Below are 72089 nucleotides of genomic sequence, written 5' to 3' on the forward strand. Positions count from 1 at the left end.
AAGCGCGCCAAAATTCACCCGCGCACCACAACAAACAACTACCCATCAAAAAGCGCGCGCGTAGCTTAAAAAAAAAAATCCCCCCGCGCTCCTTTCCCCATTTACCGTGAGCCAGAAACGCCCCCGAGTGCCACCATCGCATTTGCATGTCCTTATTGTCCACATCTCGGGCTCCATATTAGCAGATAAATGTCGCATTTCCTCGCGTGTCACAAATGCCATTTCCAGGGGGGCGAGAGAACTTTTGATGATGGCGGGAGTTTTCTGGGACGATTGTGGAAGAACGGGATTTATGGAGGCCCACAAATCAGGTTTTGACAAGGGAAAAACGAGGGTCAGAGGCAAGGAAGGGAGGGAAGAAAGAGGGAGGGCAAGGGAGAGGTAGAAAGAGTGGGCTTGCAGGAAGAGGGAGGGCAAGGGAGAGGAAAAAAGAGTGGGCATAAAAAAAGAGAGAGGGCAAGGGAAAGAAAGAATAGGCATGGATGGAGAAAGAGGGAAAGAGGAGAAGTGAAGGAAGAAGAAAAGGAAGAGTGACATGCAAGAGAAGGAAGGGAGAAGAGGCAACATCCTCTTAAAACACTCACAGGTAATATTGAACAGATAAACCAAACCTCGACCCAAGTTCTTCAATACTTCACCGCCTCTTGTTAGCCGATACCTGCCCTCTCTCTCTCTCTCTCTCTCTCCTGGTCTTCTAACAACACTCCAAAGGTGGCCAGATATAACCCAGTCTCTGCCTCACAACACTCCACTAACAATGATCTTCCTCTCCCCTGCCTGCCTGACTCTATTACTCTACTCCAGGTGTGTGTGTGTGTGTGTGTGGGTCCTCTACACTCCTCCAGGTGTGTGTGTGTGTGTGTGTGGGGTCCTCTACACTCCTCAGGTGTGTGTGGGGGGGAGGTGGAGGGAGGTATAACGTGAACAAGGTGAAGGGCTCCACCAAACAAAAGAGTTAGCTCCTGTACGTCAATTGTGTTAAGCAAGAGGGCACAAACTTGACCGCTGGAGAACACTGTGTGGGTTATGGTATACTGTATTTTGTAGTGTTTATATATTATGTTATCAGTATTATCATCACTATCTTATTATTTATACTACTACTGATAATAATAATAATAATAATAATAATAATAATAATAATAATAAAAAGAAGGCTAACAATAACAAAAAACAATGTACTAGACAAGAAGAAGAAAGGAAGAAGGAAGGGAGGAGGAGGAGGTCAATAGAAGAATTTGTCCATCAATCGTGTTGGTCAATCACCGTCAAGACAATAGAGTAGTGAGAGCGTGTGTTTGGTGCAGTCTTCCCTCACCCCCTCCCTTCCTCCCTCTCCTCACCTTTCTTCCCCCTCCATCATCCTCCTTCCTTCTCCTTTCTCAACTCACCCACCCTTCCTCCTTCCTATCACCTCCCTCCCTTCCTACCTTCTCCACCCCTCCTCCCACCTCCTTCCTTCTCCCTTTCTCTTCTCTCTCCTCACTCACTCATCCCCTCCTCTTCACCCTTCCTACGTTTACTCTCACCACCCCTTCCACATCACTCTCTCCTCCCTCCCAGACCACCGTAGTATTACCTGGGTACTCTGTCACTCTCTGTCCTCTGTATGTGTCTGTCTGTAGCTGTCTGTCTATAACTGTATGTTGTGTCTCCTTTGTCTGTCCGTAGCTGTCTGTTGTCTGTCTATAGCTGTCTATTGACTGTCTATAACTGTCTGTAGCTATATGCTGTCTGTCTGTCTGTCTATAACTGTCTTTTTGCCTGTCTGTTTGAGGGTCCTAGCCAGCCTTACACCCGGAGGTCATGTAGAAGTGCACACACACACACACACACACACACACACACACACACACACACACACACACACACACACACACACACACACACACACACCATAACATAACACATCATCTCCCACACATTGATTTCCAATTGTGTGGCTAGTGTGGTACACCCCGAGACAGACAGACAGACAGACAGACAAATTCTCCTTAAGAAGAGGATCCAGCAGTTATTAATCTATGGATGGATGGATAGATGGATGGCTGGATGGATGGCTGGCTGGCTGGCTGGCTGGATGGATATGGATGGATGGATGGATGGATGGATGGATGGGTGGATGGATGGGTGGATGGATGGCTGGATGGCTGGATGGATGGATGGATGGCTGGATGGATGGATGGATGGATGGATGGGTGGATGGATGGGTGGATGGATGGATGGATGGATGGGTGGATGGATGGGTGGATGGATGGATGGGTGGATGGATGGATGGATGGATGGATGGATGGATGGATGGATGGATGGATGGATGGATGGATGGATGGTGGCCGTGGGTGGGACAGGTGGATGTGTGCTCCATCTGTGTTGGCTCTACCATGTGTTGGGTGAGTGGCCTACCTGCCTGTCTGTCTGCCTTTCTGTTTATTTGCTTGTCTGTCTGTCTGCCTTCTTTTTGTCTATGTCTATCTGTGGTTTGGTTGTTGTGGTGTGGTTGTGGTGGGTGGGGTGGGGTGTGTGTGGTTGTGGTGGGGTGGGGTGTGGTGTGGGTTGTGGTGGGGTGGGGTGTGGTGTGGTTGTGGTGGGGTGTGGTTGTTGTGGTGTGGTGGTTGTGGTGGGGTGGGGTGTGGTTGTGGTGTGGTTGTGGTGGGGTGGGGTGTGGTTGTGGTGTGGTTGTTGTGGGGTGGGGTGGGGAGTGGTGTGGAGTCTCTCACGGACGATAATTACCCACTGACAGGTAACAATATTGTACATATTATATATTTGTCCATTAATTATATTTACCTGTGGGGTGGGGGGTGGGGGTGGGGTGGGGCTTCCTTGAGGTGTTCTGTTGGGTCACTGACATAACCTACACTCACTCATCCTGACACACACACACACACACACACGTACCCGAATATATGTGTGATTATTAACATACATATAATCCAGCCTACAGCACTACACCTGGCACGACCCTCCTACACCCAGCGACCCTCCTACACCACAGCACGACCCTCCTACACCACGCAGCCCTCTACACCAGCGACCCCTACTCGCGACTACCTACACCTGGCAGCCCTCCTACACCCGCGACCCTCCTACACCAGCACGACCCTCCTACACCTGGCGACCCCCACCAAGCACGACCTCGACGTCTACAGCAGCAGCCAGGGGCGCCGCGTCCTCCTCACACCCTCCAGCCTCACAAATCCTGTGAGGCCCTTCAGGAACTGCTCCTTCACCAGGGCCTGTGTGAGGGGGGGCGATAGAGAGGTGGAAGGGTGCCTGTGTGTGAGGGGGGCGATAGAGAGGTTGGAACAGGGGGTGGAAGGAGAGGTGGAGGAGCGATGGAAGAAGGACGATGAAGAGATGTGAGAGGAAGGAAGAGAGGAGAAACAGGAGATGGAAGAAAAGAAAGGGACGAGAGAAAATAAAGGGAGGAAGGAAGAGAATAAGAGAAGATGGGAGAGAAAGGTGTAGGAACAGAGAGAGAGAGAGAGAGAGGACGAAGCGAACAGGTAACAACACAAGCATGAAGTAAGGAAGTTAGAACATCTGAAATCATCGCATCATACTTACAACATTCAAAAGGATCACCTGAAGACTAAACACCCTTAACACTAAACTCAACTCTAACCTAACCTAACCTAACTTAACTCTAACTCCCCCCGGTAGCGTTAAGGTGGTTTTAATCATCAGGTAAAATAAACTGGTGTGTTTAATATACAGATGATCAATATAGAAGAAATTGTTCATAATTATTCACTCATAGTAAACATATGTACAGTAATTCAATCTACTTACATACCTGGGTGAGGTACCAGACCCCCCACCCCTTAGGCAGGACATATCCCCAGCAGGGTCGACACACACACACACTCACCTGTAAACAAGACAAAGAAAATTAGGATTCATAACCATAGAAATAACTTAAATAAATGGTATATATCTTTATTTGGTTTTCATCTTAGAGTAAACAAAATAAACACACACACACACACACACACACACACACACACACACACACACACACACACACACACACACTCACTCACTCACTCTCCTCCTCACCCAGACAGGAGGGAGTGGTGGGGGAGAGGGTTAGGTTGGTGTATGGGGGTACACTTTAGACAGGTCAAGCCACCACCACCACCCCATTAATACTTAACGCAAGACCTTTAAAACACACTGTAGAAGGAGCTCGTCCACAGCCTCCTCATGGCCGCCGGCAGGAGTTAGGTGATATACTGACATCTACTGACTGGTTCATGATCATGTCGCTCACGTCGCGTAAACATTATTGTTGGCCTGGAGGTGAAGAGAATCCCCCCCCACTCTCTATCTATCTATCTGTTTGACGGCATACAACCATCTTTAAAAGTATGAATGTCACTTAATGTAATACCCACCTACCCTCTCTGTGTGTGTGTGTGTGTGTGTGTGTGTGTGAGAGAGAGAGTGAGAGAGAGAGCTAATACATCACACATGAAGAACAGAGACACAGCCATACGTCTCGCTAAAGCTCAGGTTCTCTTTCCTTAATTCACATATCCTTTCGCAGTTTAAAATGATGGACGACGTATCGACACATGTGAATCATAACAATATCTCAAGTGAACCCTCGCCGTTCATCACCCGCTGCGCCTTCTATGGGATATAAAAGGGTGAGATCCTGGGGTTGAGCAACTCTGAGGATGTGTCTTGTTGGAGGGAGGGAGGGGAGGGGCAGGGCAGGGAAGGGAAGGGGAGGGGGAAGGAGGGAGGGAGGAGGGGGAAGGAGGGAGGGAGGGGGGAAGCAGGGAGGGAGGGGTGACCTGGTCTTCTAGTATCTCCTCCTTACCCCTTCCTTCTCTTCCTGCATACCTACCTACCTCTTTATACCTCCTACATTTCCTCTTCCTTCATCTTACCTCCTCCTTCTCCTTCCTTCCTACCTACCTCTTCCTGCCTCCTACCATTCCTCTTCCTTCATCTTACTCTCCTTCTCCTTCCTTCCTACCTACCTACCTACCTCTACCACACGCCTCTGCTACTTCCTTCCCTCTGCTACTTGTCGCTCTTCCCACTCTACAACTCCTACCCACTACCCCCCCTCCCCTCCCCCCACCCCCTTGTCTGTGTTGTTGACAGCGGCTGTGTCAGAAAAAGAAGTGTTATTTGTGGATTGTTGTGTGTTAAGAATGTTACTCCCTCTCTCCCTCTCTCTCTCTCTCTGGCCAGGACGTGTGGGAGTTGGGGATGTCGCCAACACACACACACACACACACACACACACACACACACACACACACACACACACACACACACGCTGACTGGGGAAAATCTATTACAATGTGAAGAAAAATTTTACATAACAATACCCATCTTTCCCTCACGTACCACAGGAAAGAATGCTGGGGAAGGGGATGGGTGAGGGAATGGCAGAGGATGGGTGGGGGAAGTGAGGGATAGAAGGTCTGGGAGGGTGAAGGGATTGAGTGAGGGGAAAGGGGAAGAAAGGGGTAAAGGGGGGAGGGGTGGATGGGGGTGAGAGGAAAGTGAGGTATTTTCCGGCCACTTGATCAACATCTCACCAGGACTGAGAGAGAGATTCCCGAGCCCTGTAAATTCTCTCTCTCTCTCTCATACGGTGCGTCCTTCCACCAATTATCTCCATTCATCACCATCACCACTATACTATCACTATCTTCATCACCATCTATCATCACAATCTCCACCATCACCACAATCAACCTACACTATCCTCACCACCACCACCACCGCCACCATTACCAGCCAGGCCCTATTCACAAGCAGCGCCTCCTCTACACAACAGCGAAACACAAGTTAACGAGTTGGTCTAACATCTTGAGGTGGCTGAGTCGTCTCCCGCTGGGTATCCGTATACAACAGGTAAGGTAAGATAAGGTTAAGGTAAGGCAAGGTAAGAGTAAAGGTATTAAAGGTAAGGTAAGGTTATGTAAAGGTAAGGTAAGAGTAAAGGTAAGGTAAGGTAAGGTAAGGTACAGATTCCAATACTTTCTATTTCTCGTGCACAAATTCTTCAACTTTTTTATCCTGTGCACATATTCCAAGACTCACTTTCTCTAGTGCACAAATTCCCACTAATCCCTCAATCCTAAAAAAAAAAAAAGTACAGAATATTGGCGTCGCACAAGGCGGGAGTCCACGGCGAGTTGTGTAAGAGGTGCAACACATCCCTCAATAAACCTGTCTTATACACACAAAGACTCTAATCCCCCTTTCCATCCCTCACTTCCCTTAACCGTGTCAATCCTTCCTCCAACACACTCCACTACACCTAATCCCACACACTCTACTGCACTTAATCCCACACGCACTCCCCTTCACCACGCCAGCCAAACTCCGCTTATTGGAAATCCACGTCCCATCATTCCCCTCAATGTCTTGTTCCCTTCACTTATGGTATTCCGATCTTATCCCCCCCCAACTTCATTATCCTACCCCATCAACAGGCCCCATCCCCACCACAATTTCCCCAACCAGGCCCCAACCCCAACACGACGCCCCAATACCCCAAACACGAGGCTCCAATCCCCAACACGACGCCCCACCAGCCCTAATCGACGCCCCAATCCCCCAACCAGGCCCCAACACGAGGCCCCAACCACCAACAAGACCCCCAACCCCTCTTAAACCGGTGTCTGTCTAATGAGGTAAAAATTATAATCTGGAGAAGGGTTATAATACTGGTGGAGGGAGAGATAACAGTGTGGGCGGCGGGTGTGTTGGACGCTGACGGTGATGGAGGGCCCCTTGCCACAGCTGGAGGTGTGGAGGGCCCCTTGCCACAGCTGGAGGTGTGGAGGGCCCCTTGCCACAGCTGGAGGTGTGGAGGGCCCCTTGCCACAGCTGGAGGTGTGGAGGGCCCCCTTGCCACAGCTGGAGGTGTGGCGGGCCCCCTTGCCACAGCTGGAGGTGTGGAGGGGCCCCCTTGCCACAGATTGAGGGTCCCATGCTGACGAGCCACCAAGTTCAACACACCCACATTATAGCCCCCACCCATATGATAGCCCCACCCACATTATAACCCATACCCCCTCATAGCCCCCCACACCCACATTATAGCCCCACGCCTCGTTAATATGGCCCCGTAAAAATAAGTAATTAAATCAGTAGGGAGTATTTTCCTCATTGAGTCTAATACGAGTCTTAATGAAGCCTCGGAGGCGAAGGTCATAGACTACTTTACACTCAAGAGGCTCAATTAGTGGAGTTGAAGATAATGACGTAACATAAACCTGATAAATTACGTAACAAAATAATGAAATCCTGTAAAAAATTAATTATCTAAATGAATACTAATGATTTTACATACATAGGTAAGGTAGAAAAAATAATTAGTTTACCAGGTATGTTAATTAATTAATGATAACATAATTAAGATAAAAATGAATTAGCTGATTTTTTTTACATCACTTAACTGGAGTATCTCAGTATATTCCTCCACGGTTAATGCCTCCCCTCTTAGCTCTATAACGAGAGAGAGAGAGAGAGAGAGAGAGAGAGAGAGAGAGAGAGAGTGTTAATAGGACCTCACATCCTCATTAACCTCGCAGCTGATGATAATTACCGAGGCGAGATAATGAACACAACAACTATCATTGGTTCACCGAGGAGGAGCCAGATGAGAGAGAGAGAGAGAGAGAGAGAGAGAGAGAGAGAGAGAGAGAGAGGAGAGAGAGGAGAGGAGAGAGGTCGAGAGTAAAAGAAGAAAGATCGTAAGATGAGAAAGCGAAGTAGATGAATCAATCTTACGTTAGGCAGAAGATTTTCACGTGCAAAAACGCACTCTTTTACGATGGTCTTTATTGGTTATGATTATTGATTGTCGGGGCGATGAGGGGTCATGGGTGAGGGGCGAGGGACGGTGAGGGGAGGTGGTGGGGAGGGAGGTGGTGGGGAGGGGACGTGGTGGGGAGGGGGTGGGGTGAGGGGACGTGGTGGGTGAGGGGACGTGGGGTGAGGGGTGGGGGCTAGGGGGGGACGTGGTGGTGAGGGGTGGTGTGAGGGACGTGGTGATAGAGGGGGGTGGGGGTTAGGGCGGGGTGAGGGACGGGGTGGTGGTGGGAGGGGTGGGGATAGGGGCAGTGGGGTGAGGGGACGTGGGGTGGTGGGAGGGGAGGTGGAGGGAGGTGATGGGAGGGGATGTGGTGGGAGGGGTGGTGGGGTTAGGGCGCAGGGGTGAGGGATGGGGTGAGGGGAGGTGGTGGGTGAGGTGGTGGGTGAGGGGACGTGGTGGGGTGAGGGGACGTGGCGGTGGTGAGGGGTGGTGGGTGAGGGACGTGGTAGGTGAGGGGTGGTGGGTGAGGGGACGTGGTGGGGAGGGGTGGTGGGGTTAGGCAGTGGGTGAGGGACGTGGTGGGAGGGCGTGTTTAGGGGCAGTGGGGTGAGGGGACGGGTGGATGAGGGGAGGTGATGTTGGGAGATGGCAGTAAAGTGAGGTGATGGTGAGTGGTGATGAGGAGGAATGAAAAGAGAGGAATGGTAAAGAGAGGAATGAAAAAGAGAGGAATGGTAAAGGGGAGACGATACAGAGTGGTGGACAGGGGATAGACAGAGAGGGTAAATTGGTAAGATGAGGGGAACTAACAACTGATAAACGACCACCATCTTTACGACTGACTGACCGACTGTGACTCACTGACTGGACTGACTGACTGACAGGGGAGACGACTGTAGCAGCACTGACTGTCCTCATGATGGAGAGAGAGAGAGAGAGAGAGAGAGAGAGAGAGCGCGCAGATGGTTGGCCAAGAGGAGAAATATCTGGCATTACAATGAAAAGTGATAATGTTATGGGAGGATGAGGAGAGGGGTCAAGGGTCATGCATTGGCCTCATCACCGCCACCTGGTCCTTCACTACCGCCTCTCGCCCCCTAATTACTATAATAATGGCCTACATGTATTATAATTAAGCGCCAATTAATATCTGATTATGGTGTGGTTTTGTGTGTATATATATATATAATCATTAAAAATACACACACACACACGCACGCACACACACACACACACACACGCACGCGCAAGGCACACACACAGCACGCGCGCGCACACACACACACACACACACACACACACACACACACACACACACACACACACACACACACACACACACACACACACACCCAAACATGTTTCAATCACACATAAATAATTAAACCGTACTCTCCATCTGGGTCCTGAAGACACTCAAGTCAACAGCGACAAAGAACTCTCAAGACGCACTCATTGTATAAAAGAAAACAAAACAACAAGAAGCGAAACTCCCGAGATAAGTCAAGGCAAGTTAGTTCACCCCGCAGCGAAACAGCGCCCCTGGTGGTCTGGGGGTGAATTAACAATGTCAACAAACCCACCCACGTGTTCTGCACCGTAAAAAGAAATCTTACTGTTCAACATCTTAGTTTAAGCATTCAGGTGTTTAATTAATCATCAGGTGAACTAAATTGGGGTTCCTAATCTTAACTTGTTTCATTCAACTCTCCTAATCCCCCCCCGCCCCCCCCCCCTCCCACACACTTTCCACTTAAGTGTCTGTGCTGGACAGCCTCCCAGATCACTTCACCCCTCCTGCTGGATCACATCACGGCGCTGGCTTCAAACTTTGTCGAAGGATACCAAGAGTCCTTGAAGGATTTTTTTTTTCCTGGGGATTCAAAGGACTGGAGAGACACATACTCAGTTGTTTATGATAAGTGTGGTGAGTGTGTGTGTGTAGTGTGTGTGTGTGTGTTGAAGATCTATCTCTCACCCTCCCAGACATAATCAACATCAGGCTTCCTTGACAATAATCCTGTTATTACGAGTCATTATTGCTACTATACAATCACACACACACACACACTTCTCCTCCTCCTCCTTACCGCAATTATTTCCTTCTCCTCCGCCTCTATCATCCTGAAACTCCCTCCCTCTTCCACCTTTCTCTGTTTCCATTTGCACCCATCCCTCCCCTCCTTACTCCTCCTCCTCTATCCATACACCTCATTTCCCTCCCTCCTCCCTCACCCCAGCAGCAGCAGCAGCACCACCACCTCCCAACACAAGGTAAACCATCAAATATTCATCGCCCGGGGGAGGAGGAGGGGGTGAGAGGGGTGTGACAAGTGGAAGCAACAATGACGAGTCAAGTGATCAGTACCAGAAGGGGGCATCATCGTCTCCTTGCTCCTCGTCTTTCGTCCCTCCTCCACCCACCAACATACACACTCACTCACCTACCCACCCAAGCTAATGGACGAAGAAAGGAGGGGGGGGCCAGGAAGGAAAGGCGGAGAGTGGTTGGGGAGGGGAGGGGAGGGGGTAAGGAAGGGAGAGGGAGAGGAATTAGCAAGTTAGATGATAGCCACAAGTTCCTTCATTTCTCCAACTTGGGTTAAGACAACTCGACCAACACCACAGATAAGAAGAACGACACAGCGATGAGAAACAATACTGAGAGAGGCGGCGGCGGCGGCGAATTCATTACCTACACCTTGGTTCTAACCCTTTGATGGCTTCTGTGACCTCCTCCTCCTCCTCCTCCTGCGACCTGCTTCTCTTCCTCCCTCTGCGACCTGCTTCTCCTCCTCCCTCTGCGACCTGCTTCTCCACCTGCTCCTCGTCCTTCTGCGACCTGCTGCTGCTCCTCCTTCTACGACCTGCTGCTGCTCCTCCTTCTGTGACTTAATCTTCCTCCTCCTCGTCCTTCAGTGACCTCTTTTTTTTCTGCGACCGACTCCTCCTCCTGCGACCTGCTCCTCCTCCTGCGACCTGCTCCTCCTACATCTCTCGTATCGAATTTGTGTGGTTTCCGTCCCATGTTGGAATCAGGTATCATGACCGTGCTGATAGACTCGCCAATGAGGCATGTAAGAAAGAAAATGTTGACCGTGACCTTGGCCTGTCCACTGCTGTACTTCAAGACATTCAAGTCAGAATCATGAACTCTGATCTAGAAGAACTGAGACATACAGAGAGACCTGGCAGTTGTAGCATTAGTAAATATGACAAATTTTGTGACAAGAGGTACCGGTATGGCCAGCATAAGGACAGAACCAGACAATGTGATGTAGTCGTGGCCAGAATTAGGCTAGGATACAGACACATCTGGCAAGATAGTAACGCTGTACCCATACCGGAACACTCAGCATGTAAACTTTGTGATAAACCTTTAAAGCATACACCTGAACACTATATTATTGAATGTGACACTGTCAAAGACTTCAGGCCACCTGAATCGGGGGTGCTTGAGGACATTCTTGCTGTTTATCCCAAATTTGCTAGCCCACACTGATTAGTCTTCAATTAGAATATGACGTCCAATGTATATGAACCACTGACCTGCATGGCAGTGAACAGTGACGTCACCCACATGACTCTGACCTATATATACTGTTAATGAATATGATGTATTTCTTTGTGTATGAACCTCTGTCCTGCGTGGCAGTGAGAAGTGATACCACCCTCAGTGTCAAGACCTGACTGACTTACTCATAATAGGCAAACTGTACTCCAAGCTTTGTCAATAAATTTGTTAAACTAAAACTCCTCCTGGGACCTGCTCCTGCACTGCCACTACTGTTACGGTGATATTCGCTTCTACCGTTAGTCTCATTGTTGTTCCTCTCTCTCTCTCACAACATTTCTATGGCTTGCACCCCAAACCCCCTTAAAAAGAAAACGTTCTCCCTCCCTGCTGTTACAAACTGTCGTCACCTCTGAAGATTCTCCCCCCACCTCTCTTCACCACCCCTCGCCCCTCCCCCCCCCAAAAAAAAACGTTTCTCCTCTGCACCAAAACGTTTGTGACGAAAAACAAAATAAAAAAACAAAAATAAAACAAAAAACAAAACAAAAAACATAACAAAAACACAATTCCGGGTGTCTTAAAAAGCGTTCTTTGATTCTTAAAAGATTCTGACGTAATTTTCTCCCACGTCTTTCTCATCTCTTTAGTGTTGGTGTTGGAGAATTAGCTGACGAGCCCACTTCAAGCTACAACAATATGGTAATGGTGGAGGGAGGTGGTGGAGAGGTGGAGGAAGGTGGTAGAGGAGCTAGAAGGAGCTAGTGGAGGGAGCTAGTGGAGGGGTGGAGGGAGCTAGTGAGAGGCTTTAAGAGGGTTCTTCTGGGCAGTGAGAGGCTCTAAAGAGGGTTCTCCGGGGTCATGAGAGGCTCTAAGAGGGTTCTCCGGGGTCATGAGAGGCTCTAAGAGGATTCTCCGGGGTCATGAGAGGCTTTAAGAGGGTTCTTCTGGGCAGTGAGAGGCTCTAAAGAGGGTTCTCCGGGGTCATGAGAGGCTCTAAGAGGGTTCTCCGGGGTCATGAGAGGCTCTAAGAGGGTTCTCCGGGGTCATGAGAGGCTCCAAAGGGTTCTGGGTCATGAGAGGCTTTAAGAGAGTACTTTGGGGCAGTGCTCTAAGAGGGTTCTCCGGGGTCATGAGAGGCTCTAAGAAGGTTCTCCGGGGTCATCAGTGACTGAAGAGCTCCAAGAGACTCTAACAGAACTTAGTGGAGCTCTATGAGGCTCACAGGAAGAATTTCAAGACCCTATGAGCACCCAGAAGCTCTAAAGGGTTCTCTCGGGGGCTCTCAGAAGCCCCAAGACTCTATCACAGGGCTCAGAGATTATCGAGGACCCCCAAAAGCTTCCGGAGGCTCAGAAGAGACTCTTAATAAGCTCCCAGCGCACACACAAAAAAGAAACCTCCCACAGATTCTTAGGCACTCACAACAGCGTCCGCTTTCTCTCTTCCTCACTCTCTTCTCCTTTCTTCCCTTCACTCTCTCTCTCTCTCTCTCGGGACTATCAGCAGTCAGCAGGTGCCAGTAGCCCCAGCTGTCCTGATGATTGCTTACGGTATCTTTCTCTCTCTCTCTCTCTCGTTCTTGTCTTCTCTCTCTATTACCTATTACCGCGTTGTCCCTATTACCACGGCCTATTACAATGTAGTATCTCCACGTCCTCCCAATTTAGTAACGTTTCATATTTTGCCTAATTCCCCATTTATCCTCCTATTTCGGTCAAGTGATGGTGAACACAAGTGATGGTGAACACAAGTGATGGTGACACTACACACAAACGCCTGCAGCTGATGTGTCATTAATCCAAGTCTCCTCCTTACGCCCACCTCCCCACCCATCCACTCACATACACACACCCACTTACCCATACCACACCCTCCCTCACACTCTCACCCCACCCACACCCACAACCTCCCTCCCACCCACACATACACCCAACCTCCTCCCACCCACAACCTCCCACAACTACAACCTCCCCACACACCCACAACCTCCCTCCCCACCCACATACACCCATAACCTCCCACCCACCCCACACAACTACAACCTCCCCACACACCCACAACCTCCCACCCACCCTCACACACACTACAACCTCCTCACACACCCTCAACCTCCCACACACACCCACAACCTCCCTAATTACAACCTCCTCACACACCCCAACCTCCACACACACCCCAACCTCCCCACAACTACAACCTCCCCACACACCCACAACCTCCCACCCACCCTCACTAAACTACAACCTCCCTCACACCCACATACACCCCACCCACAACCTCCTCCCCACCCACACACACACAACCTCCCACCCACCCACATACACCCCACAACCTCCCACCCACCCACACATACCACAACCTCCCACCCACCCACACATCCCACAACCTCCCTCCCACCACACACACACAACCTCCCACCCACCCATACACCCACAACCTCCCACCCACCCACACACACCCACAACCTCCCACCCACCCACACACTCCCCACACCCACACACCCCACCCACAACCTCCCACCCACCCACACACACCCACAACCCCCACCCACACACACCCACAACCTCCACCCACCCACACACACCCACAACCTCCCACCCACCCACCCACAACCTCCCACCCACACACAACCTCCCCACACCCACAACCCCACCCACCCACACACCCAACCTCCCACCCACCCCCACACACCCACAACCTCCCCACCCACCCACACCCACCTCCCTCCCACCCACATACACCCACCCACTAACTCCTCCACAAGACACAGCAAGAGGGGCGTAAGCGACAGACAGATAAAAATGAGGATTCCAACGACTCCACTAACCAGCTGTGTCGTGGCTGCCTGCACCAGCTGGCGTCCTCTCACCTCCACTATTATTCTCTTTATCCTTGTCTATCTTTTTTGTAGTTTATCCCAAGTCTATCTTTATTGTAGTTTATCCCAAGTCTATCTTTATTGTAGTTTATCTAAGTCTATCTTTATTGTAGTTTTCCCAAGTCTTTTTATTATAGTTTATCAAGTCTATCTTTTTGTAGTTTATCCCAAGTCTATTGTAGTTTATCCCAAGTCTATCTTTATTGTAGTTTATCCCAAGTCTATCTTTATTGTAGTTTATCCCAAGTCTATCTTTATTGTAGTTTATCCCAAGTCTATCTTTATTGTAGTTTATCCCAAGTCTATCTTTATTGTAGTTTATCCCAAGTAACTTCCCCTCCCACAAACACACACACATGAACACTACCTCCAACACACACCAAACCCTCCCACATACACTGCCCTCAAGGCACGCACACACACACACACACACACACGCCTCCTACACAAACACATGCAAACCCACCCTCCCACACACACACACACACACACGTAATCAAGGCTCACAAAGCAAGTCAGGTTTTCTTATTTGCCAAACTATACAAGGCTTCAAAAATCGTAAATATTCGTAAAATTAAAACTCGGTTTGTATTTTCTCATTTATTAATTTTTTCTTCTTAAACACGTAACTCCAGGAAGATAATTATTTATTTATTTAAATTTGTTGAGATTTGGGTAGTTTCTTTTTCCACTTAGTTGACGCGTGGGTGGGTGGGTGGGTGTGTATATGTGTGTACGGAAGAGAGGAGAAAGCAAAGACAGTCGGAAAAAATGAAATGAAGAATGGAATACCGAGAGAGAGAGGAGAGGGGGAGAGACGATGCAAGACCCACAGATGAGAAAAGGAGATGAACATGATGAAAGGAGGACAAACGGAGGAGGAACAGGGATAAGGTATTGAGTAGGAAGGAAGGAAGGAAGGAAGGAAGGAAGGAAGGAAGGAAGGAAGGAAGGAGGAAGAGGGTATGGTGTGTAAATGGTATATGTTGCCTGAGATTCTGTTTTCAAGGTCTGCTAATAACACTCCTCCCACACCTGTAATCCTCCACACACGCGCGCACACACACGCGCGCGCACACACACAAACACATACACACACACAAACACACACACACGCGCACACACACGCGCACACACACAGGCACACACACACGCGCGCACACACACACACACACACACACACGCACGCACGCACGCACGCACGCACACACGCGCGCGCGCGCAAGGGCATCGGCTACAGGTTAGGTCGTCCAATAACTGGATACTTTTAAGTCGGATTACCAACCACTTCACTGTAGTCAGGGGCTTCCTCTCTCTCTTGCCTTACCTTCCTCATTTCACTCTCCTTCCCTCCCTCCCTACTCTCCTGCTGTACCTTACCTACCTGCTCGCACCCACTCCACCTGCTGCACCACCTCCCTGCCGTACTTCACCTCCCCTGCTGCACCTTACCTCCCTGCCGCACTCCACCTCCCCCGTGCACCTTACCTTCCTTCCGTCAGGCCAAGGAAGAAACACGCCTCTCACTTTCCTCCTTCCCTCTCTCACTCTACTCCCTTCCCCTCTCTGTCCCCCTCTCTCCCTCCCTCCATGTCAGGCCAAGGAAATAAGCCTCTCACCTTTCCTCACCTCCCTCCCCTCACACCTAGGTTCATCCCTCACTCTGGTGTCACCTCTCACTAAAACAGGTCTGGCAGCTTTCCTCTATAGAGACAAATCATTCTATCTTGTTCATTAGTTTGTGGATTGTAATGTATTTTGAGAGAGAGAGAGAGAGAGAGAGAGAGAGAGAGAGAGAGAGAGAGAGAGAGTATACCGTACAAGACCTTTAGTACAGCAGAGTTGGGTGAGGTGGGTCACGGTCTGTCGCCCCTCACCACCCCCCACCCTTAGGTAACACCATAACCTGTAACACGTCACAATCCCTGTTCCGAATTATAGAGGTTCCTGTTCCGAATTAACGGGTTCACTGTACCGAATCAACGTGTCTATATTAACACCCTAAACACCTCCCTTTGACCACTACCACCCCCGGCAGGTTACCGCACCTCTTCTACAGGGTGCCCCGGTAACAAAGTACTAACAGCCGCTGAACTATTTCCCCAAAGTGTTCGTTAATGGTCGAGTGTCGGACAGTGTGTCTGGCCCACATCAGGACTACATAACTCACCTTCAGGTTCAACCCAGGAAGGGGGGTATAGTGACCTAACCTCGTATGATTCAATTCTCTCTCACAAAGACAAACTAGAAGAACAAATTGTATATCGTTGCCTCTTAATAAATAATCTTAATTTAATTCTTCTGATATATTTCTTTATTATCATTATTATTATCATCACTATTATTACTACCACTACTACAACTATTATTAACACTATTTTTACTACCACTATTATTCTCCCTAAAGTAAAACATTTAATAGCTATATACAATACTATATCAAGACGAGTTGTTCTATCATCCACCAGCCACAAAAACAATACCCCGATAACACCGACTTTTTGCTGAAGTAAATTGTCTCTGTTTGTCCGACACTTAGAGAAAAACTATTAATTTATATCTTTCTGTTGGTTCACACAGCCACCCACCAGTATAATTAAAGCAGACAACTCTTATTATTAGTGAAGGATATTGGGGGGGGGTTGACTGGTTAAAGCTTATTACTTGTAGTGGTCAATGGGGGTTAACGTTTAGTTTCTGGGCCAGTAGTGACAGGTGAGGTTCAGTTTCTGGGCTAGGAGTGACATGTGAGGTTCAGTTTCTGGGCTAGTAGTGACAGGTGAGGTTCAGTTCCTGGGCCAGTAGTGACAGGTGAGGTTCAGTATACAGTATATTCTATCCACTTCTTCAGAATACTAAACCACTTACCCCTCCTTCACCCCGCATCCACATCAAACAAGCCTACATCAATAACATCAACATTGCAAGTCATTCCTATAGATTGCAACACCGCAAGTACAGAACCTCTTGCAATGGTCATCACGGATTCTAGCAAGACCACTGTTTTTTTTACCCTTTAACTCTTACGCTTCTGTCACACACACACACACTACCTCGAGGATGTCTGTCTGCCTGTCTGTCTGTCAAGTTGTAGAATATTGATCTTGGGAACTTGGGTCTGGTTAACGATGCATAGACAAGAAAAGTTCTGTATGGAATTGATCTTTGCTGATATTTTAAGTTTTACGTAAATCCAAGATGAAAAGAAAAACAAGAGAGATCCTTCAAGAATTTGGTCTTAAATTCTCCTTAAAACTCCAAGATGGTAAATAATAACAAGGAATACTTTTGAGGAATTAACTTTTTTGATAATATTCGAGTCATTTATCTCCCTCCTACACCTAATTCCTTCCACCATACCCTCCTGTCCTGCTCCTCCGGTTAGTTTCAATATTATTCTTAAGTTGCAAGTTGCTCTCTCTTTCTCTCCTCTCTCTCTCTCTCTCTCTCTCTCATAAACCGAGTCTCATTCACTCTTTAATTTTCTCTCTCGCACACACACACACACACACACACACACACACACACACACACACACACACACCCCCGACCCTCCTTGCGTGATACCCACCTCTTCGATCGCTATGTCAATAAGCGGGAAGTGAGGAAGAGGCGCGGATCATGTCAACACAGGATCAATTTATGGATCACGTCAAGAGAGAGAGAAAGGGGGAAAAGAAAGGTGGTGGAAGGAAAGGGAGAAAGAGAGGTGAGAGAAAGGAAGAAAGGTGAAAGAAAGGGAGAAAGAGGTGAGAGAAAGGAAGAAAGAGGTGAGAGAAAGGGAGAAAGAGGAGGGAAAGGAAGAAAGAGGTGAGAGAAAGGAAGCAGTGGAAGAAAAGGGTGAGAGAAAGGAGAAAGAGGTGAGAAAGGGAAGCAGTGGAAGAAAAAAGGGTGAGAGAAAGGAGAAAGAGGTGAGAGAAAGGAGAAAGAGGTGAGAAACGGAGGTAGTGGAAGAAAGGGGGAAAGGGAGAAAGAGGTGAGGAAAGGTAGAAGGAGTGAGAGAAAGGGAGGTAGTGGAAGGAGAGGAAAAGGAAGAAAGAGGTGAGAGAAAGGAAGAAAGAGGTGAGAGAAAGGAAGAGAGGTGAGAGAAAGGGAGAAAGAGGTGAGAGAAAGGGAGAAAGAGGTGAGAGAAAGGGAGAAAGAGGTGAGAGAAAGGGAGAAAGAGGTGAGTGAAAGGAAGAAAGAGGTGAGAGAAAGGAAGAAAGAGGTGAGAGAAAGGAAGAAAGAGGTGAGAGAAAGGGAGAAAGGGGTGAGAGAAAGGGAGAAAGGGGTGAGAGAGAGGAAGGTATTTGCCAGGATTATCACCTGATAAATTCCTTAGTATTAATCTCACTGGTCTAGAGTTTGTCGTTTATGTGTTCCCCGACCCTGCACCTCCTCCTCATCCTGCATCTCTTTCACTCCCTCCTCAAGCACCTCCCCACTCTGCACCTCCCCCTCCTGCACCTCCTCATTCAGCCCCTCCCCATCCTGCAAATCATTCTCCAGCTCCTCCCCATCCTGCACCTCCTTCTCCAGCACCTCCCCATCCAGCGCCTTCTTCTCCAGCACCTCCCCATTCAGCACCTCCTCATCCTGCACCTCCCCATTCAGCACCCCCTCCTAACCTAATCTAACCTTTTGAGAAATCGTGGCCGGGTTTAGTTCCGTCCACGTAATCTACCTCAAAATCTGACCAGGAATCCGACAAATCCTATATATCTTTCTCTCACGTCTCTCCCTCCCCCACCCCCTCCATCCCTCCCTCTCTCTCTCAAAATGGTGTGCGTGTGTGTGTGTGTGTGTGTGTGTGTGTGTGACTGTGGTGGGGGGTCGTTCATCATGTGTGTGGGTGACAAACCTGCTCTCACTGGCTCACTTAATCTTCCCTCACCATCCATCTCCTCCTCTTTCCTCCTTCCTATATTTACTCTCCCTCTCGCTAATTACTTCTTCTTCTTCTTCTTGGGGATTCACTATTTCTCTCTTCTCTTACTCCATCTCCCTATTCGGTACTCAAACACAGAGAGAGAGAGAGAGAGAGAGAGAGAGAGAGAGAGAGAGACGTAATTCTTGGATCTAATTTCTCTATTTAAACAATTCATCTTCCTAATTTGAGACTAATTACTCAACCATGATATACCTTGTTTGTTAGCCCAAGGTTCCTGTTGCCATCCCCTGGAGTAAGATGACTTAACCCCTGGAGTACGCTGACTTAACCCCTGGAGTACGCTGACTTAACCCCTGGAGTACGCTGACTTAACCCCTGGAGTACGCTGACTTAACCCCTGGAGTACGCTGACTTAACCCCTGGAGTACGCTGACTAAAACCAACACATTCTATTTTATGACTAAATTTTGTGTTCCATTTTATTTTTCCTATTTCATTGTTTTTCTTGTGTTTCGTCTATTACATTTCTCTCTTTCGTCTTATTACTTTTCGTTGTTTCATCTTCATTCATTTTATTTTCGTCTTTCTTATGTACATATATATATAATTAACAAGAATTATTCACCTTATCAATATCAGAGCTAATTAATTTGAAATGTGTCCGACCTATAACTTGGATCGATACTTCCAAGCGAATTTATTATTATTATTATTATTATTATTGATGCGTTTTAATGTAATTTTTATATTATTTCCAATTTTTTTCTTATTTACTTATTTATTCTATATTATTCTTATTTCAGCGTTTTTTATAATTTCCTTATTACAATTTTTTCCCCAATTTCCTGATTTCATTTCTTGGATTACTGAAGGTCTTTAGGGGGTCAAAGGTCACCTGCCCACAACACCTGTATTTCACCTTCAGTTCCAGACTAATTTACCTGCAACAATCCTTGACCAGTGCACCAAAAAATACATATACAGGGTGCATATATATATATTTTTTTTAATTTTAAAGAGTAATTAGCTTCCAGTACCTGTGTCGTGTGTGTGTGTGTGTGTGTGAGGGAGGGAGGGAGGGGGAGGAGGGGAGGGGACATTACTGCGCTTACCCTCTTCATCTCAACACTTTCCCTCCCTCTCCACCCTCCTCCCCTCCACCCTCTCTCTTCTACACCCTCTCTCCTTCGCCACCCCCACCCCCCCCTCCCCCAACATAAAAAACACCACAAAATAATGATATAAAAAGAATGAGAAGGAAATGTGACGTTGCAGCGCCATTATAATAAAGTCATAAAAATTAATGGAATCTGATAATGGAGAAAAAATGCATAACTGCATATTAATACCGGCGTTTTGAGGGTACAATGCCGGGGGTGGGGGGGTGAGGGGGGGTGGGGGGAGAGGAGAGGGGAGGTGAGGAGGGTGATGAAGGGGATGAGATGAAGGGTGAGGAGGAGTGGGGGTGAGGGAGGGGTGAGAGGGGGTGAGGGAGGGTGTGGAGGGGTGTAAGGAGGGGTAAGTGGTGTAGGGGGAGGCGGTTGAAAGGGAGTTGGAGAGGAATTGGGGGAGGGGATCTCTCTCTCTCTCTCTCTCTCTCTCTCATAAAACCCAGCACCAATGAGAGGTTTCCTAATTGCACCATATTTTGCACCATTAATAAGCTGCGGTGTATATATATATATATATAGCAGCTCGTGATGAAGTAAAAGTCTCTCCCCTGATAACTCGACTTAATGGCTCATATTTACATTGAGCTAATTAGTCAGTGTATGTAGTGGGTAATACTCAATAATTCCACGCCATTAAGAAATTGGTGCAGTGATGGTTGTTTCCTGAGGGGGAATATTTCGTCTTTATAACTCCACCTCAATATGGAGTGAGCTAATTAGTGTGGAGTTATTAAGGAGTTAAATACCTCCCTTGTAATATTGAATGAGTTACTTGGGTGCCGAGTTAGTAAGATACATTAGGCATTATATTAAATGAGCTAATTAGCGTGGGGTCTATTTAGGTTTAGTAAATATTTAATTCCTTAAGTAATTAGTGGCGTTTCCTTACTGTAATGTCTCTTCCATATAACTCATCTTTATACATAGTGAGCTAATTAGGTAGAATTATCCACTACAGCGTTCCATATTTAATGAGCTGCGTCACAAAGCTTAATAACTCACCTGACCTAATTACTGAGGATTAATTATACATACTTACATACAGACAATTATAATGAGCTATAAACCTTTCCACTGTGAGACCTTTTTATATGGATCACACGCACAGGTATCATATGAGCTAATTAATAACATTCCCTTTTAACGAAAATTAAATTATATACCTCCACTTAATCTGCTATAATTAAATATCTATCACATAGTTATTATGAGCTAATTGATATATTCCATAATAAACTAAAACCGAAGTTAAATAGCTCCACTTAATATGCTTTTAAAATAAACTGCATATAAATTTATCGTTAATATTTAATTACTCAATGACCTAATTACTAAACGATCAAAAAAAAAATACCGATCAGTACGTTACATAGTCCCACCTTTTTATGTCATTGCTGAGATATTTGAAAATTGTCATTAATAACCCATAACTCACGTGAGCTAATTACTGATGATCGGTTATGCAAGAGGAACCCGGTGATTACAGGTGTGATATATAGCTACTCGGTGCAGGCGGTTTGTCATGGTGTTATATGACCTAATTTAGTCAGATTGAGCTACAAAGTAAAGTTAGGTTAGGGTGTGTGTGTGTGTGTGTGTGTGTGTGTGTGTGTGTGTGTGTGTGTGTGTGGGTGTGTGTGTGTGTGTGTGTGTGTGTGTGTACAGTATCTGTCTTGTTAATATCATCATCTTGAACGTAATCTCGTCTTATATTTCAAGGGGGAAAGGGGGAAGAGGGGGGTAGAAGGGAGGGGGGAGGAGAGAGGGAAAGGAGGGAGTGGGGGAGGAGAAAGGAATAGGAAGGAGGGGAGAGGGGAAGGAAAAGGAGGGGGAGAGGGGGAATAGGTGGGGAGAGAGGAGGAGAGGGAGAAGGAAAAGGAGGGGAGAGAGGGAGGAGAGAAGAGGTAAGAATAAGAGGTGGGAGGAAGGGGGAAAGAAAACAGGAGGGGGGGGAAAGGGGAGGAAAAGGGTTGAGGGAGGGAGAAGAGGGATAGAGGGGAAGGAAGGGGAAGAATAAGGAGAATGAGGAGGAAGAAGCAGAGGGTGTGAGAGGGAGCAGAGGGCACACCACATTCTTCTGGTATCCTCTCCTTCCATTCTCTACCCCTCCCCTCTCCACTCCCCCTTCCCTCGTTGAGTTGTGTTCATCCCTGAGTCGATCACCAGGTCTTCAGTATTCACCAGGACGACAGCATCAGCTCACCACTACTCAATTACCTAACCCCCCTACCCCTCCCGGACGCAAAATCGCCCACACCAAAGTTGCATACTGAACCCACTGCTCTCTCTCTCTCTCTCTCACTCTCTCTCTCTCTCTCTACTCCTCTCTCCCTCCCTCTAACCACACTTCCCTCTACTTATCCATCACAACAACAATAGAGATGGAGTGAGTGCCTTCCTCTGAGACACACTTCCGCTGGGAGAGAGGATCAGGATGATGAGTACAGGACTGGTATATAAAGTTGGTTGGTAAACTTGGAATAAATAGTGATTCTCAGATCATAAACAGCAGTAAGAGACGTATAGTAGAGGTCCTCACGGCTCTATCATGAATACAGAGTTAAACAAGTGGTAGTCATGATTCAATGTTGTATTTCCGTGTGTGTGCTTGTGAGGAAAGATTATTATACTTAACACGCACCTACCTACCTACACCCCTACCACACACACACCACCTACACCCCTCACACACACACCACCAACCTACCACACCTTCCCCACACACACACCCACCAACCACCCACCACACACACCTACCACCACACCACCCCCTCCCCCACACACACACACACACACCACCCCCCCCCCCACCACACACACACACACACACACCACCCACCCTCACACACACACACACCACACCTACCCCTCCCCACCACACACACACCCACCCACCTACCCCTTCCCCTACCACGCACACACACACACCTATCTAACCCTTCCCCACCACACACACACCTACCCCCTTTCCCCACCACACACACCACTTACCTACCCCCTCCCCTACACACACACACACACACCTACCACCTACACCCTTCCCCTACCACACACACCACCCCCCCACCACACACACACACACCTACTTATCTACCCCCACCATCCACCCACCCAACCAAACAGCCAATCACCCACCCCACCCACCGAACGTCTTACTCCAAGAGACAGCTCACGCGCCGGCCCTCAATACCCTCCCTCCCCCTGCATTAAAATATTACATTAAGGCCGCAACTACCTGACCTGTCACGCACCAACAGCTATAGTAACTCACACCCTTATGTCACCCCTCCTGAGGGACCAGAGTGGCGTAACTCGTGGTTGTGGCAAGTCATCATCTTCTCCCCCTCCCCACCCACCCACTGTACCAACACACTCAGAGAAAAGCACAAACTGCTCTTTATTAAGCTGTGGCCCTGTAATGCTGCCTCTTTATTAAGCTGTGGCCTGTAATGCTGCCTCTTTATTAAGCTGTGACCCTGTAATGACTCTTTCTTGCTGTGGCCCTGTGAAGCTGCCTTTATTGCTGTGGCCCTGTAATGCTGCCTCTTTGCTGTGGCCCTGTAATGCTGCCTCGCTGTGGCCCTGTAATGCTGCTCTTTATTAAGCTGTGGCCCTGTAATGCTGCCTATTTACTAGCTGTGGCCCTGTGATGCTGCCTTTTATTGAGCTGTGGCCTGTAATGCTGCATCTTTAGTAAGCTGTGGCTCTATCATGCTGCCTCTTTAGCAAGCTGTGGTTCTGTGATGCTGCCAAGCTGTGGCCCTGTGATGCTGCCTCTTTAATAAGCTGTGGCCCTGTGATGCCTCTTTAGTAAGCTGTGGCCCTGTGATGCCTCTTTAGTAAGCTGTGGCTCTATCATGCTGCCTCTTTAGCAAGCTGTGGTTCTGTGATGCTGCCAAGCTGTGGCCCTGTGATGCTGCCTCTTTAATAAGCTGTGGCCCTGTGATGCCTCTTTAGTAAGCTGTGGCCCTGTGATGCCTCTTTAGTAAGCTGTGGCCCTGTGATGCCTCTTTAGTAAGCTGTGGCCCTGTGATGATGCCTCTTTATTAAGCTGTGGCCCTGTGATGATGATTGGTGCCGTGTGTGTGTGTGTGTGTGTGTGTGTGTGTGTGTGTGTGTGTGTGTGTGTGTGTGTGTGCGCGCGCGCGCGCACTACACAGGGTGGTGAAATGCGTCTAGTCTGGCAGCATTATGTTAGTGTTAAGGTGCAAGCACTGCTTGCTCCCTCTCGCTTTTAGCTGCCGCCGCTGGCTAGCCCTCGTGGCGAACAGGGAAGCAACTTGCATAAGTCTTTCCCTGCCAGTACGCAGCCTCCTCACCATCAAGACTCCTGCTGTGCCTCCTCGTGGCAACACACGGTAACTGGGTGCCTCGTGGCCCCAAAGGAATGGTGCACAGGCTCACTGGCATGTGGACACGTCCTGGCGCCTACCAACCACCGCCCCGCTGCCTTGCGGATTAACCTTGGTAAGTATAAGGCTACGGGAGTAAACCCAGAACGAAAAATCTGCGGAAGAGCCCCGCATCAGGCAGACATATTTATAGAGCTCCAACAAGACCCCCAACGGCGGTGTAGGTGGAAGAAGTGACCACCTTGGAAACCCAACGACTACACCGGCAGACGGAGGCAATGCCTGATGGACAGGCTACTAAGGTGAAACCCAACAAACTGGGCTATCAGCAGTCCAATACAACTCTCCCTCTCCCCAGTCGTTGCAACAATTGCACCACTGGATCAGGAAAAGGGAGATCCAAGATGTGTGGTTTAGCCCTGCGCTCTTGCCTCACCACATAAATCAACTCATGCACAGCCATCACCCAGCTCATTATACCACTCATCATCATCAAACCCCCATATACCCCCAAAAGTCCTATGGCGACGGATGAGTGGCGAAAGGGACAAGCAAAGATGACTGCCCGGAGTCTCTTAAGTCACAACTCTGCACATGGGTGGCACAGATAAGATGGTCGTTTATGCACTGGGATCTCGGCAGCAGTACAATCTGGTCCTGTCTGTGCGACTGAGCAGCCCTTACGAGGAGCCACTCTGCTCACCCCACACGGGGAGGGGGCTAGAAAAGGTGCCCTAAACATAGCCTGCCTAAAAACCCAACCTGACTGGGCAACCACCCAGTAAGGTCATCCTTAAGCAGTCGAAAACACAATCAAAATAACAGATCCAAACAAAAACAAACCAAACAATCTCTTATGGTCGCTGCATGGAATGTCAGGACCCTTCTGGATACTGACACAAATGCACGTCTTGAAAAAATGACACAAATGACGTCCTGAAAGAAGAACTGCCCTTGTGGCAAAAGAGCTGGCTAGGTATAACATCGACACAGTAGCCATCAGTGAGTCCCGGCTCCCAGATGAGGACCAACTCACAGAACAGGGGTCTGTCTGGCTACACCTTCTTCTGGAAGGGTAAGCCTGCTGCAGAGAGAAACTGCATTTATGGAGTTGGCTTTGCCATCCGCCAATGCATCCTACACAGGCTAACTGAAATGCCTATTGGCATCAACGAGTGCCTCATGACTCTTCAAGTCCCACTGAATCACTCACGTCATGCCTTCTTCATCAGTGCATACGCCCCAACACTGGATGCAGAGTATGACATCAAGGAGGCCTTTTATGCCGACCTCGACAGAGTGCTAACCTCTATCCCCAGAGAAGACAAGGTTGTGCTCCTTGGCGACTTCAATGACAGAGTTGGCAGAGATGCTAACATTTAGTAGGGAACCATAGGGAGAAATGGACTAGGCAAGTACAATCCCAATGGCCTACTCCTCAGCAAGTGTGCTTCTCACAATCTCATTATCACCAATACCTTGTTTAGGCAGACCGACAAGTTCAAGAGATCGTGGCAACACCCACGATCCAAACACTGGCATCTCATTTACTACATCATTGTCAGAGAAAGAGATCGCCGAGGTGTCCTCATCACCCTTGTCATGCTTGGCTCAGACAACTGTGACACTGATCATGGACTTGTCAGATCCAAGCTCTCACTTCACATTGCCCAAAAACGGCGAAGGCAGCAAGCCTCCAGAATAGTACTAAGCATCTGGAGGATCCAGTGGCAGCATATGCTTTCAGAGAGCAGCTCGAACATGGGCTTATAAACAACCCCAGACTGGTTTGATGAAAACGACGCAGCAATCACAGTACACATCGATAATAAACGTGCAGCTTTTGCTGACTGGCAGAACAACCCTCAGTCTCGGACTGAATCTGATACCTTCCGCAAGAAGAAAACAGCAGCCTAACAGGAACTTCGCAAACTAAAGAACGGCTGGCTTAAAAATAAAGCATGTGAAGCACAAAAACTTGCAGATCAGCACAAAATGAGCAAATTTTTCATTTCCACACTAAAACATTTTGTGGGCCAGTCACTTGTGGCACAGCCCCCCTTCGCTCATCTGAAGGGTAACCACATAAATAAAGACGACGAAGGCCTCCTTCAGCGCTGGAAAGAGCACTACCATTCATTGCTCAACCGAAACACTGATGTGGATGTCCTGACTACCCAGCAGGTCCCTCAGGTACCTGGATGAGGTAGCTACTGCCATCAAACAGATGAAAAATAACAAAGCCTCAGGGCCTGATGGAATCCCAGCCAAGGTGTATAAAGCAGGAGGACCTCTACTTACCAGCCGTCTCCACTCTCCCCTGGAGAATATATGGGAAAAGGAGGAAATCCCCTAAGCTCTTAATGACGCCTCCATTGTCAATATTTATAAAAACAAGGGGGACCGGTCAGATTATGGTAACTACCGTGGAATGTCGCTGCTCTCCATAGCTGGCAAGATTATTGCCCGACTCCTCCTGAACAGACTTCATCCTGAGGCGGAAAACTTCCTCCCAGAATCACAATGTGGGTTTAGACCATCACGTGGCACCACTGACATGGTCTTTGCTGCTCGCCAGATACAGGAAAAGTGCAGAGAACAGCGTCGTCACCTGTACATGGCTTTCAACGACCTAACCAAGGCCTTCAATTCGGTCAACAGGGAAGCCCTCTGGTGGACCCTCAGCCGTTTTGGCTGCCCACCAAAATTCATCGCCATTGTGAGGCAACTCCACGATGGCATGAACGGCAGTGTCCTGCACAACGGCACCCAGTCAGAGTTCTTCCCCATCCAAACAGAGGTTAAACAAGGGTGTGTACTGGCACCAACTCTCTTTTCCATCTTCTTGGCTGCCTTCCTTACTCATGCCAGTGCCAATTTAGCCAGCGGGGTGGACATCGAGTACCGGGTAAAGCGGTCTTTTCAACATACGACGACTCCAGGCAAGAACAAAGGTGTTGGCAGCTTCCATTACTGAACTTCATTATGCAGACGACCTCACCCTTGTTGCTCACACTGACCTACAGGAGATCCTTAACACCTACATAGACGCGTATGCACACTTTGGCCTTGAGGTGAATGTAAGTAAGACTCAGATTCTCTTTCAATCTGCCCCTGGTTCAGACACATCTCCACCATCGATCCAGCTTCACGGTACTACACTCTCTAATGTTGCCCACTTTCGGTATCTCGCCTGACTTTCCACCACCGCAGACATCGATGAAGAAATTCAGCATGGATCAGATGTGCATCTCACGCCTTGGGAGCTGAAATTATCCACAAAGTTGCACATATATCGAGCAGTGGTCCTGCCCACCCTACTATATGGCAGTGGGACATGGATCACATACAGGAGGCACCTCAAGGCACTTGAAAACTTTCACCAACGTAGTCTACGTTCCATCCTCCGGTTCGCTGGGAAGACAAGAGAACAAATGCCAGTATTCTTGCTGACACCAACTGTAGGAGCATCGAGGCTACCATTATCCATGAACAACTACGTTGGACTGGCCATGTTGCCCGCATGGACGACAGTAGACTGCCAAAGTAGCTACTTTACAGTCACCTAACGAATAGTAAACGTAACGCTGTCGGACAATTGAAAAGGTATAAGGATAGTCTTAAGACAAACCTGAAAAGGTGACAAATCGACCCCCTCACCTGGGAGTCGATTACTCCACATCGTAACGCTTGGAGGAGCACCACACGGGAAGGTGTCAATATTTTCAAGTTAGCCCGACTGCAAACCGAGGCAGACAAGCGCCAACGTCGGAAAGACGCTGCCACCGCCCCCTCCCGCACTAGATGTAGCCCTACATATGTGCAACGAATGTGGACGACGCTGCCGGTCCCGTATTGGGCTCTTTAGTCACCTCAAAACTCACTAACCTAGTTGACATCCCCAATAACCCATATCATTTTACCATAACTGGTTGATCGTCATACTCGATTCCGAGTGACTGCAAAGTAGTAGAAGTGTCTTATTACAATACTATAATCACTATATAATCATACTTACAGAACCTATCATACACAACACCCCAAACCGGATATATTCCAGCAGGATATATACAAGTAGAGTATAACCCATTAGTATACTCAAAACACCATCATACAATAATTATACCAACCTATAAGACCACATCCATATCCTGTGTGTGTGTGGTATGATCAACTCACCAAGCCTTTAAATTATAGGGAAGTCTTATATTATGGGATGTAAATTATATATGGTTTTTGTTATAGCGTTTTATTATAGTGTGTGTGTGTGTGTGTGTGTCTCACTCTCTCTTTCCCTTCATCCTCCCCCTCATCTCTCTCTCTCCCTTCATCCTCTTCATTTCTCTGTCCCCTTATCCTTATCCTCCTCCTCCTTCTCTCTCCCTCAACTTTGTTTTCTATCACCTCCATTTCTTTTTTACCTTCTTTATCCTTCCCTTTTCTCTTCCTCCTCCTCTTTTCTTGTACATTATTTCTCTTCCTTCTACTTCCCCCTCCATCACCCCCCTTCCCCCTCTCCTCCCACAAGAAATACGTGACTACTACACTAATTCCCTTTCCCCACACCCCGTCCCCCTACCTCCCCCCTCCCTTCCCCCTCGTCTTGGAGAACATACGTGACTACAACACTGACTCAGCCGCTCTGTCTCCTCTTCCTCCTCCTCCAGTCTCATCTTCCTCTTCCTCTTCTTTTTCACTTCCTTCTCCCCCTCTCTCTTCCTTCTACTCCTCCTCCCCCTCTCTCTTCCTTCTCTTCCTCCTCCTCCTCCTCTACCTGGTTCGTGATAATCAGGACACAAAACCAGGTTAATTGTTTTTGTTGATACATTTTTAAATAAATATTAGTGGAGATAATTAATTAACCTGTGGTGTACCTGTGTGGGTCTCTCTCTCTCTCTCTCTCTCTGTGCTGAATAAAATCATCCGGTGTTGGTTTTATAAAATATTAAATTGGTATTGTCAACACCTGCGTTACTGTAACCTGTAGGTACCTGTATTTTATGGTACAGTCACTATATGGAAATTACTGTAATGTACCTGTATTTAATAGTACTGTCACTATATGGGACTCACTGTAACCTGTAACTGTATTTTATGGTACAGTAGCTATGGTAATAATTGTAGCTGTATTTCAAGGCACAGTAACTATGGTAATAACTGTACCTGTAGTTGTATTTCAAGGTACAGTAACTATGGTAAACTGTACCTGTAAGCTGTATTCATGGTACAGTAGCTATGGTAATAATTGTAGCTGTATTTCAAGGTACAGTAACACCATGGTAATAACTGTACCTGTACCTGTATTTCAAGGTACAGTAACACTATGGTAATACCTGTAGCTGTATCTCAAGGTACAGTAACACTATGGTAATACCTGTAGCTGTATCTCAAGGTACAGTAACACAAAGGTAATAACTGTACCTGTAGCTGTATTTCAAGGTACAGTAACTATGGTAATAACTGTACCTGTAGCTGTATTTCAAGGTATTTTATCAATGTTCCTACCTTACACCCTTCCCTCCCTGTCTCTTCTCTATTTCCCGTTATTTCAATTTCACACTCTCCTCCCCATGAATATTTTCCATCCCTCCCCTCCCCACTTTCTGCTACTCCCTTCTCCCCTTTCCCATCTCCTCTCCTTGTCCCCCTCCTCCTCTTTCCTCTCTGTCTTCCTCTATTCCTCTCCTTTAATCTCTTCTATCCTCCCCACACCCCTTTATTCTTCTCCTCCCCCAAGACCTTCCTTATCCTCCCCCAAGACCTTCCTTTTTATCTCCCCACTTCCATCCTCCCTTCCCCCCCCCACCTCCCCAACCCACCTACCTCCTCTCCCCAAGGACAGCACCATTAGCCACGGACTGGGCCACCTGCGGCCACACTCACACGGGCCACTCCGACTGTACCGGTCCATAAACAGTGAGACAAACTGGAGACAATCTTCAGTGTTAGTCTGGGCTATTACCACCCAGAGAGAGAGACAGAGAGACAGAGAGAGAGAGAGGGCAGCGACCATTTTTTTGCAACATTGCCACAACTGAAATATTCTGTCCTCAGCCTCGCCTCCTGTCCTCATATTGTCCTCCTCATCCACAAAAGAAAAGTTTGACGGTGAGGTTTTCTTTAGATAGATGAAGAGAGGAGGAAAAAAATTATATATCGGGTTTTTACTGATCTGAATGACGGAACCAAAATATTACAGTGATATAACTTGAACTTTTTTCCTTTCCTCACTCCCTTCTTCCTTTCCTTCCTTTTCCCTATCTACCTTCCTCCTTCTCCCTTTCTATTTTGTCTTCCTTCCTCTCTCAATCATCTCCCCTTCTCCCTCCCTCTCCCCATTTTCTTTCCTTCCTTCATCGATCCTTTCCTCCTCTCACCTTCCTTGATCCTTTCCTCCTCACCTCACCCCTCCCACTATTTCTTCCTCACGTGTTAAGAGCTAGAGCGAGGTTCTTCATTCTTATTTAATTTATTTTAATCTCTTGTTCTTATTCTTGCTGTGGTGTGATTGTCCCCACCCCTGTTCCCTCCATCCTCACAGTTGCCTACCCCCTCTCTCCTTCCTTCCTTCCTTCCACTCTCTTCTACCTTATCTTCGTTCCTTTCCTCTCCCTCAATCTCATCTTCCTTCCTCTTTTTACCCTCACTGTTTACCTACCTTCCTCCTCTACCTTTCCCTCATCCTCCTTCCTTTCCTCCCTTCCTTCACCTCTCCTCTTCCCTCGTCCTCCAGTTTACATTAAAAGTTTAAACTCCAGCTAAGGATTACCTCGCCCCCCTCCCCACCCGCCAACCCCCACACCAAACCAACCCTCACCCCCACCACCTAACATCTCCCACAACCCCATCATCCCCACGACACACCGAACCAACCCTCACCCCCTAACATCTCCCACAACCCCATCATCCCCCACGACACCGAACCAACCTCACCCCCACCTAACATCTCCCACACCTCCTAACCAACTCCCCCAGGGCCAAAGTTGCAGCAATACGTGTATATAATATAAACAATTAACTACCTTAGTGAGTCAAACTTAAGACAAATAACAAGGGAACAACATTGCTCTTGGTCTCAGATTCTCAAAACTATTCCTTTAGACTTTTTCTCCCTTAAACTGATATAATGTTAGAACGAACCTTAATGAATCACTCGAGTAAAACCAAAAACACTTCAACACAAACCTACACAAGTGACTCATTAACACGACACACAAGCGCTAACATAATAAACTCCTTGAAGCAACGACACATGGGGACAAATGATCCAATTTTCTTATTTAGAGTAACAATTTTTTACATTGGCGTCAAACATTACACAACTCCCTAACGACAGCGTCCATAGTTACTGACATCACTTCACACTGTAGGAAAATGTGGTCAGTGTGTGTGTGTTGCTGACTCACTGTAAGCCTGTCAGATGTAACACTAATGCTTACACGCCCTGACTGATACGGATAGGTTCAGGTGAGGTTATGGTTAAACTAGTTTAAGAACATAAGAATGGAAGGAAACGTAACTATTGGTCCATACTGGGCAGTCCCATTTACACCCAACCCCTATCGCTCATGTATCCATCCAACCTGTGTTTGAAGCTATCCAACGTATTCGAGTTAATGATGATAGTTGGTAACTTGTTCCACTCGTCCACTACTCTATTTCCAAACCAATTTTTACCTATTTCGAGCCTAAATCTAAACGTCTAATTTAAAACCATTGTTACGAGTTCGTTCCCGGTTGGATAGTTTGAGTACCATTGTAATGTCCCCTTTGTTTAGACCTGACTTCCATTTATACACCTCTATCATATCGCCCCTCACTCTTCGCCTCTCGAGGGAGTGCAAATTAAGATGCTTTAACCTGTCTCTGTACTCAAGGTTCCTAATGCCCGGGATTAGTCTTGTCATTCTCCTCTGAATTATTTCTATGGATTCGATATCCATTCTGCAACGCGGTGACCAGAATTGAACTGCGTAATCCAAGTGAGGTCTCACAAGTGCAAGATATAGTTTTAGGAAGACCTCGCTAGTCTTGTAACTAACACTCCTTTGTATGAACCCAAGTAGTAGGTAGTAGGCAGCTACCAAACAGGGAGTTACTACTGCCTGGGAAGATATTGGAAGCATAATGTGTTGTCTAATGGTAGACCCTGCTGCCATATGGCATCACGAAAATTGTGACCAAGTCCCAGGTTGCTGATCTGACTTTCTGCCTCATTTACACACAATTGCAGGGTCTCAATTGTTTCTCTTACTTTGACAACACAACATACATATATTATTTCTCACTCTTGATTTTTTTTTTTAATTTTTGTATTTCTTTATGGTTCTTCATTATTATTATTATTATTATTATTATTATTACATGTTCGCCCCCAAGGCCTCGATGTGGGTCAGTGACCTGTGCCCAGGTGGGCTAATCCCCGTAAAAAAAAAGTACTTTATTAGCCTTGTTTCGCGCGAATACACATTGATTACTTGGCTTAAGATTCCTACTTATCATTATTCCTAAATCTTTCTCGCAGTCGGCTTTATCAATAATATCGTTGTTCGTCTGGTATCTGGTTTCTCTGTTTACATCTCCTATACTAAGTCCTTTACCTTTGTCCACATTGAATTTCATCTGCCATTTTTCAGAACATTCGGATTTTTTTTAATCTTCCTGTAGTTTTGCGGAGTCCTCGTCAGATTCAATTAAACACCCTAGTTTAGTGTCATCAGCAAATTTACTTATGTTGCTGTCTACGCCGATATCTATGTCGTTTATGTATATAATAAACAATAATGGTCCAAGTACTGAGCCTTGGGGTACTCCACTAGTGACGTTACTCCAATCGGATTTACTGCCGTTAAGGTTCACTCGCTGTTTCCTGTCCTGTAATAACGCCGTAATCCATTTTAGAATATCTCCTCCAATGACATAAGCCTCCACTTTTCTTGTTAGTCTTTTGTGGGGGACTCTGTCGAAGGCTTTGCTTAAAGCCAAGATATACCACATCATGGTCGTGCCCGTCGTCCACTGATTCGAAAACAGCTGAAAAGAATGTTAATAGATTAGTTAGACATGAACGCCCGCTTGTGAAGCCATGTTGGGAATCATTGTGCTTCTCCAGGTGATTCCGAATAGTTTTAAATCAGCTCTTCCTTACACTCCTTTAATACTCTGGCAAATATCTCATCGGGACCAGGTGACTTATTAGGCTTTAGTTTGTCCATTAGCTTACTAACATCGTTTCTAGTTACTACTATCTCGTTTAATATATTTTCTTCACTATTTCTGTATAGAGTCGGTGCCTCGGGTATCATGTTTAAATTTTCGGTGGTGAAAACTGTTTAAACATATTTATTCAGATTATTGCTAATTTCTCCGTCGTTATCAGTAAGCTCGCCGACATATGACTGTATTGGTCCAATTTTTCCTCGTGTTTTAGTTTGATACATTTGATAGAATCCCTTGGGGTTTGACTTCGCCTCCCTTGTTATCTTCAGTTCATTATTCCTCTTTGGTTTCCTTATCTCAGTCTTAACCCTACTGGCCAATACCTTATAATAATCCCGGAGGTAAACTTCACCACGATATATTCTCCCACCTATAGTCTTCCTTTATCCCATAATATTCTTTAAATAATTATTTATCCATTTAGGGTCATTGAGTTTTCTCTATGGTATGTTCTGCCTTTGTGCATTAATTAACTCATTATTTAAATTGTTGTGGAGCTCATCAACCTCAGATCTCGTGATCAGGTCATCATCAACCGTCATATTTTGTGAGGTTATCGTTGTCAGGTCCCCAGGTAAAGTGAGGTCGCCCTCTGTGGGTACATTGTGTGAGGTCATGTAATTCACCCTCAAATGTGATACCCTTTCTCTTAGCTGCCTCTTCAAACTATCACAGTTTGCCCTTCTGAAATCTGGGACTTCAATGAAATTTTCCTTGCGACTAGCATTAAATTCTAATTGGAACCTTATTTCTTTGTGATCGCTGTTAGCAAGTTCGTTCCCAACCTCGACATTACTAATGAGGTTTTCTCTGATTGACAGAACTAAATCTCGTATATTATTACCCCGGGTGGGTTCAGTTATATGTTAACTTAGGAAACAGTCTTGAACTGTTTCAAGAAAATCCTCGGATCTATCCAAGCTATACTTGAAGCTATCCAGCGTGATCGAGTTAATGATGATCTTTGGTAGCTTGTTACACTCATTCACTATATTACCAAACTAGTGTTTACTTATCTCTCGCTAAATCTAAATTTGTCATTCCTACAGTTCGCTCCTGGTAACAAGGTACACATACTAGCCCGCACATCACACCATGGCACACACACACACACATCATACCCATCACAGAACCACATCACACCATGACACACACACATCACATTAACCTAACACATACATCATACGTTCCCTAACTCTCTACTACTATAAACTCCACGTGAAGCTGCGGCCCATAACTCCGTCTTAGCTCATTTACTGAAGCACCATAAACATATATATCCTCGAGGTGAGATACTGTACCTACGTCTTCCTTATTAACCTTTATGAATGGTTCATAAATCTCTCCTCCAGAGGTTTCGGCCAGAAGGAAGGCATCTCTCTCTTGCCCTGTGAAGTGTAGTAACTCAAAACCCACATTTCTGGAGTATAGTTTGCATTATGGTACTCTAGATGTTCTCCCACTGCCCACACTGTCCTGCCACTGCCTATACTGACTTCCCACTGCCCACACTGTCCTGCCACAGCCCATACTGTCTCCCCCACTGCCCACACTGTCTCCTCCACTGCCCACACTGTCCTCCCACAGCCCATATTGTCTCCCCCACTGTCCTCCCACCGCCCACACTGTCCTCCCACTGTCCTCCCTACCACCTTTTATCAGCCATTACCAAAAGTTAATTCTTTGCCGTCGTCTTCAATTTCATTTTCCTCACCATTAAACGAGTTGTAATTGTCAGCGGCGGTGTAAACGAAGCCAACCCGGGGCCATCTTGACCCTCTGTGATCTGACCTAGCTTGACCTACAATTGACCTGGCCTTCACCTTGCCTGACCTGCACCCAGATTGATCAAATTTGACTTTACCTGGTCCTAACCTGACCTGGCCTTCACCTAGCCTGACTTGACCTGCACAAGACCATACAGTACCTGACCTTTTCCTGATACTTCTCTCTCTCTCTCTTATATTTCAATCTTTCCATTTTTTCGTTTTCCTCGTCTTCATCTCATCTATCCCACTCCTCCTCCCTTTCCTTCTATTTCCTCTTTTATCCCAACCGCCTATTCTCAAAATTATTTCTAGAGTCCCTCGTATTTCCTTCTCTTTTTATCGAACACTCCTTCATTCCCTTCCTTCTTCCTCTCTCCTTTCTGTCACATCTCTCGCTCTGTTTTCCCCCTTTCCTCCCTTCTTTTCTCTCTCTCTCTCTCTTACTCATTTCCCCTTTTCCTCTCTTCTTTCCCACCATTTTCCATCCCCCATCATTCTTCCCCTCCCTCCCCCATTCACTATTCTACTCGTCGCTTCCTCCCTCCTGTTTCCCCTCTTCCGTTTCTGGACACACCTTCCCTCTCTCTCAACCCTGCCCCTTCCCCACCCTCCCCAGCACCCCATCTCCCTTCCTCCTCATAATGATGTTTGGGTACACACCTAACACACGATCTGAGGGCGAGAGCTTCATTACTGTGCTCTCTCTCTCTCTCTCTCTCTCTCTCTCTCTCTCAGGTACCAAATATTTTGTTTATCTTTGCTTTTTGTTCTTGGTATTCAATCCTGCCTCTCCCCTTCTCTCATTCTCACTCCCCCCTCTCATCTTTCTTCGTCCTTCCCTCCCCTCTCCCCTCCCCTCTCAACCCTCCCACCTCCTCTACTCTCCCTCCGTCTCCTCACACCACAATTTAAGGTGAGGGGGTAGGTAAAATATTAAGTCACTTGTGTTGTATTGAAGGTCGGAGAGACACGACTGGGGAGGAAAAACAATATTTGGAAGACTCTCTGAAGACTTCTTGACGTCACATGAAGACTGGGGGAAGATGGTCACAGTTTGGGTGGTAATAATAATAATAATAATAATAATAATAATAATAATAATAATAATAATAATAATAATAATAACAACAACAACAATAATAATAATAATAATAACAACAACATCAACAAACACTATAATAATAACAGTAACGATGACAAAAACAACAATAACAAATGATACGAGAAACAACAACAATAATAATAATAATAATAATAAATAATAAATCAATCAACAACCCAACTTAGAAGACAATAAAAAAAAACCCATCTTGAGACGAACTCTTTAAAAGGCTCCGTAAAACATTTCTTAAAACTGCATCAGGGACTTTCAGTAACTATGTGAGAGCGTTTCAAGGGTAATAAAAAAAGCCTCAAGACAGTCAAGATTCTCAGACCAACTTGCTGGGGCGGATCCCGAACTAAAAAACTTAATCCTTGGCTGGCAACTCTCCCTCTCTGGGGGCCGGTGAGTGTTGCCGCCACAAGCTCCCTCAAGTCCCAGGCTAATTCACCACGGGAAAATAAATTGGTTACAGTATTATAATTGTGTGTTTGGCTCACCTGAAGAATCTGTGAGAGACGTAGAGTGAGGGGCGACCTGATAGAGGTGTATAAGTGGAAGGCAGGGCTAAACAAAGGGGACATTACAGAGGTACTCAAATTATCCAACCAGGAGCGAACTCGTAACAATGGTTTTAAATTAGACAAATTTAGATTTAGGCGTGAAATAGGTAAACACCGGTTTGGAAACAGAGTAGTGGATGAATGGAACAAGTTACCAAATATCATCATTAACTAGAATACGCTGAATTGCTTCAAACATATGTTGGATGCTCATATGAGCAATAGGGGTTGGGTGTAAATGGGACTGCCCAGTATGGGCCAATAGGCCCGCTGCAGTTTCCTCCATTCTTATGTTCTTATGTGTCTTAACTTATTTTAACTAAGGATTAACCTCACCTTAACTTAACTTAACCTAACCTAACCTAACCTAAAGAATCTCTACCGTAATTAATTTCACCTTGAGATTTTAAACACCATTAATCTAATCTAACCTAACCTAACGATTAACCACTCTAATGTTAACCTAACCTGATTTAACCTATCCTAGTCTGACCCAACCTAACCTAATCCAACCCAAACTAATCGAGCCTGACCCAAACTAACCCATCCTTCCTGAACCTAACCTAACCTAACCAGACCAGGTAAATGGCCCATCACCCCGAATGGTTCTGTCGGATAAACAAGATAGATAAGTCAGTTCTGATTAGCTGGTGTGTGTGTGTGTACAGACCATCACACACACACACACACCTCCCCTCTCCCCATCAGATCAAAACTGCTAAATTTACAAAGGTATAATTCTTTCAAGGGAAAACAGAGGGAAGGGGAGGTGAGGGGTAAATGCTCGTCCATAAATCCACGTCCCAGGGTTCGACTCCCCAGTTAAGAATATACCTGCCCAGTTCACCTGTCTCTCTCTCTCTCTCTCTCTCTAAAATAATGTGATGTAGTATTGCAGATTAATTTCATAAAGTGTTTGTCATCCATCCATTGAGTACGATTAATTAGTACCACCCACCCACCCAGGACCTTTCATCCACCCAGGGCCACCCATCCACCACTAGGACCACCCAGCCACCCACCACCGCCCACAGCAACTAGTGTCTCCGGGTGATAATGAAATGTAAATGTATTCATATAAGCGGTCTCCATGAGGTGGTATATAATGAGGCCTTGTCTAACCTTTTTCTCGCTGTTAATTCTGATACTCTGTGTAATTACCTCTTGGTCACTTATCACCTGGACTCCTTCCTTCCAGTTTGTCCTTCTTTCCTTCCTTCCCGTCATCTTGTCCTTCCTTCCTTCCATTTACCTTGTCCTTTCCTTTCATCTTGTCCTTTCTTCCTTCCATCTTGTCCTCCTACTGATTTTCTTCCTCCCCCCCCCCCTCCTCTTCCTACCCATCTTCTTTCTTCCTTCCTTCTCCTCCTCTCCCTATTAAGTTTTCCCTTCTTCTTCTTCTCTTAGTTATCGTACAAAAAAATGAACTGCCAGCACGAGCAATCAGCAGCACCTGGCCTGGCGTTTCCCTCCTCAGATTAACGCCTGTATGGAAACTATGGTCGACTGTTCGCTCGTCTTGTTCACTGCAGCGTGTGTGTGTGTGTGTGTGTGTGTGTGTGTGTTACGAAAGTCCTCGAATTATTTCCATCTCTCTTAACATATCCTCCGTCTCTTCCTTTACCCACCAGTGTTCACCACCTCCCTTATTATCACCCTCTATTCTGTGTGTCGCTTTCCCTTCTCTCTCTCCCTTCACCCTTTTCTTCGTCTCTCTCTCTCATTTCCGCACTCTCGCTCTCCCCTCCTGTGTTCCCTTATTCCTACCAGCACTCTCACACTCTCCCTACACCAGGACTCCACCACAGTGGGTCCAGGACTTCACCACAACAAGGCCAGGACTCCACCACAGCAGGGGCAAGACCCCACCACAGCAGGGGCAAGACTCCACCACAGCAGGACCCCATCACAGCAGGACTCCACCACAGCAGGGGCAGGACTCCACCACAGCAGGGGCAGGACTCCACCACAGCAGGGCCAGGACACAGTTTGGCAGCGTCTTGGTGATGGGTATTGACGGTCTTTCACACCATTAGAAACAGGGTCGAGCCTCACCCAATGACACTTTTTATTACTCCACCAACCTGATCGTAAATCTTGCCGCCAACCTTCTATGATGACCTGACCTGCTGTGACCTCCTGTGACCCTCAACCACCCAGAGGCATCAATGGGTGACCTGATTTATGCAGAGCGACCCCGAACGATTGAGACCCAGCGATACCCACTGTTGGTTAACATAACCAGCTGTTGAAACTTGGACCCTATGATGCCCGATCTTCAAACTATTCGAAGTCCTGTGACATGACCTACAGAGACCTCAAACTGCTGTGACCTGACCTACAGAAAACTCAAAATAATATGACCTAACCTAATGTGACCTACCCTAACCTACCCAAACTCCTGAAATCTTAAAAATGTTAAAACCTCGAAAATCAAACCTAAACTGAACTGGCCTGCTGAGATCCCACCTGCTGTGATCTGAAAGGATGAGACCCCCACCTGCTGAGACCCGTCAATGGATGACCTGACCTCCAGAGATCTGGGCCGGGGGCAGGGGGGTAAGAGTCATAAACGGGTAGGAAAAGGAATCATGCTTGACTGACGGGGGGTTATGGTTCGTGTGTGTGTGTGTGTGTGATGGTTCTTGAAATATATGTGTAGTAATGTCATGTGCAGTTTGAAGGATGGTGTCCGACGAGGCCATTTACAAACACTCATCCGAGAAGCGAGATGAAAAGGACTATTTTTTTTAACACTTTAAAAACCTTCCCTTGAAACGCGTAGTAAATGACGCCACCAACTACAGCTGCAGGAACCAACTTTTATTTGTCAAGATACGCGACTGAAAAGAAACGTAATTATTTCGAGAAGATTTCGTTCCAGAGGCGAAAACGTTGAGACCAAAATGGCTGTGGGACCTTCCTCATGGATGGCGCCGTGAAGGAGTGACGGGGTGGTAACTACCAAATTGGTCAGGGTCTCGTTAGGTCCCCCTTCAGCGTGGTAAGTCAAGCCAGTCAATGTTTTTCTCGGGTTGAGTCTTCGTGTGCGTGGCCAGTGTGAATTTTTAGGTGCCAAATTACCTTCTTTCCTGCCCACGCGTACCCGGGCTCGCTCTCTCGCTCTCTCTCTTTCTCTCTCCTGCATACCCACGCCGCCACGTCATCAGTGAAGAGACACACCTGGTTACTTCCTCCAGCCTAGTGTCCAGTCTACCTTAATTAATTCTTCGCCTGGATAACCTCTCACCCACCTGTCCCTTCGCTCTCTCTCTCTCTCTCTCTCACTCCTCCCTTACTCTCTCTCACTCCTCCCTTACTCGCTCTCACTCCTCGCTACATCTCACCCCCCTCTCTCTCTCACCTGTCCTCAAGTATCTCTCATCTCACGTTTCTCCCTCCTCTCTCGAATACCAGTGTGTCTCTCACTGTGATCCCCAATTCTCTCATCTCTTTTGATCCTCCCCCTCCCCTCACAACAACACGTCGTATCATACTTCCTCACGTCTCCCCTCACCTTACCCAAGAGCTGACAGTCCCTCCCCCGCTCTATCAACACTGTGGCTGACTCTCATAGCCGACAGACAGACAGACACACACACACACTGTCTCTTTCTCGAATGATTAACACCTTGTAGCTCTCTCTCTCTCTCTCTCTCTCTCTCTCTCTCTCTCTCTCTCTCTCTCTCTCTCTACCAAATCGCACCATCTTTCAAAACTCCTAATCGCCTCCTCCTCCTTATCTTCCTCCTCCTCCTCCTTATCTTCCTCCTTACCTTCCTCCTCCTTATCTTCCTCCTGCTCCTCCTCCTCCTTGATGAAATAATGATCCTAATTTCCCACATTATCTCTACAGACTGGTCATCTTTATCTGGGAGTGGTGAATGAAGTAGTCATTTGTCTGGGAGTGATGAAAGAAGTAGTCATTTGTCTGGGAGTGGTGAAAGAAATCTCCTTTTTACACCACAGACAGTCTTCCTGCGCCCACAGACAGTCTTTCCCGCACCCACAGACAGTCTTTCCACAGTCTTTCCACCCCAGACAGTCTTTCCCGCCCCACAGACAGTCTTTCCCGCACCCACAGACAGTCTTTCCCGCCCCACAGACAGTCTTTCCACCCCACAGACAGACTTTCCCGCCCCACAGACAGACTTTCCACCCCAGATAGTCTTCCCCGCCCCACAGACAGTCTTTCCCGCCCTACAAACAGTCTTTCCCGCCCCACAGACAGACACTTCCAGGTACCAAAGAATTAATCTAGACCGTAAAAAACCCTGTCTTCTGGACCACACAAGGGAGAGGTCCTTTTAGGGTCAATATATATCACTACAGAACCGCTGAATGTTTAGGGTCTTAACCTCCAGTGACGTGATATACTGTTTCTCAAGACATGATATCTTTCTAGACATGATATCTCAAGACATAATATCCCTACAGGCATGATATCTTTCTCCACACGTGATATCCCTACAGACATGATATCTTTCTACAGATCAGATTTACCTCGGGTGTAAACAGATGCCCAGCCTTAAGACTTGCTAAGAGGGCCTCTCAAGACGCCAAACAAACAAATAAATAAATAAATGACACGCTCTCAGTCGCAAAAAAGCTCTTACAGCCAGAAGCTCTCAGGCCACAAAGAGCTCTACACCTAGCAGCTCTCAGGCCACAAAGAGTTTTACACCTTGGCAGCTCAGACCACAAACGCTCTACACCTAGCAGCTCTCAGGCCACAAAGAGTTCTACACCTAGCAGCTCAGACCACAAAGAGCTCTACGCCTAGCAGCCTCAGGCTCCAAAGAGCTCTATACCTAACAACTCAGGCCACAAAGAGCCTCTACGCCTAGCAGCCTCAGACCACAAAGAGCTCTACGCCAGCAGCTCAGGCCACAAAGAGCTCTACACCTAGCAGCTCTCAGACCACAAAGAGCTCTACACCTAGCAACTCTCAGGCCACAAAGAGCTCTACGCCTAGCAGCTCAGACCAAAGAGCTCTACGCCTAGCAGCTCTCAGACCACAAAGAGCTCTACGCCTAGCAGCCTCAGGCCACAAAGAGCTCTACACCTTGCAGCTGTCAGGCCACAAAGAGCTCTACACCTAGCAGCCCAGACCACAAGGAGCTCTACGCCTAGCAGCTCTCAGCCAAGAAGAGCCTTATACCTTAACAACCTCGGGCCACAAAGAGCTCTACACCTAGCAGCTGTCAGGACACAAAGAGCTCTAACCTAGCAGCTCTGGGCCACAAAGAGCTCTAAACCTAGCAGCTCTCAGGCCACAAAGAGCTCTACACCTAGCAGCCTCAGGCCACAAAGAGCTCTACACCTAGCAGCTCTCAGGCCACAAAGAGCTCTACACCTAGCAGCTCTCAGGCCACAAAGAGCTCTACACCTAGCAGCTCTCAGGCCACAAAGAGCCTCTACACCTAGCAGCTCAGGACTAAAGAGCTTCTACAACCAGCAGCTCTCAGGCCACAAAGAGCTGTATAAGAGAAAGTTTCAGAAGCACAAGAGACCGTGAGAGTCAGCTGCCAGCAACCCCGCAAGGGCATTACTCCTACGTGTGCATATTCATAGTCACACACACACACACACACACACACTCCTCAAGTGGTGTGTGGGAGGGTTGAAGGGCAGAGAAGGTGAAAGAGTGAGAAAAAGAGTGTGTGTGTAAGAAAGGGATGGTTTAGAGTTAGAAGATCAGAGTGTGTGTGTGAGGCTGTACTGGTCCACCTGGCTGGCTGTGACGAGCGACGCCCCTCACACCTGCATCAATATTCACCCCTTTTAGTCACCCTCGCTACTCACCTGATGATCGGGGTGAGGGAGGTCAGGGAGATGTGAGGGAGGTGCGGGTGAGGGAGGGGGAGGATGAGTAATTTTTTTTTGGGGGGGGAGGGTGGAAGGTGAGGAAGGGTAGAAGGAATGTGTTCTGGAAAGGGGAGCAGACCATAGACACACCCTCACCTCACCTGGGGTAATTAAGGCTCCACAGGTAAGGCCACCTTGTCTAGCATCAATACACTATACTAATATACCTGTTAAACTAATCCATTTTTCCATTTAATTTACTCATACATTCATTATTATTTAGTTAGTAAATATTTCAATTCGTTCCCACTAACAAAATCCAAAATATGGCACAGACACCCCAGTTGTTTACACTTCCGTTCTCTATGCATTGATAAACATTGAACGCACCGGCACGTGATACTTCCGAGTTTCAACACAACATCCACAACACTCTGTAAATGTTTATCAAAGGAATATATATCACCCACAACCATTACAGAAACATTACCTTAGCGGACGACAGGTGTACCTATTCAACGACACGTACCTGTAATTAAGAAAAAAAAATACTTTAAATGGTAGGAGGGTTGATCGGTTCACCAGGTATAGGACACTAATACCAGATCATTGAGGCTGGTAATTCTTCCTGGATTAGAGGAGAGGATAGGGAGAGAACCTAGGGGGTTGTATGTCCAGTGGTATGGTAAAACTGAGAGCGTGTGGAGAGGCATGATGGCTCTCTCTCCTTCACTAATAATGTGTAAGAACCTCCTCCTCCTACCCCCCCTCCCTAACAGACTGGCCTCCACTAAATAATATACAGGTGTTATAACTTGAAGCTAAAGATTAATGAGAAGGTAAACTAATATCAAGAGTCATCATTACACCGACTTGTTCTGGTCATCTAAATCACTCGTTAGGAAAATGTCTTCCTTGTGAGAAAGAATGAACGAATGAAAGATTGAAAGAATGAAAGTGAAAGAAATAATTCAACCGCATAAAAAAAAAACGATAAAAATGTAAACGTATCATTTTTTTTTGTAAATTTCCTCTGAATTAATTTTCCAATATTCCCCCCTCCTGAGGACAATAGTCACGACCCCCCCTCCTCCTCTCCCTGCTTCCCCTCACCCCCACCTCTCTCACCAGACTCCAGCCGCCTCCTTCCCCTCACCCCTCTTTCTCCCACCCCCTCTCATCACCTCCATCACCCTAACCACCTCTTCACTCCATCTACCACCCCCCCCAGAGCTAAGACACGAGAGGGACTAAGGGGGGCGTGGGGGGGCAGGTGTAATGAGCCAACTAGGGGCCGTAATTGGTGGAGGCGGGGCCCACAATGTAATGAGGCCACACAAAGAGCAACAACACAGCTAATATTTTGCTCTAACTTATATTAGTGTGTGTGTGTGTGTGTGTGTGTGTGTGTGTGTTAAGAGAGGCTACAGTTACAGTACAAACATCCATATAAGTACTTACATACATACATACATACACATAATTACACACATACATACACACATACATACACACACACATACATACATACATACATACATACATACATACATACATACATACATACATACATACATACACACACACACTTACATACATACATACATACATACATACATACATACACACATACATACACACATAAATACACACACACACACACACACACACACACACACACACACACACACATACATCCATACATACACACACTTACATACATACATCCATACATACACACACACTTACATACATACACTACAGTCACTTACAAACCATATCAACAATCTCCACTTACATATACTGTACACTAAACACTATACTTATTTACCAAACACCAACAGTCGCTTACAAACCACTTAAAATAACTTACAAACCACTAAAAATAAAACCACTTAAAATAACTTACAAACCACTAAAAATAACCTACAACACTTAAAATAACACAAATCACTTAAAATAACTCTTACAAACCGCTTAAAATAACAAAAAACACTTAAAATAACACAAATCACTTTAAATAACACTTACAAATCACTTAAAAATACTAGTCACTTACACCTGAGCATGTCAACAAGAGATGAATACACACAATTAACCTGAGTGCCTCCCTCACTAACCACCGCCATCCATCTTGATCATAAATCACACCATCAGGAGGGAACCATCTGTACCGCCCATTAAGGTGCAGGAGGGGAATGTACAAGGGAAGGAGGGGGGTAACGGAAGGAAGAATGGCTGGGGAGGTGTGGGGATGGGAGGGTTAACAGGAGGGGGTAGCAGAGGAGGTAACAGGAGAGGGGTAGCAGAGGGGGTAACAGGAGGGGGAAGCAGGGAAGGGGGTAGCAGAGGGGGTAACAGGAGAGGGGTAGCAGAGGGGGTAACAGGAGGGGGGACAACACAGGGAGGGACGACATGAGGAGGACAAAGTAGGAAGGGCTGATGCCTGGCACACAGAGTACAACCTTCCTGCAGGCATTTGTAAACGAGATGTGTGTGTGTGTGTCTGTCCGTGACTGTTGTTTGTTTATCATTTAGTCGAGGCGGTGAAGAATTGTTACACGACTCTCACACTCGTACATACAGTACATACATGGGGTGTGGACGTGCGTAGTCGGCGCTGCCTGCTGAGGTCAGGAACTTCCCCATACTCATCTGGATTTATCAACATCCTCCCGCCAACAGTACAGTGCAAAGATTGATAATCAACCCACAAGTGACATACAAAAGTGACAATTTCAACTCGAAAGAAACAACTGTTAGTGACAATCAGTACAAAGCAGTCCGCCACCACCAACACCGGATGAGAAGCCAAGAAAGACTCCTAACTACACCAGGGGAGAAATGAGGACTCCCTACTCCACCCAGGTGAGGAACTATGAATTCCTAACTACATCACATGAGGAACAAGAACCATCTCCAACACCCTGTGTGAGCTGAAGGACCTACCCCGACCACGTGGTGATGTGCTAAACATCTGCAGCTGTAGTGAGGAAGCGGCTTAGCACCCAGGTACGACGGCCATCCAAACAATGGGAAGGACTTTGTTGGCGCCAATATCAGGTCACAAGAATGTTTACAAGACCAGCTCTCACAGTACCATATCTACAGTTAATCTATATGTTGACTCTACGTTTCTTATATTTTTTGTATTGAAAGCTTTTGTCAATCAAGTGACCCACTCCCCGATTTCACCATATGTAACTTTATCACCTCTGTTTATTGTATATTTTTAGCCATGTTATCTTAATAAACCGTTAATTATTATTATTACAAACATACATACAGACATACACACACATTTACACAAAAAGACCTACGAAAACATACACACACACACACACACATATATAAGCACCATCGTCTGTAATCGCCGGAGCCAAGATGCAAGACTGTCAATAAGAGACTGTGGCGTGTGGGAGCTGACTCGCCATAATCCCCGTCTTCTCCGGCCCAAACAACAGCGATAATCTCTATTGTTCCGTGACAGCAGCTTCCCTCCCACTCAGCATGACAGTGTTGATGACAAGGTCTTTATCGCGAGGAGACTGGCATTATTACTGGCACTACCCCCGGTGCCAAGTGTATCTTTGTAGGTGTGTAGAAGAGGAATCAAACCTAAACCTAACCTAACCTAACGCCACACACTCCTACACACACACACACAGTCTGGATCTTCGTCAGGGGGTTCCTCTTATACTCTCCTGACCACCTCATGTTTATCTAAGCTTCCCCGACGTTTACACAAGACTCGCCAAAAATTTCACCAGATATCAGCACAGGTCGCGTGGGGCTGGTACAAAATTTATCCTTTTAGTTTTTTTATTCATTTCCCAATTTATTTTTTTTAATCCCTGGAAAGTTAAGTAGATTTTTTTAAGGAGTATAATAAAAAACCGCCATTAGAGAATTACTACGATTGGATTACATTTTCCACGATAAGTCATTGAGTTACCTTAGTATACCTTCACTCACACACCTGGATTCTATTATTCAGGTGACATCTTTCCTCCTCTTCTTCATTCTTATTTTCTTCTTTCTCCTCCTAGTCCCCTCTTTCACTTAATTCATGGTTAATTCTCCCTTCATTACCTCTTTCTATCCCCCCTTCTTTCTTCCCTCCCCTACACTACTATCCCCCCCTCCCTCCCCTCTTCTTCTTCTTACCTCTCCCATCCCCATCCCTCCATCTCCTCTCACACTCCCCCCCTCTCTCTACAACTCCTCCCACTCCCTCCTCTCACCACCTCCTCCCACTCTCCCTCTCACCACCTCCTCCCACTCCCCCTCTCCCCCTCCCACCTCCTCCCACTTCCACCTCCTCTCCCCCACTCCCCTCTCACCACCTCCTCCCACTCCCTCTCTCTCTTGGGCATTACCGGACCAGAGTTAATTAGCCTGTTGTTTGATTTATCCGTGTCGATCGTTTACTCTGATGACCCATTACCTCCCTAAACTACTGACTGATGGCCTCTACGTCTCGCTGCCTTAACTTTACTTTGCTGGGTGCCATCCTGTCTTCTTGCTGCTGGGTGCCATAATCTTGCTGCTGGGTGCCATCATTTTACTGCTGGGTGCCATCCTGTCTTCATGCTGCTGGGTGCCATCATCTTGCTGCAGGGGTGCCATCATCTTACTGCTGGGTGCCATCCTGTCTTCTTGCTGCTGGCCATAATCTTGCTGCTGGGTGCCATCATTTTGCTGCCATCCTGTCTTCATGCTGCCAGGTGCCATCATCTTGCTGCTGGGTGCCATCATCTTACTGCTGGGTGCCATCCTGTCTTTTGCTGCTGGTGCCATAATCTTGCTGCTGGGTGCCATCATCTTACTGCTGGGTGCAATTCTGTCTTCTTGCTGCTGGGTGCCATCATCTTACTGCTGGGTGCAATTCTGTCTTCTTGCTGCTGGGTGCCATCATCTTACTGCTGGGTGCCATTCTGTCTTCTTGCTGCTGGGTGCCATCATCTTACAGCTTTAATAATCATCTCCCAGGTGAGGGGGTCGATTTGGCACTTTTTTCAGGTTTGTCTTAAGACTATCCTTATACCTCTTCAGTTGCCCGCCGGCCATGCGGATAACATGGCCAGTCCAGCGTAGATAATCATGGATACTGGCGGGCGCGATATACATAGGCCTACATGCACACAAAGTACATACGCACACAACCAGGACTGGTTTACGATGCACCATGGTGAAAGTTATGCGTACACGAGAGAGAGAGAGAGAGAGAGAGAGAGAGAGAGAGAGAGGTTGATATGAGAGCAGCACCCGACCACCACTCACAGCCCTGACGCCCTCGTACACAAGAGTGATGAATGACGTAACTGTAGAGCCAAGGTCAATATTGTTGTCTTACCTCCGCACACCCCCCCCCCTTTTTTGTGTGTAGAGAAAGGAGGGGGTGAAGGAAGATTAGAGGTGGGGGAAGGAAGTTATAGTTCGGAAATTGAAGAAATTTAGGTGGAGGTACAAGAGGGCGGGCTGACTGCCTAGTTAACCTAATAGTGTGTTAGGGTTGTGTCATGGGTTAGTTACTGTCTGTCGGTACAGGCACTAGACATCCTACCCTACCCCATATATGGGTGTCCAGGCCTACAGTGATGACCCACCCCTCCCCTCACCCCCCATCCAGGCCTACAGTGATGACCCACCCCTCTCCTCCCCCAAGTCTACAGTGATGACCCAACCCACCTCTCCCCCAGGCCTACAGTGATGACCCACCCCTGAGTCCAAAATGAAGCCCTAAGATTCGTCACAGGTGAAAGATACCCCTTCACCAGAACCACAGCCGAGATACATTGAGACCTGAGAATAAAACCCACCAACCAGCAGCTGCACACCCTGGTCAGCAGAGTTTGGCAAAAGATAGAACGTTCAGAGCAAGAACTCCTTCAAAGAATCCCACCAGATAACGACAACAACCATACATGGTTCCCAAATAGTTACCAAATCTTAAAAGGGCCATTACCATCCCCGATCTACACGGCCAGGCAATAGACAACCACCCGAGACCAGCATCCGCCAGTAGGGTCGGCGGAATATGAAACAAGGCCCTTAAAACACCCATATGGGGTAGGGTAGGATGTCTAGTGCCTGTACCGACAGACAATAACTAACCCATGACACAACCCTAACACACTATTAGCTTAACTAGGCGGCCAGCCCGCCCTCTCTTACCTCCTCCTAAATTTCTTCAATTTCCGAACTATAACTTCCTTCCCCCACCTCTAATCTTCTTTCACCCTCCTTTCTCTACCACAAAAAAAAACTTGAGTACACGCGCTAGTACATGCGACGAGTGCTTTTGCGTGTTTAGACAAGTGCACGAGAGCCGAGTGCATGTGGGTGTAGGTGAGGGTCCTGGAGGCCACACGAGAGGGAGGGAGGGAGGGATAGAGAGAGGCTACTTAACACGTACTCACCTCACAGACGCCACGCCAGGATATAACTTTGTGCGATAAAGTTTGGCTAAAAGTTAAAAAAGACTTTACATTAAAACGAAGGAACAGTTGCATTCACTTAAACACATAACGTGCAAGTCGGAGTGAAACCTCTCAGTTATATCTAACACAGCCCTTAACAGTCAGGTGTGTGTGTGTGTGTGTGTGTGTGTCCCTCCTACAGCATCTCGATTTATTTCTCCCCACCAACTAATACACGAATTTTAGCATTGTTTGTTTGTTTGTTTCAAGTGGCTATCCCACCCCCACCACCCCTACTCCTCCTCCTCTCCTTTGTGTGCCGAGTTATTCGTTTGTGTTCCAGTCATTATTCATTTGTTTTTTCTCCCTTGTCTTGCGGTTTCATTTTCCTGCTAGCAGTTTGGGAGAAATGATGTCCTCTTCGTTCTCATTACTCAATGTGTGTGTGTGTGTGTGTGTGTGTGTGTGTGTGTGTGTGTGTGTGTGTGTGTGTGCGTGCGTGTGTGTGTGTACTTAAGGCGGGAGGTAAGTGCTGGGTGAGGAAGTATCAGCAGTGTGGAGGGGGAAAGAAAGAAGGCAGCACTTAATTTTCCGTAAATCCTCTCCTCCTGCCAGTGCCTCGTCTCCCCCCCGCCAGTGCCTCGTTTCCCCCGCCAGTGCCTCGTTTACCCCGCCAGTGCCCTCGTCTCTCCCCAGCAGCCTCCACCATCAGAAGAAGATAAAGCCACAGCCTTATTAACAGATCACCCCGCTGGCCCAGTGACCCACCAGCCTGGACAACACTTCTTTCGGGTTCATTCCTACCCACTCACCACCTTCAGGACCTAAGAACCAGTAGTAGGAACAGCACCACGCCTCCTCTCGGGGCCTCAGCACCGCTGTCCACCGCACCACGCCCTCAGGCCCTCACCTTCCACGCCCCCTCCAGCACCGTCCTCAGGCCATCTGGCACCAAGTCCCTCAGGCCATCACCAGCACCACGCCCCTCAGGCCCACCTCACCAGCACCACGCCCCCTCCAGCACCACGCCCCCCTCAGCCATCATAGCACCGCCTCAGGCCATCACCAGCACCACGCCCCCTCCAGGCCATCACCAGCACCACGCCCCCTCCAGGCCCTCACCAGCACCACGCCCCCCTCCAGGCCCTCACCAGCACCACGCCCCCCTGTGGTGGGTGGTCCTGACACACGGCTTCCCGGGTGTCCCCAGAGTCCTCCTTCTTTAAACAGGTCTTCCTGAGGGCGGCCGCAACTCTGCATACTTTACCCATCTCTTTCCTCCCTCTCCACCACCTCTTTCCTCCCTCTCCACCAGCCTTCCCTCCCTCTCCCACCACCTCTTTCCTCCCTCTCCACCAGCCTTCTCCCCCCCCCCCTGGCGCATTTTACAATAAACTTAGAAGACAAAAATATCCTTGCTGCTCTTACAGTTAGTGGTGTTGGTGTAATGGTGCTGGTGTAGTGGCGTTGGTGCCTCTTATCTGTATACACCACCAGCACGGGCAGTCAGTAGCGTCTGGCGTTCGTCCATCTTCATAATCATTTAGTTACCGACGATGTTATGCCTGGAGAACGTTCTCTCAATAACTATCAATCTATCTATCTATCAATCTATCTATTTATCTATCACACAATAATACCCCCCCCCACCCCCACACACCTCCGGCCGGCCCACAGAAGCGTGATATCAACAGCAGGATAACAATGTCCCTTTGTTTATCTCTGGTGTTATCTTGATGTGTTATCTGGGGGAAATGGTTGAGATGGTGACGTCACTGGAGGCTACCAGGTAAGGCGTGAGATAAAGACGTCGTTGTGGGGTGCCTGCGTGACTACTACTACTACTACTACTACAGTCACTACTACACCGAACAGCCAATCACAGTCAATCCCACCATCACCTACAGCCCATTAACCAATCAGAAGACAGGTTATCCATTTTCTCTACTTATTAATTTTACATATACCTGCCCAAAACACCTGTAATTATGAATAACATTTCTGATCTTAATTTTACTGGAATTTGTTTTTTATTTAGGCTAAAGCAAAGTGAGTTTCGTAGTATCGTCGTAAGAGAGAAGCGAAAAAAAGATGGCCTGTGATTGGTGGAGGAGTTACGTGCGCCTTGGGATATCTTGACCGTGATTGGTGGAGTTACATGTATCTTGGGAGACCTTGGCTATGATTGGGTGTTGAGCGTCGGGTAGCCTATACAGAACGAGATCCGTGGTTGGTCAGGTAAGATGGTTATCCTATAGCCTGGGTCATGGTTAGGTTTGGGTTAGGTTAGGTTTGGGTTAGGTTAGGATTAGGTTTAGGTTAGGTTAGGTTAGGGTTGGGTTAGGTTAGGTTAGGTTAGGTTAGGGTTAGGTTAGGTTAGGCACCACACACCTGAAGGCTAGTACAAGAAGTCATCACAAGACCGAAGAAAATAATGGACAAAGAATAATGGGTGATGAGAAGCCCACAGAGGAGGAGGAAGAACAAGAGGAGGAAGAGGATGAGGAAGAAGAGGAGGAAGAGGATGACAAAAAAGGAATAGGAGGAAGAGGATGAGGAAGAAGAGGAATAGGAGGAGGAGGAGGAGAAGAAAAAAAAGAGGAAGAAGTGAAGAGAAAGAAGAGGAAGAAGAGGAAAGAAGAGGAAGAGGAGGAAGAAGAGCTGAAAGAAACTACCAAAGCCCCGAGCATCAAACAAGACGAGGTAACTGTGGGGAAAACAAAAACACCAACAAAAAAACACCAAAGCCATAATTACATTCCTCTGTTAATTACCGAGTCTCAAACGGTCCCGAGTCTCAAACGGTCCCGAGTCTCAAACGGTCCCGAGTCTCAAACGGTCCCGAGTCTCAAACGGTCCCGAGTCTCAAACGGTCTCGAGTCTCAACGTCCGAGTCTCAAACGGTCTCGAGTCTCAAACGGTCTGAGTCTCAAACGGTCCCGAGTTCAAACGGTCTCAGTCTCAAACGGTCGAGTCTCAAACGGTCCGAGTCTCAAACGGTCTCGAGTCTCAAACGGTCAGTCTCAAACGGTCCCGAGTCTCAAACGGTCCTGAGTCTCAAAGGTCTCGAGTCTAAACGGTCTAGTCTCAAACGGTCCGAGTCTCAAACGGTCTCGAGTCAAACGGTCCGAGTCTCAAACGGTCCCGAGTCTCAAACGGTCTCGAGGTCTCAAACGGTCCCGAGTCTCAAACGGTCTCTGGTCTCAAACGGTCTCGAGTCTCAAACGGTCCGAGTCTCAAACGGTCCTGAGTCTCAAACGGTCCCGAGTCTCAAACGGTCCCGAGTCTCAAACGGTCTCGAGTCTCAAGGTCCGAGTCTCAAAGGTCCAGTCTCAAACGGTCTCAGTCTCAACGTCTGAGTTCAAGGTCTGAGTCTCAAACGGTCCCGAGTCTCAAACGGTATATACTGTTGTTGGCCTCACAAACTTTACCTATACCCTTTATTTGTTTATATACCTCCTTCCGGTAGACACTGAGGCTCCTACCCTCTCTCTCACTCTTTCCTCCTTCCGGTAGACTCTGAGGCTCCTACCCTCTCTCTCACTCTTTCCTCCAGCTCTCATCTCTCTTTAAGTACTTGTGGCTGGAGCTCTCTTAAAGTACTGTGGAATTTCTGTGCTTTATTATACTAAACCTTCCAAAATTGTATTGTCTTGCCCCCCAACACACTCTTTCTTCCAAGAGTTTCAAGAGCCACTTACGCTTCCAACAGCTCTAATACGCTTCCAACAGCTCTAATACGCTTCCAACAGCTCTAATACGCTTCCAACAGCTCTTACGCTTCCAACAGCTCTTTACGCTTCCAACAGCTCTTATACGCTTCCAACAGCTCTAATACGCTCCCAACAGCACTAATACGCTTCCAACAGCTCTAACGCTTCCAACAGCTCTAATACGCTTCCAACAGCTCTAATACGCTTCCAACAGCTCATACGCTTCCAACAGCTCTATACGCTTAGCTCTAATACGCTTCCAACAGCTCTAATACGCTTCCAACAGCTCTTATACGCTTCCAACAGCTCTTATACGCTTCCAACAGCTCTTATACGCTTCCAACAGCTCTTATACGCTTCCAACAGCTCTAATACGCTTCCAACAGCTCTTACGCTTAGCTCTTAAACAATTTCCAGAAGCCTTCAAGTGTATCAATAAACGCCGAGGTGTCTGTACGGGCTCATCTAAGACGGCAACTCGTATCTGGAATCTCACAATGGATAAATTCCCCCTTTCCAATCTCCCCTACCTTCAACCCTCACTCTCCCTGCCCCCCCTCCCTCCCTCTTCCTTCAGCCTCCCTGTCCAACCATCTCCCTTCTACTCCACAATCCTCTGCCCCCCCTTTCTCCTGGGTCCACATCCCAACAATGGGTTTTCGATAAACTCCTGTGTGTTGACCGTGTATCTATGTAATATTACCAGCTTTCAATTTGTTACACCAAGATTTCCATAGGCCCTTTACATCTAGGCTAGGTAGTAGGCAGCTACCAAACAGGAAGTACTACCGCCTGGGAAGATATTGGAAGCATAATGTATTATCTGTAGACCCTGCTGCCATATGGCATCACGAAAATTGTGACCAAGTCCCAGGTTGTTGATCTGCCTTTCTGCCTCATTTACACACAATTGCAGGGTCTCAATTGTTTCTCTTACCATTGACAACACAACATACATATATCGTTTCTCACTTTTGGATCTTTTTCATTTTTGTATTTATAGTTCTTTTGTTATTAAAATTATTATTATTATTACAGTTACTGTATTATTATCATCATTATTTTATTATTTTATTTTGTTTGTTTTATCATAATTCTTATTTATTATGAATTATTATGACTATTATTTATTATTATTATTATTATTATTATTATTATTAATTTATTATTATTATTATTACATTTTCGCCCAGCCCCGATGTGGGTCAGTGACCTGTGTCCGGGTGGGTTAATCCCGTATATATATATAATAATAATATTAATATATAAAAAAAAAAAAAAACCAGGCTTCCCAGAGGTCATCACAGTCAGTTCTCCAGAGATCACTGTACTAGATTTTCCATAGACTATTTAATAGGTTTTATAAATTTATATTGGTCAAAGTATCTAGTTTTCCTTGGGTCACTGCTCAGGGTTACGTTAGGTTGGGTGCTAATATACATACAATACTCTTCCCATATGCCACTACGGTAAGAGGCATGTTTACTGTAAGTCATACACCGTTTAACATACACACTACTGAATATTTAAAGGTCCCTCACGTATGGGCTGCTTATTGTCCCTGACACTGAGGGTTCCATGCTCATTACAGGGTCCTCAGGTCACCACATCAAGCTCTGGAGGTTATTTAACAGGATATATACGGTACTAACACTGGAGGTCTCTTAACAGGATATATACGGTACTAACACTGGAGGTCTCTTAACAGGATATATACGGTACTAACACTGGAGGTCTCTTAACAGGATATATACGGTACTAACACTGGAGGTCATTTAACAGGATATATACGGTACTAACACTGGAGGTCTCTTAACAGGTTATATACGGTACTAACACTGGAGGTCTCTTAACAGGATATATACGGTACTAACACTGGAGGTCTCTTTACAGGTTATATACGGTACTAACACTGGAGGTCTCTTAACAGGATATATACGGTACTAACACTGGAGGTCTCTTTACAGGTTATATACGGTACTAACACTGGGTCTAACAGGATATATACAATACTAACACAGGAATTTACCATCATCTTACCACAGTCACCCCAAGATATTTACCAACGCCTAATGTTTGTCATCCAAGAATTTTCACACGTCTTCAACTAATAGTCTAAGGGCATTTTAGTTTCCTCCACCACATCATTACATTATTTTTTGTTTGGTAGTTTTAAATACGAGTTTTTCACACCGCTGCCAACACACCCTCATGCTTCTACCCTCCCACGACGCTCCTGATATCTGGTGGCTCTACATCAGCCTCACGAACTAACACTTTATTTCAGAATCACAACTCAGCAGTTTTGACTCAATTGTACAACACATTACAAATTTCTCCAGAGTTTCCTAGTATTACCCCCTCCCCCTCCCCCCCTCCCATCTTTCATTCCCTCTTCTCCACTACCCCTCCCTCCCACGAAATCCTTACACAACACTACTTCAAAATCCCTCAAACAGTAATTTCTAGACTACCTCACACTGGGGGTGGGGTGGGGGGTTCAAGTCTCCCTTACACAGCAGTTTCCATACACGTCACCCCCATCCACCCTCCCTACCACCCATCCACCCTCCCTACCACCCAGCCACCCTCCCCAAAGAGACCAAAATCGTGGTTCTCGTTCCCCTCCTTCCTTCCCGTCTCTCTCTCTCTCCCTACTTTACATACAGGATCCTCTATCATTATGAATCTTCCATTCGTGAGAGTTCTGCAACATTTATTTTCTCAAGTAGGCGGCAACCTTTCAGCAGCGGCCGGGAGGTATATACTGGGCGCTGGCAGCAGGAGTGAGAGGCCATGCAACATTACCTCTCTACCCCTCTCTACCTCTCTCACCCGCTTCTCCCTTACGTGCCTGCTCACACCTCTCAACACCTCTCCTCAGCCCCTTCCCTACCTCCTCCTCCCTTAATGGCAGAACACTATGATGCCTCTCTGCTGGTGATGCTAGTGGCTGATGGTGGTGGTAGTGATGGTGATGGGTGGTGATATTTAATAGTGGTTGTGATGCTAGTGACTGATGATGATGATAGTGATGATGATGATACTTGATAGTGATAATGGTAAATTAATATTCCCCTACATAAAAATAAATAAAATAAATAATAACAATAATATATAATTATTAACTGGTAAAAGTATCACAACATACCTATACAGCCTGGTAGACCCTGCTGCCATATGGCATCACGAAAATTGTGAACAAGTCCCAGGTTGCTGATCTGACTTTCTGCCTCATTACACACAATTGCAGGGTCTCAATTGTTTCTCTTACTTTGACAACACAACATATATATACGTATATCGCCTGCTACTGTTTTTTTATTTATTTATTATTATTATTATTACAGTATTATTATTATTAAATTGGCCCCAGGCCCCGATGTGGGTCAGTGACCTGTGCCCGGTGGGGTAATCTCAATATATATATATATATATATATATATATATATATATATATATATATATATATATATAATAAATAATATAATAAATAAATAAATAAATAAATAATAAATAAATAAATAAAATAAAAAGTAATTTTTAATTAGGTAAATCAGATCACTTAAGATACAACCAAGATCATTTTAACTTTCCAAGATCATTCAAGATCAATGGAGGTATAATACTTGGTAATAATAAGTCGAATATATAGAAAATAGTGAGAAGGATTAAAACAGTTGCTTCAAGAGTTACTTTGGGGCTTTCAGGTTGTGACTGGTTGATTGGGGGGGTGACTGGTTGATTGAAAGTCGTTAGAGAGATGGGCGAGTGATTTGAGTCCAGACCTTCTAAATTAGGGTTGTGTTATGGTGCGTCATCAGCCCCTATTTTCCACCTTGTCTCGGAACGACCTGTAACGACCCTTAGTAAAAAAAAAAGTAAATAAAAAAAATAAAATAAAATAGATAAATAAATAAAATAAATAACAGCAATAGACAATAATAAAAATAAGACAATTGGTAAATAAAAGCGAAAAAAACGAGAAAAAACCCAGAAAAAGAACAAATAAAAACTAACACACAAACAAACACATCAATTAAGAAAACAAACAAAAAATACAACAAAAACAAAGAGAAATAGAACAAAAATAAACAAATACAATACATACACATTCAGAAAAATAAAGTCTAATTGACAGTTGAAGCTTTTCGGGTTATTTCAATATATCTCTGGGCGGAGGAGAAAGTTTACCGAGCGGGCTCAGCTGGGTACGTCTCAGGAAGGGGGAGCCCATCACTACCCATCCCCGTCATTTTACCGTCCCATCATCTTACTATCCCATCATTTTACCGTCCCATCATCTACCGTCCCGTCATTTACGTCCATCACCTTACCGTCCCTCATCTTACTGTCCCATCATTTACCGTCCCATCAACTTACTGTCATCATTTACCGTCCCATCATCTTACTATCCCATCATTTACTCATCATCTACCGTCATCAACTTACTGTCCCATCATTTCGTCCCATCATCTCGTCCATCATCTTACCGTCCCATCATCTTACCGTCCCATCAACTTACTGTCCCATCCCACCTCCTGCCCAATCCTATCACCTACCCCCATCCCACCACATCTATCACCCTTTTCCGTCATAACCTTTCCTTTTCCACCCTCCCTCCCATCTCAACCCATCCTCCTTCTCCCTCCCTTTTTAATTCCCATCCTGTCTTCCTCTCTATGTCATCCCTCCCTTTATCATCCTCTCCTCTTCCTTTCTTAGTTCCTTTTCACCCTCTTCTTCTTCCTCCTCCACCTCTATCTGCCCTCTTTTCCTCTTATCTTCCACTCTCTCCTCTTCCTTCCTCATCCATCACTCTTCCTCGCCTTTATTCCCCTCTCTTGCTCTTCCTCGTCTTATCTTGGTATATCCCTCCCCCTCCTCCTCTCTCTCCCTCCCTCTCCAACCATCACCCCTTTCCTTGCATTTCTCCCCTCCTTCCCTACATCCCCCTCCTCCTTTCTAACCCTCCATTCTTTCTTCCCTTCCCTATCTTTCTTCTCCACCCCACCCCCACCCCATGGCCGTGGGCGCGGCCTGCGAGCTATCGGACAAATGGGTCAATTTGGTGCGCGGCCAAGGCTAGGCAGGGCGCGGGGCGTGTCATACTGGGCCAGAGTTCATTCTCATGCTTCACCAGGGGTCACGGAGGGTGGGCAGGGGAGAGAATAGGATAATATGAGGAGGAGGGAGAGAAGAGAGATAATGTGGGAAGAGAGGGAAAGGGGAGAGAAGAGAGAGGGGAGAGAGAGAGAGAGAGAGAGGATGGAGGAAGAAGGAGAGGGAGGGAGATGTAGAGAGCAGGATAGGATAATGTCGGGAGAGGGGAGGAAGGAGTAGAGAGGTGGGGTGAGGTGGGAACGGAGGAGGGAGTAAGGAGAGACTGGCGGAGAATAGGATAAGCGGGGAGAGAGAGAGAGAGAGAGAGAGAGAGAGAGAGAGAGAGAGAGAGAGAGAGAGAGAGAGAGAGAACACACAAAGAGAGAAACAGTCAGAATGGTGGCCTCTTACTCTCTAAGCTTTACGAGGTGGTGACGATGGCAGAGATAAATATCAAGAGAAAGAGAGAGAAAAAGAGAGAAAGAAGGAAGACCGGAAAAGAAAGAGATGTTAAAAGAGTGTGAGGCAAAATGTGGTGAAGGAGGACGATGAAGAACAAAATGCAAGAAAGGTGTGTGTGAGAGAGAGAGGCCTAAAGATACAGACAAACAGACGGATAGAGACAGACAGACAGACAGAGTTGAACATTCCTTAAAACTAAAAGATGCAAACCTGACTAACCACAAAAACAAAATGGCGGCAAAGTTACACCAAGACTCTACCTTAACTAGACACACTATGTTCATTTATTTAGTTAAAAAAGATAAGAAAAAATCGTAAGTGAAATACAAAATAAATTATCGTATCAAAAAAAAAAATGATAATTGTAAGGCTCACGAATAATTGTAAACTCGCAAATTTAAACCTCGCGAATAATTGTAAACTCGAATATTGTAAACTCGCGAATAATTGAACCTCGGAATAATTGTAAACCTCGCGAATAATTGTAAACCTCGCGAATAATTGTAAACCTCGCGAATAATTGTAAACCTCGCGAATAATTGTAAACCTCATGAATAATTGTAAACCTCGCGAATAATTGTAAATCTTGGGTAAATATGTAAATCTTAGGACTCTGTATGTAAATTGGTGCGGTAGTCAGGATCTCCAGTGTAAATAAGGGCTGTTTGATTCCCTTATATTACACGAGGGGCGTTGTGGCCACACGACAGACGGAGTGAGGCCAACTGTGGCCACTTCACACAGTATGGAGAGATGGTGTGTGGCCAAGTGGAAAAGACTGTGGCCACTTCAGACAGTATGGAGAGACACTGTGGCCACATAGGGAACTCTGGCCACAGGCGATTCAGGAAAAGCTTTGGAAGAGGGAGGGAAGGAAGGAAGGAAGGAAACAGGACTAAAATGTGATATAGAAGGAAGGAGAGAAGGAGAGAGAGAGAGAGAGAAAGGCCATTGGTCTAATAGGTGAGAGCTCTTACGTAGCGGCCCGTGAACCATAACCTGACCGGGGACCTCCTCTTACCTCTTACCTAACACCTTACTCTCTCTCTCACGCCTCACCTCTCACTCTCTCTCTCTCACCCTCACCTCTACACTACTCTCCTTGTCTATGCTCTCTCTGTCTGTCACATAAAACCACAACACACACCTTCAACACACACACTACCCTCAAACATTCACTCCACAAGAATCTTTTCCGCAGCATCTATATAAACACGTTCATCAAAACACAAACCAATACATTATAAATGAAAACAAAAATACTACAAAATACTACGAAAAATACAAAAAACTACGAAAAACTACAAATAACAAAAATACTACAAAATACTACGAAATACTACGAAAAACTACGAAAAAACTACGAAATACTACAACTACGATAAACTATAAAAAAAACTACAAATAACAACAAAATACTACAAAATACTACGAAAAAAATAATTCTCTCCCCCAGACTCCATCTCGTAAAATAAATGAAGCTTTGAAAAAAACACAAACTTGTACAACACAAAGTCATAATAACACCGCTTCTAGTTCTCCTAAAGTCGTAAGTGATATTTTTTTTTTCTCTCCCAGTCGTTCAATAGAGAGACTTTTCACTCAGAGATGGTGTCCCCGTATGCACCGGCCTGAGTGGAGGAACTGATTAAGACGGCGACCTTTCTCATTAGCGGCTCCTTAACTACACTGTGCTCTCAGTGTCTTGGCTGTTAAGAGGCTATAAAAAAAAATATTGTACGGTATTGCGTTTGGAACTATTTTTCATAATGGGGTTTTCGTAGACACACACACACACACACACACACACACACACACACACACGACTATTTCCCCTGACAGTTTTCACGGCTCGGGACTTCATGAGGGGGGAGGAGGGTGAGGGAGAAGGGTGAGGAGAAAAGTGAGGAAGAAGGGGTAGGAGGAAGGGGAGAGGAGGAGGAAGGGGAAGGGAGGAGGAAGGGAGGAGGAGGGAGGAGGTGGGGAGGTAGGGGAAGGGAGGAGGTGAGGGTGGGGGGAGGACACATAATTATAGAGGAGCGATAATGTGGAGTAAGAGTGGAGGCCGTATCATAGGAGCTGTAATGTACACGATGGTTGAGACTTGATGCTGGCGACCACTTCACCCCGTCCCTCCCAAGTGTTAGAAATCTTCCTTCCTCCTTCTCAAACCTTCCTCGTCCTTCTCTTCCTCCTTCTCAAACTTTCCTTCCTCTTCCTTCTCTTCCTCAAACTTTCCTTCATCTTCCTTCTCAAACCTTTCTCCCTCTCCTCAAACTTTCCTTCCTGCCTTCTCCTCCTCCTTAAACATTCCTTCCATCTTTCCTCCTTCCTTGTCTTCCTTCTCAAACCTTCCTTCCTTCTTCTCCTCAAACCTCCAACTCACACGCGTATTGAGACACAGATTCTATTCACTCCCATAAGCGACCTTGACCTCTGACCTTCACCTAACCTTGAATAATAAACCTGTGAAAATATTCCATTCTCACTAAACCAAAAAAAAGCAACTTTATGACGTAGAAACAGATAGCGTATAACTCCAGAAGATGAACGACTGCGGATAACGACGGACGGACCAAGACAGACGACAGCGGACCACAACAAAGACAAGGGAGTAAAAAAAAAATAAAAAAAATAAAAAAACATAAAATAAATAAATAAAATCCTACGTGTACGCCAAGCCTCAGGCGACACAACAACTATATATATCCTAACAGTTTATGCTCGTCGCTTCTGAGGCCTTTCACCCTAAGCCTTTACCCTGTAGTTCTCACACAGCACCATGACTTCTAGTACGGACACTACGACCCTCTCTAGTACGGACACTACGACCTTCTCTACTACGGACACTACAAACAGGGACTCCCGCAGCAAGCGGCGGCATCAATAAACGGTCCAACTCGTCTCTATGTCCAGGAAGGTGAGGGACCCCACCCTAGCTAGCCAGTCAGTCACTCACCCCTCCAGCCAGTGAGTAACCGTTCCTCCTCTTCCTCTCTCCTCAGTTTCCTTCCCTCATCCCTCCTTCCCTCTGTCCCTCTCGTCATACCCCTTCCTTTCTCCCTCCCCACTCCCCTACCTTCAGATTATGAGTGAGGACCTCCGCTTCCTCTTTCCTCCCCCTCCACCATCTTCCCTCCCCAGAGACTATGAGTGACCCTCCCTCTCTTATCTCCCTGTATTCTCCCACATATTACTCTCCCTTCTGTCTCCCTTTACTGCCCTCTCCACCCTTCATCATTCTCTACCTCCTTCCTTCTTCACTTCCTCCATTTCACCTCTCACCTTTACATTCTCATCTTCCTTCCTTCATTTTCCTCCCTATCTCCATTCTCATCTGCCCTCCCTCCTACATCCGTAAAGGGGAGAGAGGAAGAGGAGAGAAGGACAGCAGCCAGAAGGAGAGAGAAAGATGGATGGGGTAAAAAAAACATTCGTGTTTACAAGGGGACAGCTCTGAGAGAGAGAGAGAGAGAGAGAGAGAGAGAGAGAGAGAGAGAGAGAGAGAGAGAGAGAGAGAGAGAGAGAGAGAGAGCCCCAGAATGCAAAGCTGGAGGAGGTTAGGGAGTCATCACAAACCTCGCCGCTCACCAACACTGGCGTCTGGTAAGGTAAGGTAAGGTAAGGTCAGGTCAGGTCAGGTCAGGTCAGGTAGTAAAGTCACAAACACAATCCTATGTTGGTTTTCCGTCAATCATAATAAATTGAATCTCTTGGTAATTAGTTAACCGATTGGTGGTGATTAGATGTGGGTGTGGAGGCCTTCTAGAAAATCCACTGCAACCCTCCCTTAACTCTCTCTTCATGGTCACACAATCACACACACACACACACACACACACAATGTGCTTCAAGATGTCTCCAGTTCTTGAAGGAGTTAACGTGAGCAGCAGCAGCAGTTCAATGTTCACTTTTTTTTCTTCATTTTTGTGGGGCAACATTTTATACAGGTAAGATTCCCTCACCTTTAAAATTTGTGGTATAAGTAAACAGCAATATTCTGTCGTCGAGTCTTGAGAACACCTGCAGTCATGTCTTGTGTGTGTGTGTGTGTGTGTGTGTGTGTGTGTGTTAGAGTGTAGCAGAGTGGTAGGGTATGTGTTAGTGTGGTTAATATGTGGTGCGGTAGTGTGTGGTGTGGTGTGTGGCAGTGTGTGGGTGTGGTAGTGTGTGTGGTAGTGTGGCGTGTGGTAGTGTGGGTGGTGTGTGGCGGTAGTGTGTTGTGGCGTGGTGTGTGTATGGTGGGGTAGTGGTGTGGCGGTAGTGTGTGTTGTGGTGTGTGGTGTGGTGTGTGTTGTGGGTGGTGTGGGTGGTGTGTGGTGTGGTGTGTGGGTGGGCGGTGTGTGTAGGTGCTCCTCCTTCAGACAACCTTAAGACAACCTCAAGTACCTTAACGATACCTCCTCAAGGGCGTGGTTCCTGTGTCCTCAGTGCGCCTCGAGGCCGACTTGAGGGTCTCCCGTACACCTTACAAGGGTCTCGTCCTCCACGTGTGATGTAAAGTGAAATGAGGAGTGATCTCCACTATACCTCACCTCACTCTTCATATTCTTCCCATCCCCCCCCGTCTGCATAGTTCCCTCTCCTTCATACCCCCTCACCCCATCTATTGCCTTCTTCCCCTCACCCTTCCACACCTTCCCTCCTCCTCCTTCCTACTGGCCTCCTTGTTATCTTATTCTTTCCTCACCCCTCCCCCTATTCTCTAACCTTCCTCTCGTCTCTTCCCTTGTCACCCCGAGAAACAAGAGCCCATACGTGTCTCAACTTGTACAGGAAATGTCGGAGATAGAAGGTTTAATAGTGAGACCAGAGTGGAGTCCAAAGATAATCATAAAGGAATGCAGTGTAAGTACTTGCAATACGGTGTAAAATTGTGTAAATATCGATATACAGTATACACCTGTATATCAAAAAATATATTTTTTTGGTACCAGCGACATTCTGACCTTTTGATGGTGACCTTAACCTTTTGACCTAACAGTTCTAGGTCCAGTGGATTTTGGAGGTCATGGAATCAAGTGGTGGCCAGAGATCCATGTTACAGCAAAGCGTTAGAACAGGGGAGGGAGGAGAAAGGTTGAGTGGTAGCCAGCGGTCCCTGTCCCATCAGAGCATCACAGTAGGAGGGAGGGCGGGAGAGACGGAGGAGGTGTGAGTGGTAGTAGCGGTCCCTGTCGCGTCTCGTCATCAGAAAACCATCTATTGCCGGACCTGCGACCCCGCCCTACCCCGCCCCTCTGATGGTGGAGGAGAAGACGAAGATGAAAACACGAAGGAAAAGATTAAAGACAAAATTAAACATCAGAGTGGGATACAAACCCTGCCCGCGAGCCACGGCAGGATAAACTAAAAAAACACTTTACAGTAAATTAATGAAGTCACCGCTGGAGACTGTCTCGTATCACCATTTTCTTTAACGCCTCAACAAAAAGCCTACGTGTTATCACCTCATGAACCGTTAACATGACAACGCCTGGTCAGTTTTGACGCCAACTGCACCTTGTGACGTGTTGATCAAATTCCAAGTTTAGTGTAAATCTGGAAGCCCGTCCTCGAGGTATTTTGGAGACCAGACAGACAGGACCTAAAGCAATACTCTACCCTACAGTTAAGGGCATAGTAAAAATGAGATGAAAACTGAGGGAGGGAGGATGAGGAAGTAGGGCTGAAGGAAAGGAGGTAAACTAAGGGGGAGGTAAGGGAAGGGAGGGTAAGGGAGGTCTCTGTTGGAGGCGGCCGAGCGGTAAACAGTTCATTTGTATTATATAAATATTCACCCAAATGTATAATACCCAATTGTTCACTAAGTTATTCAACAATGACTCAGTAGTTATTCATGTCAGTTTGATTAAGGATTGCTCACGAGGGGGTTGTTAGTTTAAACTTACATCCTGTGCAGGTGAAGCGTAGAAGGCTTACAGTGCTTAACTTGGGAAGCATGCGAGGTCATGCTTGCCTTACTTATGTTGTCCTATACAAGTGCACTAAGACACTTCTGAGTAGTGTACAATATACTCTCAACTAAACTCAGTACCTGTGAAACTGTATTTTCTACAATAAAGAAAAACCAGCAAAGTGTTTACTTGAGCCCAAACCACTTACGAGTTGCAGAACTAATATACAGTATATATATTTATGTGTGATATATTTATTAAAAAAGAACACAAGGGTATGAAGGTGTAGGGATGAGGAAAGGTGTAGGGGTGGAGGAAGGGTAGGGGTGAGGAAGGGGTGGGGAAGGGAGGAAAGGGGTGTAGGGTGGGAGGGGGGTGAGGAAGGGGTGGGGGTGAGGAAGTGTAGGGAGAGAAGGTGTAGGGTGAGGAAGGGGGTGTAGGGATGAGGAAGGGGTAGAGGAAGGTGGGTGGGGAAGGGTAGGGGTGAGGAAGGGTGTAGGATGAGGAAGGGGTAGGGGTGAGGTAAGGTGAGGAAGGTAAGGTGGAGATAAAGGAGATGAGGTGTGGATGAGGAAGGGGTAGGGTGAGGAAGGGTGAGGGGTGAGGAAGGGGTGTAGAGAGGAAGGTGTAAGGAGGAAGGGGTGTAGGGGAGTGAAGGGGGTGGGAAGGTGAGGAAAGGGGGGATGAGGAAGGTGAGGGGTAGGTGGGAAGGGGTAGATGAGAAGGGTGTAGGATGAGGAAGGGGGTAGGATGAGTGAGGGGTGTAGGGTGAGAAGGTGTAGGGGAGGAAGGGGTGGAGGGAGGAAGGTGTAGGATGAGGAAGGTAGGATGAGGAAGGGGTGTAGGATGAGGAAGGTAGATGAGGAAGGGTAGATGAGGAAGGGTGTAGGGATGAGGAAGGGGTGGTAGGATGAGGAAGGGGTGTAGGATGAGGAAGGTAGATGAGGAAGTGTGGGATGAGGGAAGGGGGATGAGGGAAGGTGTAGGATGAGGAAGGGGTGGATGAGGAAGGGTGTAGGATGAGGAAGGTGTAGGGTGAGAGGGGTAGGGGTGAGGAAGGTGAAGGAGAAGGAAGTGTAGATGAGGAAGGGGTGTAGGATGAGGAAGGGGTGGGGGGTGGGGAAGGGGTGTGGGGTGGAGGAAGGGGGTGTAGGGTGAGGAAGGGGTGTAGGGTGAGGAAGGGGTAGGGGTGAGGAAGGGGTAGGATGAGGAAGGGGTAGATGAGGAAGAGGTGTAGGATGAGGAAGGTAGGATGAGGAAGGGGTGTAGGGTGAGGAAAGGGGTGTATGGGTGGAGGAAGGGGTAAGTGTGGGGAAGGGGTGTAGGGATGAGGAAGGAAGGATGAGGAAGGGGTGTAGGGTGAGGAAGGGGTGTAGGATGAGGAAGGGGTAAGGGTGAGAAGTGGTGTGAGGAAGGGAGATGAGGAAGGGGTGTAGTGAGGAAGGGGTGTAGGATGAGGAAGGGGTGTAGGTGAGGAAGGGTAGGGGTGAGGAAGGGTGTAGGGGGGTGGAGGAAGGGTGTGGGTGAGGAAGGTGTAGGGGGGAGGAAGAGGGAGGAAGCACCTGGCGGCTCATCACCATGCAAACGGCGTGAAAATATAGCAGGAAGAAAAAATGTGACGAACAATGGCGGAGAGATAAATGGTGGAAGATTGTGCATAATTTATTTAACCAAAGTGTGTATGTGGGGAGGGTAGGGGGTGGGAGAAGGAGAGGCAGAGGGGTGACCTGCCATATGCCTCCTACACCAGAGAGTCAGGAGAATGGGAGGTCAGGAGGGTGGGAGGTCAGGAGGGTCTTAAGAGGGGGGTGGGGAGGGAGGTGGGGGAGGGAAAGAATCTCTACCTAACTGGGTGGGTGGTGGTCCCATCACCACTCAGCCCTGGTCTACTAACACAACGGGTTATAAAGAATCTATTTGAAATGATGGTATCAACACCCCACACATACCTTCATTGTGGTGGTGTGTGGTGAGGTGGTGTGTGTGGTGGTGGAGGTGTGGTGATAGTGGTAGTGTGTGTGGGTGGTGATGGTGTGATGGAAAGTGGTGAGGTGGTGATGGTGTGTGATAAAAGTGGTGAGGTGGTGATGGACTGATGGTGTGTGATGATGGTGGTGAGGTGGTGTGTTAGGTGGTGGTGTGTGTGGTGGTAGTGTGTGTGGTAAGGTGGTGATGGTGTGTGATTAAAGTGGTGAGGTGGTGATGGTGATTGTGGTGATGGACTGATGGTGTGTGATGATGGTGGTGAGGTGGTGATGATAAGGGTGGTAGTTGTGTGTACTTCTACTAAAACATTTTATGGGTCAATCACTCGTGGTGCAGCCCCCTCCGCTCATCTGACGGTAACTCCATAATTAAAGACGATGAAGGCATCCTACAGCACTGGAAAGAGCACTACCATTCACTGCTCAACCGAAACACCGATGTGGATGTCCTGACTACCCAGCAGGTCCTTCAGCATCCAGAGCTGACCCATAGCTATTCTGCCATCAAACAGTTGAAAAATAACAAAGCCTCAGGGGACTGATGGGATCCCAGCCGAGTTGTATAAAGCAGGAGGAACTCTGTACAGCCATCTCCACTCTCTCCTGGAGAATATATGGGAATAGGAGGAAATGCCCTAAGCTCTTAAAGACGCCTCCATCATCAATATTTATAAGAACAAGGGAGACCGGTCAGTCTGTGCCTACCGCGAGATCTCGCTGCTGTCCGTAGCTGGCAAGATTATCGCCCAGGTCCTTCTAAACAGACTTCTTCCTGAGGCGGAAAACTTCCTCCCAGAATCTCAATGTGGCTTTAGACCATCACGTGGCACCACTGAAATGATCTTTGCTGCCCGCCAGATACAGGACAAGTGCAGAGAACATCGTCGTGACATGTACATGGCTTTCATCGACCTAACCATGGCCTTCGACTCGGTCAACAGGGGAAGCCCTCTGGTGGACCCTCAGCCGTTTTGGCTGCCCACCATTCATCGCCATTGTGAGGCAACTCCACGATAGCATGAACGGCAGTGTCACAATGGCACCAGTCTGAGTTCTTCCCCATCAAAGGGTTAAACAAGTGTTTACTGACACCAACTCTCTTTTCCATTTCTTGGCTGCCTTCCTTACTCGTGCCAGTGCCAATTTAGCCGGCGGGGTGGACATCGAGTACCGGATGAAGGGTCTTTTCAACACAAGACGACTCCAGGCAAGAACAAAGGTGTCGGCAGCTTCCATTACTGAACTTCAGTATGCAAACGACCTCACCCTTGTTGCTCACACTGAACACAACCTACAGGAGATCCTGAACTCCTACGCAGATGCGTATGCACACCTCGACCTTGAGGTGAATGTACGTAAGACTCAGAATCTCTTTCAACCTGCCCCTGGTTCAGCCACACCACCACCCATCCAGCTTAACGGTACCACCTTCTCTAATGTTACTAACTCTCATTATCTCTGCTCCCACCTGTCCACCACCGCGGACACCGATAAAGAGATTCAGCATTGGATCTGATGTGCATCTCAAGCCTTTGGTAGACTTCGAAACCGTGTCTTCAGATGTAGAGAGCTGAAATTATCTACAAAGTTGCACGTATATCAAGCAGTAGTCCTCCCCACCCTGCTATATGGCAGTGAGACATGGGTCACATACAGGAGGAACCTCAAGGCACATGAAAACTTTCACCAACGTAGTCTACGTTCCATCCTCCGAGTTCGCTGGGAAGACAAGAGAACAAATGCCAGTATTCTCGCTGACACCAACTGTAGGGGCATCGAGGCTACCATTATCCATGAAGAACTACGCTGGACTGACCATGTTACCCGCATGGACGACAGTAGACTGCCAAAGCAGCTACTTTACAGTCACCTAACGAATAGTAAACGTAACGCTGGCAGGCAACTGAATAGGTGTAAGGATAGTCTTAAGACAAACATGAAAAAGTGCCAAATCGACCCCCTCACCTGGGAGACGATTATCCCACATCGTAACGCTTGGAGGAGCAACACACGAGGTGTCAATACTTTCGAGTTAGCCCGACTGCAAACCGAGGCAGACAAGCGCCAACGCCAGAAAGACGCTGTCACCGCCCCTACCGCACTAGATGTAGCCCTCTATATGTGCAACGAATGTGAACGACTCTGCCGGTCCCGTATCGGCTTCTTTAGTCACCTCAAAACTCACCAACCTAGGTGACATCCCTAAAAACTCATATCATTGTATCATAGCTGGATGGTCGTCATACTGTACTTGATTCCGAGTGACAGCATAGTAGTAGTGGGTGTGTGCGGTGATGATGGTGATGAGGGTGGGGGTGGTTGTGATGGTATAGTGCTGGTGTGTGGGTGGTGTGTAGTGGTGATGGTAGTGGTGTGTGGTGGTTGGGGCGTGGTGGTGGGAATGAGTGAGGGGAAGGAGTCATGAAGGCAAGAAGTGAGCCATGGGGAGGTTAGGTTGGGTTATGTTAGATTAGGTTAGGTTAGATTAGTTAGGTTACGTTAGGTTAAGTTATGTTGGGTTTGTATTAGATTAGGTTAGGTTAGATTAAGTTGGGTTACATTAGGTTAAGTTATGTTAGGTTATGATTGGGTTAGGTTAGATTAGGTTAGGTTAAGTTATGTTGGGTTATGTTAGAGTGCTTTATTCACACGTTACTTCCTCTCCTTCCTCCATCTTCCTAACATGAAGATTTAATCCCAAGAAAATGTAAGACAACCATAAGACAACAAAAAGGTAAACAAGATGGATGATGATAATTTTCCTCTTATCCAGCATATGAAGTCTTCTGAGGCAGCCATTACCGTGTTTAAGAGGAGAATTATCAAGAATCTCTATCTCTCTTTCTCTTTACTCTCATTCCACCCTCTCTTTCCCATTCTTTCTCTCTCTCTCTCTCTTTATTTCTCTCTATCTTAACTCCTTTCTTTCCCTATTTCATCTCTCCTTTCCTTCCCTCTCTGTCTCTCTCCTCCTCACTTTTTTATCTTTTTTGGGGGTGTGATGGGGTGAGGGGGGTAATGGGGGAGGGAGTGGGGGTAGTGGGGAGGGGATGGGGGCGGTGTGGGGTGAGTGGGGAGGTGAGTGGGGGAAGGGTGAATGGGGGAGGGGGCGAGTGTGGGGGGTGAGTGGGGAGGAGTGGGTTAGGATTGGCGAGGGCTGGATGGTTTTAATACACTTGCCTAACATGCTTCAGATACTAGTTTAGGTCTTTGATGTTATAAAAGACATTCTCGAAAAAAGTTGTAATGTGCAATTTTAAGTCGGAAAGTTATATATATATATTTATCCTCCCAAAAAAAATAATTAAGTTTTATTCCTTGGCATTATTCTTAGGTTAGGTTAGGTTAGGTTAGGTTTAGGTTAGGTTAGGTTAGGTTGGCCTCTTTTTTAATTTCAGGTCACGTATTACTGAGGATGTTTCAATGTATTTACCCAGAGGTCACGTGTTTTTTTTGTAATTGGTGACGTCAATACCAGGTCACAGTGTGTGAATTTTGACGTCATATCTTATCTCTGACGTCACTTACAAAAATGTCTATTGGTCATAAAATACTACTACAAGACACTCCTATTGGTCCCCCAAAAAATAAATAAATACACAACCCGACACTCGTATTGGTCAAAGACACAACCAGACACTCCTATTGGTCAAGAACTACACAACCAGACACTCCTATTGGTCAAGAACTACACAACCAGACACTCCTATTGGTCAATAACATCACTCATCACCATATGGACACAGTGTGCTATCCCCAAACTCTTATTTCTCAAAAACTCGAGATAAATTTCTGTCTTCGATACATTTTGAAGACATTTCTCTAACAACTCAACTTCTCCATTATCTTCTCTTCCGTCCCTGTCCCTCTCTCTCTCTCTCTTTATCTATATCTCTCCTTCCTCTAACCTCTCTCTTATCCTCCCTCCTTCCCTCACCCTCTCCATTCTTCCACTCACCTCCTCTCTTTCCTTCTCCCCAATCTCTCTTTTCCCCTTCCTCCCTCTCTCTATCTCCTCCTTCACCCCACCCTCTCTCTTCTTTCCCTTTCACCTCTCTCCCCCTTCCTCCCCAACCTCTCTCTTATCTCCTCTTCCCCTCACCCTCTCTCTTTCCTTCTTCCCTCACCTCCTCTCTTTCCTTCCTCCCCAATCTCTTTCCCCTTCCTCCCCACACTCTCTCTATCTCCTCCTTCCCCATCCTCTCTCTTTCTTCCTTCCTCCACACTCTCTCCCCTTCCTCCCCAACCTCTCTTATCTCCCTCCTTCTCACCCCTCTCTCTATCTCCCTCCTTCCCCCAACCTCTCTCTTCCCTTTCCTTCCTCCCACACTCTCCCCTTCCTCCCAACCTCTCTCTTATCTCCCTCCTTCCCTCACCCTCTCTCTTTCCTTTCCCTCACCCCCTCTCTCTCCCCCTTCCTCCCCAACCTCTCTTTCCTTCCTCCTCCACCCTCTCTCTATCTCCCTCTTTCTCTCACCCTCTCTCTTATCTCCCCCCTTCCCTCACCCTCTCTCTCATTTTGTATTTTCTATATCAGTTGAGGACTATAGTAATTCACGAGCCGACAACATCTGAAAAGAAATGTAATAATTCCAGCTTGTATTACGACCTAACTTCACCAACAGAGATCATTTGTAACAGCCTTTAATAAACCTCAATATATTATTTAGATATGAAAAGTTCTCAAAAGTGCCGTTAGGAGGCCAGATGCTTTTATTTTTATTTTATTTATTTTTTTACCAAGATGGCTAACAGGGCTTCGTAATACATCCTTTGAGATTTTGAGATTCGTATTCAGATTCACAGTGATTCGAATCCAAAGCCAAGATTCGAATCCACAGCGATTTTAACAGATATCTTAATATGTTACCAAGTATAAAAAAAAAGGTTAATATATTCTTTTACAGTATAACGAAGACCCATTTAAAAACCATGATATATTTTGTAATAATACATATTTTTTTTAGGACTATCTTGATAACATCCTCAATATTTTCACCTTACATACCACCTCCAACATCTTTAACTTAACAACCTACAATATTTCCACCATAACAACCTACAATATTTCCACCTAAACACCACCTTCAGTAGTTCCACCATAAAGACACCTACAACATGTTCCCACCTCTGTCGATATTTATAGGTCAGACCCTTGAGTTGAGGTGCTGACGTCAGGCCACTTGCTTACCTTATATTTTTCCTCCTTTTCACGATGGGCAAGAGCCGTGAACACCCTCTACCACTGACTATTAAACTTTACACTCACACTTACACCTGACTGAGTCCCTCTACCTCAATCCTGGAGAGCTGTCGGGGGCCGCTAGTGAGCCTCCATGATAGCAGGCTGGTGATTTTTTCCTCCTTTCCACACACACACACACACACACACACACACACACACACACACACACACACACACACAAACAACGAGACAGCTATATCCTTTATTTTCAAAGTCGCTG

General features: G+C 46.8%; 1 protein-coding gene across 1 annotated transcript; it reads left to right on the forward strand.

The window, feature by feature from the left end:
• The first annotated feature begins 12520 nt into the window (after positions 1-12520).
• LOC121866019 (putative protein TPRXL) lies at positions 12521-42752 on the forward strand. Its single transcript, XM_042365605.1, has 4 exons — positions 12521-12723; positions 39030-39244; positions 42116-42308; positions 42485-42752. The coding sequence occupies exons 1-4, from the start codon at positions 12521-12523 to the stop codon at positions 42750-42752; spliced, it is 879 nt and encodes a 292-aa protein (XP_042221539.1).
• The last annotated feature ends 29337 nt before the right edge of the window (positions 42753-72089 follow it).

This window comes from Homarus americanus, unplaced genomic scaffold (genome assembly GCF_018991925.1).
Source record: "Homarus americanus isolate GMGI-L3 unplaced genomic scaffold, GMGI_Hamer_2.0 scaffold9729, whole genome shotgun sequence".
In the NCBI taxonomy this organism is placed as follows: Eukaryota; Metazoa; Arthropoda; class Malacostraca; order Decapoda; family Nephropidae; genus Homarus; species Homarus americanus.

Excerpts from the sequence above, each read along its gene's own strand:
- LOC121866019 (XM_042365605.1), top strand. The coding sequence starts at position 12,521 with ATGAGGCTCACAGGAAGAATTTCAAGACCCTATGAGCACCCAGAAGCT. Across the intron at positions 12,724-39,029 it reads AACCTCCCACAGATTCTTAG|GACTCCACCACAGTGGGTCC; the intron begins GCACTCACAACA and ends TCCCTACACCAG. Across the intron at positions 42,309-42,484 it reads GAGCTCTACACCTTGCAGCT|CTCTAAACCTAGCAGCTCTC; the intron begins GTCAGGCCACAA and ends GGCCACAAAGAG.